The 72089-nt window shown below is 39.6% G+C and overlaps 1 protein-coding gene across 1 annotated transcript; it reads left to right on the top strand.

Annotated features, from left to right (window-relative positions):
* The first annotated feature begins 41049 nt into the window (after positions 1–41049).
* Positions 41050–42427, top strand: LOC128732590 (thiamine transporter 1-like). The gene is made up of 2 exons (XM_053825872.1): positions 41050–41560; positions 41621–42427. The coding sequence occupies exons 1-2, from the start codon at positions 41050–41052 to the stop codon at positions 42409–42411; spliced, it is 1302 nt and encodes a 433-aa protein (XP_053681847.1). The 3' UTR covers positions 42412–42427.
* The last annotated feature ends 29662 nt before the right edge of the window (positions 42428–72089 follow it).

The raw sequence follows: 72089 nt of genomic DNA, 5'->3' as shown, positions 1-72089 counted from the left end.
ACTGCACTGTGCTTTTACTATTTTTGTTCGCATCCGAGCATTGCGCGCTCGAAGTCTACGGTCGCCATTTCCTATTATGCTAAAAAGGTTTTCTTTTCTTGGTTGAAACAAATCCGTTGCTTTTCCTGAACATCATAAAAACTGACTTTATTGCTGCTCCAACAGGTTAGTTTTATCTAATTAACTTATTTCCTAGTGTTAGTAAGTTTACAGGGTATTGTTGGAGGTGTGGCTTAATCTATTCAACCATGATGCAAAGTCTAAGTTGCGTCAATATGATTGGTCGAGAATGTCGTGTTAAGTCGGATACGTGAGATAGAACGTAAGTTAGAATGAGCGAGTTTGAATGAGTGTTGAGCGGGAGAATTGAATGAGTGTCGAGAGAGAGAGTTTGTGATAGCGCGTCGGTGGTGAATATAGCGTGAGTTCTCTTGGGTGCATGACGTGTGTAAAGTAGTTCAAGATCGCACGATGCACTTGAGCTTGTTATTTGTATAGAGGAAAAATATCGTGTCTGTTTCGTGTATTTTGATGAGGTGTGATTGTATATGGGTGGTTTGAGGCTGAGCTTTGTCTTGTAGGTTGTTTATGAGATTTGTACTTGATGTTTTCTAAGGAATCTTGTTTTAACGGTGTTTTGGTTCTGGTTTCGTTGTAAGGTGTCGGGTTATTCTATGAATCTGATATGGGTTTCTTGTAAGGATTTAGAGTGGGTTTGGTATGAGTTATGTTCGTGGGAATTGTGGTTCGTAACATCTGTGGAATGTTGGTCGGTCATGTTTTTGGGAAAAGTCTGGTCTTTGTCATGTGTCATTGTAATTTCTAAAACATCGCTTAATGCGTATAGCATACCGGCACTAGGAATAGAGGATAGCCCAATGTGCTAGATGGCTCGACCAGGTTGAAGCCGACTTGCGTGTGTCGAGACACTCAACGAATTGCCAACGAGTAGCCCCAGACCGACCTCCCGGTTGGCCTCGAGGTAAGATGCTGGCCTAATAAGCCAACAAATATGCATATGCATGAATATGCATCGAATAACATTTATGTAAACAATTGTACAATACTTATTCAGCCGAAATTGGAGATCTTATACAACCTATTTTGCTTGAGGCAGAAAAAACACATGTTAAGCGATTATATCGCTCTTTATATAACATCCGTGCGCCTTGTTTCCAGTTTTGCGCAAATTGGTTATTTAAAAGCGCGCAAAAGCCTCTATTAAGCTCCATTGCAGCTTCGAAAGCAGCTATTAGCAAGCCCGAAGCTTGACAAAAACACCAAATTTACATGTTTAAAAGCTGAAAAAAGGCTTTTATTTCTAATACTAAACCATAGTTCAGCCACAGGTGGAATAAATTCAGCTATAAAAGCGTTTGATCAGCCTGAAATTGTTACTTGGGTAACTGCTTTCAAAGCTGCAATGGAGCTTAATAGGCTTTTACGTGTTTTTAAATAACCAATTTGCGCAATGCTGTCAATTCTATTTTTAGAACGAGAAATCGGTTTGCAATGCTTTTTCAGTCGCTTAATCAACATCTCATCAACCTTTATGCAGCCAAAAAATAATTTATTTTTAAATTTCAAAAATGGAACGCGTCATTTTTATTTTGCTTTGACGTCATAAGCTATATTTTAAATTTCGAATAACTTGAATTCGTATATGCAAGCTAATTAAAAATGAATGTCGTCATCTTTCGGGAATTGAACCGCCATCTTCTGAAATTAAAAACCTTTCCAGTTTAATTCTACTATTTATATTTATTCGTGACAGATACGTATTTCGCCTACGACATGCAGGCTTCATCAGTGTCTGTTTTTCTGCTTACGAGTTGGTTTAAGGCGATCCAAGCTGCATAAAGTAAGCACTCCAATGGTGTTTGACCAAGCGATGTTTAAGCTACTTTAAGTTTTTCCAAACCAGCTTTCCTCCAAAGCTGATAAACAAACTTAATAGCGGATTTTTCTGCTAAACAATCCGCTTCTAAACAGCCATAAACGTAAGACCGTTTTACGGTTGCTTAAAGGTTTTAAAGTGGCTATATAAACCAGTAGACGATTTCATTAGGCTCACAGCTTTCAAACTACTTTAAAGCTGCTTAAAGGTGTTAAAGTGGCTTTACAAACTAATACCAAGCTTTTATTCGGCTTACAGCACACATATTGTCAGATAATAGAATTCGACTGGCAGCAAAAATATGTCAGTTATCGACATTATCGACTGCTTCAAGTGTAAAGATATTTTCACTGTCTGTTTTGCAGATGGGGCGGATCATAGCGGAGTGCTTATGAGTGCGAAAGATGACAACGTGCAGTTTTAATTAGCTTGCGTATTCGAATTCAAATTATGCGAAATTTAAAATATAGCATACGACACCATAGCAAAATAAATCTTCTATTCTTTTTTAAATTTGAAAATAGATTATTTCTTGGCTGCATAAAGGTTGATAAGACGTTGATTAAGCGAATGAAAAAGCATTGCATAGTAGTAGTAGTAGTAGTAGTAGTAGTAGTAGTAGTAGTAGTAGTAGTAGTAGTAGTAGTAGTAGTAGTAGTAGTAGTAGTAGTAGTAGTAGTAGTAGTAGTAGTAGTAGTAGTAGTAGTAGTAGTAGTAGTAGTAGTAGTAGTAGTAGTAGTAGTAGTAGTAGTAGTAGTAGTAGTAGTAGTAGTAGTAGTAGTAGTAGTAGTAGTAGTAGTAGTAGTAGTAGTAGTAGTAGTAGTAGTAGTAGTAGTAGTAGTAGTAGTAGTAGTAGTAGTAGTAGTAGTAGTAGTAGTAGTAGTAGTAGTAGTAGTAGTAGTAGTAGTAGTAGTAGTAGTAGTAGTAGTAGTAGTAGTAGTAGTAGTAGTAGTAGTAGTAGTAGTAGTAGTAGTAGTAGTAGTAGTAGTAGTAGTAGTAGTAGTAGTAGTAGTAGTAGTAGTAGTAGTAGTAGTAGTAGTAGTAGTAGTAGTAGTAGTAGTAGTAGTAGTAGTAGTAGTAGTAGTAGTAGTAGTAGTAGTAGTAGTAGTAGTAGTAGTAGTAGTAGTAGTAGTAGTAGTAGTAGTAGTAGTAGTAGTAGTAGTAGTAGTAGTAGTAGTAGTAGTAGTAGTAGTAGTAGTAGTAGTAGTAGTAGTAGTAGTAGTAGTAGTAGTAGTAGTAGTAGTAGTAGTAGTAGTAGTAGTAGTAGTAGTAGTAGTAGTAGTAGTAGTAGTAGTAGTAGTAGTAGTAGTAGTAGTAGTAGTAGTAGTAGTAGTAGTAGTAGTAGTAGTAGTAGTAGTAGTAGTAGTAGTAGTAGTAGTAGTAGTAGTAGTAGTAGTAGTAGTAGTAGTAGTAGTAGTAGTAGTAGTAGTAGTAGTAGTAGTAGTAGTAGTAGTAGTAGTAGTAGTAGTAGTAGTAGTAGTAGTAGTAGTAGTAGTAGTAGTAGTAGTAGTAGTAGTAGTAGTAGTAGTAGTAGTAGTAGTAGTAGTAGTAGTAGTAGTAGTAGTAGTAGTAGTAGTAGTAGTAGTAGTAGTAGTAGTAGTAGTAGTAGTAGTAGTAGTAGTAGTAGTAGTAGTAGTAGTAGTAGTAGTAGTAGTAGTAGTAGTAGTAGTAGTAGTAGTAGTAGTAGTAGTAGTAGTAGTAGTAGTAGTAGTAGTAGTAGTAGTAGTAGTAGTAGTAGTAGTAGTAGTAGTAGTAGTAGTAGTAGTAGTAGTAGTAGTAGTAGTAGTAGTAGTAGTAGTAGTAGTAGTAGTAGTAGTAGTAGTAGTAGTAGTAGTAGTAGTAGTAGTAGTAGTAGTAGTAGTAGTAGTAGTAGTAGTAGTAGTAGTAGTAGTAGTAGTAGTAGTAGTAGTAGTAGTAGTAGTAGTAGTAGTAGTAGTAGTAGTAGTAGTAGTAGTAGTAGTAGTAGTAGTAGTAGTAGTAGTAGTAGTAGTAGTAGTAGTAGTAGTAGTAGTAGTAGTAGTAGTAGTAGTAGTAGTAGTAGTAGTAGTAGTAGTAGTAGTAGTAGTAGTAGTAGTAGTAGTCTTGCCACGACTTGCCAATGTATGTAGGTAGAATTACATCCAAATTTGAAGTTCCATAAGTGCTTCTAATACTTAATATAATTTTTTTTATTCTGGTATCCATTTGCAGTATTAAAACGCGTTTTGGTAAAAGTTTTTACTATATAGCAAGAAATGCTTCATAAGCTAAAACGAAAAAAAAATAATTAAAATAACTAAATTAGGCTTACCTATTAGCTAGTCCGTGTGGCTCCGCCGTCTGCCCAAAACCCCGGTTTTGAGATCAGGCAGCCAGGAACCACCCAGCATCGCACCTCCTAGCTTGGCTACTTAAAAGAGCATTACCAGGTATGGCCACGTGGAGGCGCTAGGTAGGGGCTTGGGATGGCTTGAGCTATGATGGACACTCCTCATTTGTCTTCCCCATTTCATACCCGTCGAAATAAAAACCTTTTTTCAGCTCTTAAACATCTAAGTCAAGCATCGGGCTTGCTAATAGCTGCTTTGAAGCTGTAATATAGCTTAATAAAGGCTTTTGCGCGTTTTTAAATAACCAATTTGCGCAAAGTTGGAAACATGGCGCACAGCCAATCGTATGTTCGAAACTCGACTGGGAGAGGCTGTTAGAGTCAATAAGATCGTAGCAACTGGTCCTGCAAGAGTCACAGCTGGCTGTGAAGTCTGTCGTATAAAAAAAACAGAAGGTCAAGTTTCGATAACGGAATGTAGCAGCCTAGGCTTTGCTCTTTGCTTTGCTTTGCTTAGTCCAGGACCGAATATAATAATGAGAAATTCTTGTTACGGCAAGAACCACCCCGGCTCCCGGCTGGTAAAGTAAGTAATACATGCTCCACCCCACCCTGAAATCTTTTAATTTAAAACAAAATAATATCTGTAACCCAGAAGTCAGCAGTTTTTAATTTAATCTGCCATTATTTTTGCGACACGTAAATTGACTGCGTAAAAATAGATCCAGTTTAAAGTCCAATTTCACATTATAAATTAAATTTTAGGTTTAGTTTTAAACCTAACTTAAGCTTAATTTAAAGTTCAATTAAATTAAATATTTAAATTCTAATTTCATGCTCAATTTCAACACCGCTTTCAAGTCTGATTTTAAGTCTAGAATTGGAATTGATTCCATATCTGGCCTGAATAGAATCTGGACAAAAAATAGAAAAGAGGCACCGAAAACGTCAATAAAGAGATAGAGAGAAAAATGGCATGAAAAAATAAAAATTATGAGATAATATGAAATGAAACAAAAGGAAAAAAGTAGTGGGAAAGAAGGAAAAGGAAGAAAAAAAAGGAGGCAAAAAAAGAGGAGACTTGACAGAAAAAGAGGGAGAACGGAAACGAAAAGAAGAAAAATGACAGAAAATAAGATAAAACGCCAAAGAAATCGAGGAAAACGTGAGAGAATATGAGCACAAATTGTACAGAAAAGGAGCAAAAATGGAACAGAAAGGGAGATAAAACGGCATAGAAAATAAGGAAAAGAAAAAGAAAACTGTGAAACGAGAACAAAAAAGAGGAAAATGGAGAAAAAAAATGAAAACAAACGGGATAAAACGGAAAAGTAAAACATAACGTGGAAGAAAGAGAGGAAACGTAGGACATGATAAGAGGAACAGCGAAATAGACGAAAATCAAAAAATAGAAAAGAAGTTAACGGAACAAAAACCTAAAAAGAAGACAGAAAAAGAGGAAAAATGGGGCCTGAAATTAGAGACCAACTGAAAACTGAAAGGCGGAAGAAAAAATACGAAAACGGAACAGAACGGAACCGAAGAGGAAAACAAGAGAACAATCATGTCTGAAAAGGCGAAAAACGGGACAGGTAAATCGTAAGAAAAATAGGGAGAACAGGGCAAGTAGAGGACAGAAGGGATAGAAAAGTGGGAAAACTAAAAAGAAAATTAGGGAAAACTAGACAAAACAGAGAAAACGGAATATGAAGCAAGAGAAACCAAAAGGAAAAGCAGAATAGCGAGAAAGAGAAATGAAACCCCCTAGAGGAAACGAGGAAAACAGGAAAAAGAGTTTAAATTAAGATTGAGAATGGAATGGAAAAAACGGAAAGCGGAAAGCAAAAGAAAAAATGGAGCCAATAAACAGAATGAATATGATTGAAGAGTAACGCGGGACATCTACAAAGAGAAAAAAACGGAACCGACGAGGACGAAAGCCGAGAAGGAAAAGATAGAGTTAGAAAAAGACGAAAACAGAAAAGGAGAAAAGAAAATAGGAAAGAGAAAATAGAATAGATGGAAAACAAAGAAAGAATTACAAAATATGAGTGTAAGACCAGGAGAAAAATAGGACTGAGAATTAGAAATAATGGGAAAGGAAACGAAGGAGCGCGTAACAATGAAACTGAAAACAGAAAAAAAGAAAAACGAAATGAAAAAGAAGGAAAATGAAGTCTAGTACTTGCCGGATTTTAGTCCATCTGTTCTTGCCATCTCGCTTGTTTTGCCTCTCTTCGTCCCATTCCTATACTGGATTCGATGCGGATAATAATTGTCCGGCAGTCTAGCAACATGTCCAGCGCAACGTTTCCTTCCAGCCTTGGCCGCTCTCTTAAGCAGTTTAAGTCGATGTTTGGGCCCTCAAAAAAGACCTTACATCGATGCCATTCGAAACGTTTCGACAGGAACGTAGGCTCCCGCATTGAATGTTTCCAGGTAAGCGTCTCAATTTTTAAACTTGGACTGGAAAGCAGTTGTTACAGAACGACTTTTCTCTGGCGGTATTATCATTGGTCAACGAATGAAGATTACATCTTCCACTGATAGGACGGAAGAAAGCTTCTATGCCAGTCTGTGCGTTTGCATAGCGAATTTGTCGTTTGTCAGTACAAAGTAACGGCAGACGGTGTTTGAGCCATTTTCCCCTCCATCTCAAATTTAGACAAAACAAAACCCAGACGAAGTTTACCAAAAACGTAAATCAAATGTATCTTAACCATTTTCAACAATTTTATCGTTTCCTTGCGATCAAAGATGGCCTGCTGGTTTCTTACATAGCTTTGCGTTTGTTTGTTTCCCCTTGTTCATCTCCAAGAGGAGATACAATTAATCGTCTTACTTTCAAATTCAATTGATAAAATTAAGGTTTTTGCACAAGCTTCAAGGAAGTACTTTGCGGGGGGTGCAAACCATTACTTTTTTACGCTTTCTACAGCCTCGACTGTCATTAATTGCAGATTGCAATAATTGATTTTCTCAGCGAACCCCAAAGCAAAATAGATTTCGATAATTTTATAGCTCCCGCTTTCGATTCGACCGACCCAGCGCAGCGCATAAATCAACTGGACGCAGACTCCATGTCGTCGGGCGGCCGGTGGCGGCGGTCCACTTATCGGTAAAAACGCACAATTTCGGCTTTCGTTCGATGGGGAAACGAACCCGGCGGCGACGGAGGTGGCACGTAACAGCAGTGATTGTATACATTATAATGGGGTAATCACATTACACGCGTCATACGTTGCTCCATTACCAGTGTAACGGTGAATGTCGGCAGCCTTCAGGATATCAGCGATTAACGATAAACCGCTCACCAGCACTTTGCTGTTGGCAATAAATATCCCCCCAAAAAAAAGGCAATCAGCGGTCAATCTAGCGAGGCAATCGCAAAGCAATTATTTACCCCGCTTGCATCAAACAATCGAAGTAGTCGATGAGTCAGAGTTGCCCAAAAAGGACCTAAATTAAAACAAAAATAATATTTTAATGATCCGATTTAAGAACACTTAGCAAGCAAAATTTAGTTTTTGAGGATTTTGACGAGCTCTGTTTCTATAATTTAAAGTGGTAATTTTCCTTGTTGCTCAAATGTGGTTAGAAACACACGATACAGTTGCCATTTAATATTTGGAAGGGCGATTTCCTGCAGCCTTCATCGAAATATTGTATTGTATCCCTTCCGAGAATGTGAATGACCGGTTACGTTCACCCCGGAGCTGTTCAAAACAGTTACAGAAACAAGCTTTTTTTTCTTCCCACGGGAACGATTGCTTTCGTTCAGGGCAAAGGAAAGCTCAAGTTTGTAGATTCAGTTGACGAAACTTATGTGTCCATGCATTGTCCACCCGTTTCGCCTCCAAAGTATTTCGGTGCTGTTCAAATCTAGAATATCCCTTTCAATATGCTGCAGGATATGGAAAATTCTCGTTATTTTTTAAGGTGGATGCACATTTCAGTTTTCAAAGAATCCTAAAGTGAACAATCCTATCAATTGAATGTGTTCAACATTTCCCTATTTGTCAATATCAGCGCAAAAAGTCCCATTTAATTTATTTCCCATTATTTTCCAACGCATTTAGAGGATATTCCGGCATTATCTAGATGACGCAGGTACGTGCAGCTGAGCTGCTATCGGTTGACCTCATCAAGTCAAAAGAACATCGGAAATAACAAAACAAAACAACGACAGCAACAACAAACAAGTAGGGGGTAATTTCCCTTTCCTGTACCTTTTTCGCGTTTTCGGTTTTGATTTGTGCTGCTCCTAATAGGGTGAGGGTGAAATTCATCACCCAAAACTGTGAAACAGATCTAGATCAAGCTAGGCTAGTAGAAATTTAAGGGGAAAGAAACAAACAAGCCACCCAACCTGACTGCCACCCAACGCGAATCGCAGCAAGCTTTGGGTGGGAAGGTGTCAGTCAAACTGAGGGGGCTGCCGAGTGCCGCCAGGCGCCCGGAGGCGAAGCCAATATTGGCGTTAAATATTGCCGCAATTAGTTACTGTTTTGTTTTGCACGCACGAAAAACGGTCTGTCATCCGGTGTGCCTGGGGGTAAGCTGAATGAAAGCAGCTGAAGCTTTAACCTGATGTGAAATATGATGTGCGATCGAGCGTAGAATTCAATTTTAACTTCTAATCATACGCTCGCAGGACGAGAAGCTCGAGCGAAATTGAACACAGTTTGATTTGTCGGTTTAACTTTGAGGGCGGCAATTATTACTATAATAAATCGAATATTTCCGATTGTTAACGGTGCGTTTCGCTCATTTGAAATTCAACGGAAATGGAATAAAACCGTAGATAATCGATAAACTGTACTAATGGATAGAATTTAACTCAAGCAAATTTCCGAACCATTTCAAGCATCTATGGTCGCACCGGACCGTACACCGCATTGAACAATGATTATTACCGATCATTTTACTTATCAATCAATCGTAGTCGTACCGAACCATACACTTCATTAAACAATGATCATACCGAATCATTTTACTTGTCAATGGTCGTACCGAGCCATACAAGATATCCCGGGGCAAGTGGAACCAAAAAATGCACAGTTAGGGTTTATTCTACTGTGTAATCCTGTGATTATTTTAAAATTCTTGCAGCACAGAAACCCTTCAGTGGCATCACTTTGAAGGTTTAATTACAAAAAAAGACCTATTGATTTATATGAAATGAATCTAAGAAGAATTTTCAGTCATTAAGCCATTAAAAAGCTTAAAATAACAGAAAATGTATGCTAATATACAGAAACGTTAAAGTGTTGTAGAAAGCAACCAAAGACAATGTTTCTAAAATGCCGTAACAAAATCAGATCACTATTAAAGCACGACGTGCGACTTTATAATAATTGTAAACCACAGAGCGTGAGCAATTATATTATAGACGCTATTTATGATTTACCATTCCTTAATAGCTCGCAAATACGACTATCAATCGTTCTACCATGCCCAAACTGTCATAGGAAATAGTTACCCTATAGCAGCTATAACGTATTATTGTTTCACTTCCAGTTGCAGATTAGCTTATATTATTTTAACATTGCCTTCCCAGAGTCAAATAACATAATTTATGTGTCTCCCGAATGTGACCAAACTATTTACTTCTGTATAAGCCATGTCAATACACTTCCTTTTTGGGTTCTTGTGGTTTAGACCTTTTCGGTTTTATTTTAAAGCTTTACCGGTATAAATATTATGCAATTGAACTGAAAATGTTCGGTAATACATCTTAAAAATCCCTATACCTATTAGAAGTAAGGTGTTATAGAACAAAAATTTCTATGTTAATAGGAATTTTTGTTCTATAACACCTTACTTCTAATAGGTCCCACTTGCGCAGAGTGTTCTGACGCCGCCTTCATTTCGAGCACACTTTTACGAAAGCCTACGGCCCTAATATCATTTATACTTTCATAGAAAGGCGCGTCAAGCTTACAAAATAAATTGAAAATGATCCTCAAGTTTAAAGTTCAATATTGGGGTTCGAAATGCTAATTATAAACAACCCATAATTTTAATGTACGCGTTGTAGTTTTGTACCTTTTATTTCCAGAAAGGTTAAGTTGAAGAAAATGAGGTTGAAGAGAGTTATGAGCTCCCTTCCCACCTAGCCCGTATTCTCACCTTACTTCATTCAACAATAGACGTACCGAGACATTCCATTTGTCTGTGGTCGAACCGGACCATTCTGACGAATTTGGCCATTCATTCTGTACCATACCGAACTATTGAATTCATCTATGGTCGTACCGAACTGTACAGGGCCACATGAGGCGATCTGGTGCGCTCTGCGTGATGTACGAGTTCGTGCAGTTTTCCGATACTAATTCAACACCCAACACGATACGTTCAAAATAAAATTGCAACGAAACTAAAAGAGACAGGCGTTTCGCGTATCGAAGATCGAATTGTAGAGCTTCAAATTGGTGAATGAGAGCAATCAGTTTTATCAAATCTTTTCAGGAGAAAATTGATAAAAACGTGTTGAGAAACAGTTATTTCAAAGCTTTTTGCTTCTAAAAAGTATCCAAATTTCATGAAGTAGGAGGTTTAGGACTAATTTTCAGTACAGAAATCTCTCACCTTTCAAATGAAAGACACAGAATTGAGCTAGCTAGCATAGTTTTTGTACCAGAGCTAATTTCAGGCAAACAGAACCGAAAACTAAAAATGTTCAATAACTCTGTTTTTCGACGATTGAGATTTGACCATATGCATAGGATTTTTTTCGTCAAATGTGGTTCTCTATCACCCCCTGAAATATCTGCACTAATCTACCCGGAAAAAATAACCAAAGCACGAAGATAAAAGTTATTGTAACAGTAGGAAACAAAATACAGTAAAAACAATAAAACTTGTCGTAAGAAAAGATAACCAAACCATCAAACTTACTGTAGTTCACCATAACTTTCATGGTTTTGATAGGTTGTTAAGTATTTTAACAATAAAAAGAAAGTTTTTCGCGAACAAAAATTCGTCCTTTTATGGTATTTTTTTAAAGCGAAAAATAAAATATAATTTAAAAAGCCCATAATTTTTTGATGAAGTGTGACCAATTCTATTGCATACAATATGAAACAAAAATATGAATAAAATTTCAATTTACACTTTTTTCAGGTTCTGAACAACCTTAATATTATTCAACAATGATCGTACCGAATCATTTAATTCATCTATGGCCATACCGAACCGTATACATCATTCAGCTATGATCCAAGGTCATACCGAACCACGTACTTGATCAACTACGATCGTACCGCTTTTTTCAATATACCTGCTCAAAACAACCTGCACGGTCGCCATTGTGCAAAGCCTAAATTACTACCATAAAGAATCGCCCAACTCTTGATCGTTTAACCAACTGAATGTGACAGTCCGTGCCCGGCAGTCAGGTCTTTGAACGCGGTCGAAATCTAGACGACACCGACGATTGCCGACACGATGACGCACCGAATTGTTCATACCGTTCGTTGCAAAGGCAGCACAGCAGTGTATCGCAGGCATGTTCTGATGCTGGGATAAGCAATATTCTGTACCTGGGGCATTCAATCCCCACAGCAATCGCGAATGGTTGTCGATTTAAGGTCTTTTTGGGAACCAAACATGAACCTAAACCGCCATCTAGGAGCTTGTTCTAACAAGCCGCTGTTGCGCACAGCGCAGCCTCGTACAGAGATGACAATCCAACGGTTTAAAGCTGATGATGTGCCAGCGGAAAGTGAATCGCACAATGCCAGAAAGAAGCGGAAGAAAAAGTAAATGGGCTGTGCAAGAACATCCATGGCAACATTGAGAATAATGAGAGATTAAATCCAAGGCTTGTTACAGTTACTATCTAGTAAACCTTAGCTTTCCAAGTACCGAACTTCTACCTCCTCGTGGTGGCAACGGGGATGCGAGTATCCAACGAGAAAGTCCAGTAAGTAATCCCGATGGGACTGCTAGTCAGTGATGCCAGATCTATGGCCTTAGAAATTTTGCGGACGGACAAATCAAGTGCTCGAACCTAGAGATTTTTATAAACTTCACGAAAAAGGTTGAAAATTTTTTTCAGTCACAAATCCCACGAGTACACTACATCCAAGTGAATAATATCCCGATATGCGATACAATTTCACTATTGTCAAGCGAATAGGGTTGATCTTTACAACCTAAATAGCTTGAATCCTTGTCTTACTTGCATTAATTAGCTTTGCTTCATCTAAGCGATGATTAAAAACTGTTGAGTATATAAACCTTCAGAAAACAACAAAAAGACGATGAAAAAATGACAAAAATACAAAGAAAAGACAACGAAGAAGCGGAAATACGATGAAAACATGACGAAACCAAGCCGAAAGTCATTGATAATACGTCGGAATAAACATGAAAATACTATGAAAAGACGACGAGAGGATGCTAAAACAGCGACAAAAAAACGCGGTAAAAACGACACAAAGATTTACGAGTAGTCTACAACAAGACGACAAAAAAGCAGTAAATAGACAACATTTTTGTTGTATTGGCAACTAATAGAACCAGGAAAAACGTGAAAAAGTGACGAAAAGACGATAAAAAGATAACAAAAAAAATCACGAAAATACGCCAAAAACAGTATCAAAAAAGGCGAAAAATCACCGAAAAAGCAACAAAAAATACCGCAAAAAGACTGCTAAAAACGACGAAAACAGGATGAAAAGATGATGATAGACCATGAAAAGATACTAAAAATACGACGAAAAGATGACAAAAAGACGACAAATAAAGAAAAGAAAATAGAAAATGACATAAAGGTGTCGATAAGATAACAATATGATGACCAAGCACCAACGTATAGACTGCAAATAGACGACAAAAAGATAACGAAGAGCGGCAAATATACGACGGAAGAGCACTAGCACTGGCACACTGGCAGTAAAAGAACAACTGATAACAAGCAAGACGACGAAAAAATGCCAAAAACGCGTTGAAAGGACAGTAAAAAAATGGCGAAACGACAACAGAAGACGATGAAAAGATGATAGCGAATAAAGGATAGACGCCAAAACAGTATCAAAAACGACGATAAAAAAGGCAAAAGCCATCGGAAACCGTCACACAAAAAAAAACAAAAACAAAAACAGACGCAAAAGAGATTGACAGAAACAGATGACGAAAACACGACAAAGAAATGACAATAAGACGATGAATACGAAAAAAGACAACAAAGAGGTCACAAAAATCAGACGAAAAGACGCCACAAAACTAGAGCTGCAATAAGGCAGCAAAAACACAACAGAAACAGGACGAAAAGAAGCGAAATCCCCATTAGAAAAAAATACGGAAGACGACAAAAATACAACGAAAAAATGCCAATGAAGCAATCAATTAAAACGATATGAAAGATGAATGAATATTACAACAAATCGCTGAAAAAACACAAAGAGACGATATAAAGATGGAGAAACGATGATAACATAAAAGAACAAAAAGTGACAAATATGACAGCGAGACGGCAAAAAGACAACGAATATGAAGGAAAAACAAGACGGCAAAAAAGTGTCGAAGAGGTAACAATAAGATGACGAAATGACGCTAAAATAGTAAAACAAATATGATAAGTCGTTTAAATGCGTCACACACGACGAACAGACAGCGGAAATAACATGAAAACACGATGAATACGATGAAAAACGCAAAAACGGCAAAAAGCCGTCAAAAACAACTAAACGACAAATACGATGAAAAATTATTTAAAAAACGATATTGAGACGATAAAGTATGTCAAATTTTGGTCATTTTGGTTGTTTTTCCATATGCCAGAAGGGCACTAATTGAGTTTAAGTGCCATTGCAACAGTCCTAAAGGTTGTGGCAAGTGGTTGTTTTGGCAGCAAACACGACGACGAGAAAAAATGCCAGAGAGGTAATGAAAAGACAATAAAAACAACCAAACAGAAACCAAACGACAACAGAAACAGTTGTTAAAACAACAACAAAAACGGTAAAAAGTCGTTAAAAAAAAGCAACGAAAAATGCAAAAACCGAGGCCAACAAATGACAAACGTCTCAAGTAACCAAGTGGGTTTTATCACACTTTTATGATGGTATTTAAGACCAAAATAGGTCATGAAAACCGCCATAAGAGTGCAATAAAACTCTCATTGCGGCTTGGGGTCGAAAATGCGACAGAAAGACGGTGAAAATGCGTCAAAAAAAGTGCAAGGGTCCATGCCTAGCGGCATGGGCGCACGCTTGACGTAGGACTATGAATGTAGATAATTTCAACTCTTCAGATAACTTAAATTGTGGACCTGAAAAGGTCCGTTTGTTAATCATGAATTCTCAAATTTCTGAATTTGGATGTCTTCGTTGCCTTATCCGGGGAAGCAGCAACAGCTGAAGCTCAACAGTTTTCGATCGGATTCTATAGGGTGTAATCTCCTACATATTTCTGTCATCCGTGTTAGGGAAGCATTGACGTGGGAAGGCAAAAAATAAAAATTAAAGTAAAACAGTAAAACTGCTACAAGACATGCCAAAACAGACTATGTATGAGAACAAAAAGACGCCAGCAGGAGTAACTAAAAAACGCAACAAAAGACAATGAAATGAGATAAAAAAATCTGTAAAGAGACAAAAACATGTAACAAAAACATGCAAAGATGCCAGAAGAGCAGATGTTAAAAAAAAAGAACCAGTGAACCGAAATATATGGTATCACAGAACAGTTCAACTTCTTTCTATTACGGAAGAACACATAAATTCCCCTCTGATATGAAAATATAAATCAATTTTCATTCACTAGCAATTTGCAGCATTTTGCTTTTAGCTTCAACATATGGTGCTCTATTTACACTACTACCAATATGTGAGGCAGTTGCGCCTGAAACTCTTCTATCGTGTTGACACAGCTAGTATTTGAATGACAACCACTTGCTTCTGGTGCTAGTGTATATGAACGATTCAATGATACACTAGCGCCAGCAGCAAGCTGTTGTCACTGCAAAACTAGTTATCTTCAATGAGCCCGGAATGTAGGCAATACTGACACGTTATCCATCGGTCGCTCTTTTGTTCTGTTTTTGAAAAACAGTCATTCCTGTGCAAGCTTTTTCGGCCTGCCGGATTTAAACAACACAGACACCACTATAGAAAATGGGCCCAATTTAGCCGTAACGACTTCGTCATTTCTCGCGACTATAACTCAAATTTAGTAGCGTTTCATTGAGACCAAAATACACGCCGATATACAGTAAATGTTATTCTATCAACTGGTATAAAAATCTTGTCTCGAATAAATATAGTTTCGATGTAATCCCTGAATATTGTGCAAGATACCGTTTAATGGGCTGAAAATACCCTCCCGTACCCTACATGGCTACATGGGTACACGGAAGAAATTGGGGCTATTCTAACTAACAACTAACAACTAGTGTGAAGACTGCACCCAGGCATTGCATTACCTTTAGCAGTAGAAAAATTTTCCTTTCTTATCATCCAACCCCCTCCAAACCCCATAACGGTAAATTGAACTTTCCCTTCTTGTTTTGTATTCCCCTCAAGGAACCGCTGATCGGTGACAATATTTTTCCCTTTTCCATTCGATTGTTAGCCCTTCTGTATGATTTATCTATATCGCCCTGCCCCACCTTTTCACGTTCCTTTGTACGTTATACACGTTCGATGACAGCAGCCGAAGATGAAGCAGGAAATAAATCAAGAAGGGAAAAATGCGGAACGGTAGATTAAACCGGATGTTGGCACATGGTCTGCGGAAATAAAACTGCGTGAGACTTTTACCTGTATACTTCCGAAGCGTATTGATCCAGCTGTCGGTTCCGGCCATAATTCAGACACTCAGCAGTATGTGACGACACAGAAAAACGTAATTCGCACGGGAAGCGCGTTTCATTACCGACTTTCCATTGTCAATCAATGCAATCAAAACAGAGACGGGATGTCGGTACGGATTTGGTTAGAGGAATTCTACATTTTACCCTTCAGTCACTGTGTTTATATAGTTTTGCACTTGACAGTTGGAAAACTAAGCGATCTGGTAACCGCAGGTTGCTCGACCAAAGTTGTTGGTGACACTGAAAAAAGTTTACGTTGTTATTAAGCTTTTCATTAATCCTTTTTCTGTTAATTCTGGTGGTGAAACAGTTAGTAATTTTGTAGATAAATCTTTACGGTTAACGGAACACGGTTAAATTTATTCGGCAGTCAAACAACGGGAAACGGGTCCCATACAAGTTGGTAATCATTTTGCGATTAGATGAATCCGATTGCGTTGTTGTCATGCGGGAATTCGTTCCACTGCCACCCTTACTTCAGGGATAGTTTAGTAGAAAACAACTCTTCTGCTCTGCTCGACTGTTCGATTGGGTCGGCCGAAGGCCGAGGGGAACAAATTCATCGATATCACAACGACCGACAGCAGCCGGATAGGGATAGTGGAACCTAATTGTCGAAACCCTTATCAACTGCCACAGATCGACCTTTTACCCTCCGGGCTGGACCAGCCGAACCAACTACTTCAAACCGCAATCGCAAAAAGGTTTCATCGACAGACGGTACGCTTCCGCAGGAATGACAATTGGCACACACACAAACTCCTCCCACATTAACCCAGGTAACAAACAACCTCTCTCAGATGGCAACTTTTCCGACCAATACCTGTGTGTGCCAAACCGGACATGGCATGGGCAAAAACTGAAACGACTTTGCTAGATTGTTATTGTAGAATCGTCTATTTTGTGGAGCAAAAAATCAACTTTGTGGTATCGTCCGCGTCAATGAATGACCATACGAGGAAAACGAATTATTGAATGATACTTTATTGGAGTATGTTCCGATTGGAAGTAATCAGACATGACGGCTACTGTTCTCCGACCGGATTCCATGAGCTTTAATTATATGAAAGAGAATCGAAAACAACTGCATAAAGAAGAGAGTTCTGAACAGTCATGATATCCAGACATCCAGTTATACAATTCATGAACATATCAGAACAATTTCAAGTGCAAGCAATGCGATGTTCCCTGCTTCGGCAATTTTGACTTCGATTATTTACGCGGGAGGCTGTCAGTGCCTTGTTTCACTTTCTTACTGTTCCAGTTCCAGTTACATGCTAAGGGCGAATTGCCCACATATTAAGTAAATTTTGTGTTTTACTGTAAAATTTGCCACAAATCTTCGTGTAAACAAAAATTAATACCACAGTCCTTTAGGACCGAATTCTTATGGCACATCGCATAGCACTCGTAATTCGAAGCAAATTTCTTTGCATTTTATTTGTTTACTAGCTGACCCGACAAACTTCGTATTGCCACAAATTAACCTGTGTTGTACATAAATCATGAATCTCGGATGATCTTTATCACTTCTCGAGTTTTGCAAGTCCCCCAGTGGGCGGCGCTTCCGACGGCGGGTCACCGGCAACACTCGCGACCGGCTCGTCCTGAATGATCTAGTGTTACTATAGATAGTTTTTGTGGTCTTGTTATTGATTAATGTTTTATGGAAGAGTCTCGAATTTCTCGAGTTGGATTAGTTTTTGAGTTTCGCCAAAATTTCTGTTTTATTTGTATGAGAGTCCATATCCCCCTACCACAGGGGTGAGAGGTCTCTAACTATCATAAAATAAATTCAAGACTCAAAAATCTCCTACATGCTAAATTTGGTTCCATTTGCTTGATTAGTACTCAAATTATAAGGAAATTTGTATTTCATTTGTATGGAAGCCCACCCTCTTAAAAGGGAAAGGGGTCGTAATACACCACAGAAAAAAAATTCTGCCATTTAAAACTCTCACATGCCAAATTTGGTTCCATTTACTTGATTAGTTCTAAAGTTATGAGCAAATTTGTATTTCGTTTGAATGGGAGCCCCCCCCCCTCCTAAAAAGGTAAGAAGTCCTAATTCATCATGGGAAAAATGGTTGCCTCCAAAAACACCCACATGCCAAATGTTGTTCTATTTGCTTGATTAGTTCTCGAGTTAGGAGGAAATTTGTATTTCATTTGTACAGGAGCCCTCCCTCTTAGAGTGGGGAGGGGCCCTAATTCACCGTAGAAAATTTTCTTGCCCTCGAAAACCTTCACATGCCAAAGTTGGTTCCATTTGCTTGATTAGTTCTCGAGTTATGGGGAAATTTGTATTTCATTTGTATTGGAGCCCCCCCTCCTAATGTGGGAAGAGGTCCTAATTCATCACAGAAAAAATTCTTGCCTCCAAAAACACCTACATGCCAAATTTGGTTCCATTTGCTGGATTAGTTCTCGAGTTATGAGGAAATTTGTATCTCGTTTGTACAGGACCCCCCCTCCTAAAGTGGGGAGGGGTCCCAATTCATCATTGAAAAAAAAATTGTCTCCAAAAACACACACATGCCAAATTTGGTTCAATTCGCTTGATTAGTTCTCGAGTTATGAGGAAATTGGTATTTCATTTGTACAGGAGCCCCTCCTCTTAAAGTGGGGAGGGGTCCTAATTCACCATAGAAAATTTTCTTGCTCTCGAAAACCTTCACATGCCAAATTTGGTTGCATTTGCTTGATTAGTTCTCGAGTTATGAGGAAATTTGTATGGAAGTCCCCCCTCTTAAAGGGGAGAGGAGTTATAATTCCTCTTATAAAGAGGGGAGGGGTCTCAATGCACCATAGAATAAATTCTTGTCACCAAAAAAACACCCACATGCCAAATGTTGTTCTATTTGCTTGATTAGTTCTCGAGTTAGGAGGAAATTTGTATTTCATTTGTACAGGAGCCCCCCCTCTTAGAGTGGGGAGGGGTCCTAATTCACCGTAGAAAATTTTCTTGCCCTCGAAAACCTTCACATGCCAAAGTTGGTTCCATTTGCTTGATTAGTTCTCGAGTTATGAGGAAATTTGTATGGCAGCCCCCCCCTCTTAAAGGAGAGAGGAGTTACAATTCCTCTTATAAAGAGGGAGGGGTCTCAATTTACCATAGAATAAATTCTTGTCACCGAAAACACCCACATGCCAAATTTGGTTCTATTTGCTTGATTAGTTCTCGAGTTATGAGGAAATTTGTATTTCATTTGTATAGGAGCCCCCCCTCCTAAAGTGGGGAGAGGTTCTTATTCATCATAGAAAACATTCTTGCCTCCAAAAACACCTACATGCCAAATTTGGTTCCATTTGCTGGATTAGCTCTTGAGTTATAAGGAAATTTGTATTTCGTTTGTATAGGAGCCCCCCCCCCCTCTTAAAGTGGGGAGGGGTCCCAATTCATCATAGAAAAAAATTTTGTCTTCAAAAACACACACATGCCAAATTTGGTTCCATTTGCTTGATTAGTTCTCGAGTTATGAGGAAATTGGTATTTCATTTGTACAGGAGCCCCCCCTCTTAAAGTGAGGAGGGGTCCTAATTCAACATAGAAAATTTTCTTGCCCTCGAAAACCTTCACATGCCAAATTTGGTTCCATTTGCTTGATTAGTTCTCGAGTTATGAGGAAATTAGTATGGAAACCCCCCCTCTTAAAGGAGAGAGGAGTTATAATTCCCCTTATAAAGAGGGGAGGGGTCTCAAATTACCCTAGAATAAATTCTTGTCACCGAAAACACCCACATGCCAAATTTGGTTCTATTTGCTTAATTAGTTCTCGAATTATGCAGAAATTTGTGTTTCATTTGTATGGGAGCCCCCCCTCTTAGTGGGGGGAGGGGTCTCTAACCATCACTAAAACCTTTCCTGGCCCTAAAAATCTCTACATGCAAATTTTCACGCCGATTGGTTCAGTAGTTTTTGATTCTATAAGGAACACAAAACAGACAGACAGACAGACAGACAGACAGACAGACAGACAGAAATCCTTCTTTATAGGTATAGATTTTTATGTGATACTGCCTACTTTGACGAAGAAGTTGATGGACTTTCCCGTAATTGGAGCTCTCCAAATCGCAAAATCTGTAGGCGCATAAACTTTAAAAACACGCACACGACCATCATGATCACGGAAAAACTGTCTGACAGCAATCATACCGTTTAATCTATATTGGGCTTCTCTTGCTTGTCCGGTTGGACCCCGGCGCGGCGATGATGGCACGCCATGCATCTTCCGTGTAGCTCGGGCTTTTGGTCCTCCACAGTACCCAGCAGACCCCCAACCCAATCGCGTCTGATTAATTCCGGCACGTCAGGGCGATAAAGTTTTATTTGCCCACCTTCGTAAACCGCCACCTGAAGCCAAACAACAAACAAACATCGTGCACCGTTTAACGGGCAGCGGCCGTCTTTTTTTTTACGTCACGGAATCATGAATCGCAGTAGCCCGCCGATGCTGATGATACGGAACAAGAATGTAAAATTTTGCGTGTCGTCCCCGTGCTGTGGGAAGGGGCGCTTAATAAATTATACTTGGCTTATGTGTGTGCGTGTGTTTTTTACGAGTTGAGACGGTCGCGAGACGACAGTCCTGCCTGCCGGTAATTGGAAGGTTTTTAAGAAGAACGTTTCAACCTAGCCCTAAAACTAGGGAGGAGGTTGTAATATATTTCCGTTTCAGATGAATGTAATTAAAATGGCATTAAGGTAAGAAATGAGCCAATATTTTCTAGTTGATTCGGAGCATTACGGGTTCGCGGTGTGAAGAAAGCTCCGGACGAAATTGAGACACAATTAAAGTAAGTTGCGTGGAATTGAACCAAATTCAATGTCAATAAATGGAAAATCCAAGCATTCGACAGGATATGATCTACACTGGTGGAAGGGCTAAAAGAAACGAGATACTCACTGGATGACATATTGATTCGCGCTGCAGACCAAGTCCAACTGAGGAGCAAAACGAATGCACTCTTAATCACAATTTAACAATCAGGTATGAAATAAAACAGTAAAATGTCTATTCGATCAACTTTCGGTTACATTTTTAGGTTATATGAAAACTGCGGGTGGGCTGAGAACCGACGAAGAGGAACTGAGTTCATTAAGAAATCCTAAGCCACCGCAAAACCGACAGCAACTACAAAGAGCGTTGGGAATGATCAACGAAGGTATTGGATGGTATGTTCGGAATGCTGCTAATTGTTGGGTCTACTCTATTTTCGTGTTACCTGAACCTGAAGAACCAATTTCTCACTGCGAAAGTAATGCATAATCATGATAGTGTATATTGGTCTGAGTTAGTGATAGTATTTCTCCTAGGATGTAGAAAACTGAGGCCCCAAATAGAAGTAGGCTGAAGAACTAGCGGCTGATTCGTTCCTAACTTGTCAACTCGATCTTGAGCCACTCGTCCCCGGTTTCCCCAGTAGTAGACTCAGAAGTCGCAAGCCGCTTTCGACTTGATGAAGCCATGTCGCACGTTGGGGCTTTCTATTTCTGGTGTCTGTAGATTTGTTGAAGAATTCCCAGATTATCATCCGGCATCCTTACGACGTGTCCAGCCTACCGTAGCTTACCGACATTCGCCAGATGTACGATGGGCATCTCTCCAAGCAGTACCTGTAGCTCGTGATTCACATGCCTCCACTGCTCTCCGGTTTCAATTATTACACTGCCAAATAGTATTTGGCAGCACCTTCCGATCGAGCATAGCTAGGGCGCATATGTCCTTTGTGAGAATCGCCACAGCTTCGAGTCCATAAAGGATTACCGGTTTAAAGCTGACATTGTACGACGGCGTATGCTTCTTGATCGACGCGTTTTGCGAAGGAGAAAGGTCCAATTTCCTGCTTGAATGCCCCCATAAATCTCATTGCTTGTATGATTGTTCGCCGCCACCAGCGTTTCCAAGTACACGGATTCATCTACTACTTCTAGTACTACCCTTCTTTCAGCCACCACTTTTCATGCATTTGGCTATTGAATTATTCTACTTTTGATTCAATTCTCTTTGCACCCGCTTTCAGTCCCCCCCCCCGGAGCACAGTTGTTATAAACTAGTTGTGGTAACCGATTAATGACTAATTTCAATAATAAATAGGTTGCAGTAACCAAAAGTGATAAAAATGTGCTACTTGAGCCGCTGGGTTACCCTTGACGATCACCGAAATTTTCAAAGCGGAAACTGTTGAGTGTGATAAATAACGTCGATGGTTGCTAACCAATCGCTCCGCGCACTTTTGTTCTACAAACTGTGAAAGCTATCACCTATGTTGGGGAAGAATAAATGCCTAATGCGAAAAATGTACATTCAGGCAAACTGAAAAGTTCTTGATATTAGGTCAAATATATAAACTTAGCGAAGGTGAGAGTCGAACTCACAGCTCCCAATCTCTAGTTGAGCGTGTTATTTAACCAATTACACCACTAAGCCGTCTTTACTCTGTGATCTAAAAAATTAAAAGTTTCGTTTAGTGACAAATGACGAAAAGCATAACTTTATTCTTTCTGGGAGAAAGAAGCGAATAGAATAGCTTACTTTAATACTGTATTTAGTAAGTAAAGGATAATTATTATTAAAAAACGGATTTGCGTAGCACTCGTAAAATTGCTGAAAGGTACAATAAGAAGTATATTAAAAATGAAAGATTTGGTTTATTACTGTTATGCTGTCCATAAGAACTAACATTTTTCACTTAAACGGCAGATAGAAATTTTTATCATTATATGCGTTGATGGCATGAAATTCTTCACTTCTCTGCTTTCACTTTCTGATCGTAGTGATATTTACATTTACTGCCGCTACTCGCATATCAGTCCCATTTTCTATGGAGTATCTTATATAGAAAAATGGATTTCTGTCTGTCTGTCTGTGTGTCGGGATGTTCCTTATAGAATCAAAAACTACTGAACCAATCGGCGTGAAAATATGCATGTACAGGTTTTTGGGGCCAGGAAAGGTTTTAGTGCTGGTTAGAAACCCCTTCCCCCACTAAGAGGGGGGGCTCCCATACAAATGAAACACAAATTTCTGCATAACTCGACAACTAATCAAGCAAATAGAACAAAATTTGGCATGTGGGTGTTTTCGGTGACAAGAATTTATTCTATGGTAAATTGAGACCCCTCCCCTCTTTATAAGGGGAATTATAACTCCTCTCCTCTTTAAAAGGGGGGGCTTCCATACAAATTTCCTCATAACTCGAGAACTAATCAAGCAAGTGGAACCAAATTTGGCATGTGAAAGTTTTCGAGGGCAAGAATATTTTCTATAGTAAATTAGGACCCCTCCCCACTTTAAGAGGGGGGGCTCCTGTACCAAAGAAACACAATTTTCCTCATAACTCGAGAAGTAATTAAGCAAATGGAACCAAATTTGGCATGTGGGTGTTTTTGGAGACAAACATTTTTTCTATGATGAACTGGAACCCCTCCCCGTTTTAGGAGGGGGGGATTCTATACACATGAAATACAAATTTCCTCATAACTGAAGAACTAATCAAGCAAATGGAACAAAATTTGGCATGTGAAAGTTTTCGAGGGCAAGAATATTTTCTATGGTGAATTAGGACCCCTCCCAACTTTAAGAGGGGGTGCTTCTACTCAAATGAAATACAAATTTCCTCATAATTCGAGAACTAATCAAGCAAATGGAACCATATTTGGCATATGGGTGTTTTTGGAGGCAACCATTTTTTCTATGATGAATTAGGACCCCTTACCTTTTTAAGAGGGGGGGCTCTCATACAAACGAAATACAAATTTCCTCATAACTCTAGAACTAATCAAGCAAATGGAACCAAATTTATCATGAGGGTGTTTTTGTAGGCAAGAATATTTCCTATGGTATATTTTCTATGGATTTCCCCACTTTAAGAGGGGGGGGGGCTCCTATACAAATGAAAAACAAATTTCCTCATAACTCGAGAACTAATCAAGCAAATGGAACCAAATTTGACATGTAAGTGGTTTTGGACGCAAGATTTTTTTCTATGGTGAATTGAGACCCCTCTCTTCTTCAGAAAGCGAGTTATGGCCCATCTCCCCTTTAAGAGGGTGGGCTTCCATACAAATGAAATGCAAATTTCCTCTTATCTCGAGAACTAATCAATCAAATGGAACCAAATTTGACATGTGGGAGTTTTAGATGGCAGAAATTTTTTCTATGGTGAATTACGACCCCTTCCCCTTTTAAGAGGGGAGCTTCCATACAAATGAAATTCAAATTTCCTTATAACTTGAGAACTAATCAAGCAAATGGAACCAAATTTGGCATGTGGGAGATTTTGGAGTCTTGAATTTATTTTACGATAGTTAGAGACCTCTCACCCCTGTGGTAGGGGGATATGGACACTCATACAAATAAAACAGAAATTTTTGTGAAACTCAAAAACTAATCGAACTCGAGAAATTCGAGACTCTTCCATAAAACATTAGTCAATAACAAGACCACAAAAACTATCTATAGTAACACTAGATCATTCAGGACGAGACGGCCGCGAGTGTTGCCGGCGACCCGCCGTCAGAAGCGCCGCCCTCTGGGGGGAGGCAACTCCTCGCAGAAATCACTACTGTATAGGTTTATTTGTTTTCAAAGGTCTATCTGGGTTTTCCGAAACGAGCGACAGCGAATAAGGAGAGGATCGCGAAATGGTACTTTCCACAAAAACGTTTTCCGTGAAATGGTACATTCCGCTTAAGGTTTTTCGCAAAATGATATTCGGCGAAATGTTGTACAATCGTGACGAATATTACTATCCGCTTTCTGGCTATGCAATGAGGGGACAGGGGAGTTGTTTTCTGCTTTACTGTGAGGAAAAATTGCAAATTTGTATATTAAACTGCCTATTCCTGGTAACTAATAAGCATTAACATAAGCAACAAATCAGCGTATCTGGCATTTTATACTGTACGTTGTTGTATATTAGCTTTTTGACTGCGTAGGTGTTGTAAATTGGCATCCAAAATTGTACTCAAATTCTTCGTGTCGGTAATTAGCTGTAAATTAGCATTGTGAGCACTATAAGAAGGTTATCAGTAAAGTAGCTGTATATTTTGCCAAAATAGCATTTAAGTAGCATTTAAGGCGACTTAAATGCTTATTAGCCTACATTTGAATAGCATTGGTGATGCTTATTGGTTACCTGGGATGCTTTCATAGTTACGTAACTGCCAAAATGAATCATCTAAGGTTGAACTCCTCAGAAACTTCCAAACTCGAGATTGTGACAAAGATCATCCGAGATTCATGATTTATGTACAACACATGTGGTTATGTGGTTAATTTGTGGCAATACGAAGTTTGTCGGGTGAGCTAGTCCTATATAAATGTGACTGTTTTCCTGGATGGAGCACGACAAAATGGCTAAGACTTTTCATTTTTATTTTGGCAATTCCGTAATACTTCAAAATCAAGCGAATAATATTGTTCTTTATAATCAAGTAGAAGGAATTCTTCAATATGCTCTTTTTACGCGACAAATAAAAACTCTTGGTCATTTGATCCTCCAGAAAGCGATGAAAAATGACTAAAATAAATAAAAAAGTAACGAAAAGACAACGGAATGTTGACGAAAATGTGAATAAAAATCAATGGAACAGTGATAAAAAAGAGAAAAAAATTCGGCAAAAAGATGCCAAAAAACTGCATCACGAAACACGATAAAAATGGGAAAGAGACATTTAAAAAGTTTCAAACAGAAGATAAAACATGCAACAAAAGACTACGAAAAGATGGCGAATAATACGTCGTCAAAAGCACGCCAAAAGAATAACGAAACGACAAGAGAAAAACAACATTTTTATTGTCTAGGCAACAAATAGGACGAAAGATAATAAAATGAGAACAATGTCATAAAACGAAAATACGATGGAAAGTTGGCAAAAGGACCATGAAAAGACAATCCAGCTTTTTACAAGCCATAATGGCGGACGTGTTCGTAATATTTGAACAGCATTTTTGACATTTCCCTAATACATCGCACGTTTTCTTTCCGTTCATTCCTTTAGTTTTACCGTGAACGCGTGGAAACAAGACGTACGATGTATTAGTGAAATGTCAAATATGCCGTTCAAATATTACGAACACGTCCGCCACTATGGCTCGTAAAAAGCTGGATAAAAATATAACAGAGAATCCAGCTTTTTACGCGCTATAATGGCGGACCCTATAAATTGTGTTCGTAATATTCGAACCATCTTTTTGACAACTCTGCATCCATCAAAACTGGGCACTCTTCTCCTGTACGGTAGTGTTGCTCTTTCTTTCGTTTACGCAAAAGAAGGAGAGCAATAGTTTTGTTTACATTTCGCACATTTTTGCTCTCCTTCTTTGGCGTAAACGAAAGAAAGAGCACGGTAGGGTTGCAAGAGAAAAGTGCCAGATTTGATGTATGCAGAGTTGTCAAAAAGATTGTTCGCATATTACGAACACAATTTATAGCGGCCACCATTATAGCGCGTAAAAAGCTGGATAGACATTGAGTCTATTAATCTAAAGCCAAGATCCAACAGTCCGGCATTCTCACAAAATGTCCTGCCCATGGTACCCTTCCAACTTTCTGGATACTTTGTTCGCCGAATCCAGCTTTTTACGAGCCATAATGGAGGACGTGTTCGTAATATTTGAACAGCATTTTTGACATTTCCTTAATACATCGCACGTTTTCTCTCCGTGCGTTCACGGTAGAGGAATGTACTAAAGGAATGTACGGAAAGAAAACGTGCAATGTATTAGGGAAATGTCAAAAATGCTGTGCAAATATTACGAACACATGGGCCATTATGGCTGATAAAAAGCTGGATACACTGTCCTCATATACACCGCCAAAGATGGTCTTATACTGCTTGGAGAAAAGTGTTTATTCATAATTTCATATGGTTACGGTAACTTAGCTTTAATCACCGCCTACTAGAGCGTTTTCATACATCAGAATCAGAGAAGTTCTGCTATAGAGGTTAAGACGATTGTATTCTGTTAGCTATCCAGCTTTTTACGAGCCATAATGGCGGACGTGTTCGTAATATTTGAACAGCATTTCTGACATTTCCCTAATACATCGCACGTTTTCTTTACGTACATTCCTTTAGTTTTACCGTGAACGCTCGGAAAGAAAACGTGCGATGTTTTAGGGAAATGTCAAAAATGCTATTCAAATATTACGAACACGTCCGCCATTATGGCTCGTAAAAAACTGAATAGTTAACACGATTGGACACCGTGTTTGTTGCCACTAAAATTGCCATCAAAATGTCTGGTCACGACACATAATAATGAAGGAAATGACCTCATTGCTGGAGCAAGCAACGAAGATGTGCCACCCGCATCGATAAGCGAAGTTAAAGAAGCTATCCAGCAGTTGAAGAACAACAGCATCAGCGGGAAAGGATGGTATTGGATGGATACGGAACGACTACCGGAGGAGTGGAAAGACACTACCGCCTAGAAAGTGTTTTCCCAAGTCATCTTCCATCGACTATCGCCAATAGATTCGTGGGATATTATTAGGCCTTCTTTATCGAGGATCGACCTACAACAGGCCAAATCTTCACCCTGGTGGCAGATCCTCCAGAAGTGCCGCAAATTCTGAGTCCCCACGGATCACCTGTTCATTGATTTCAAAGCTGCATATGATAGTGTAATCCAACAAGAGCTATGAAAAATACTGGAGAAATACGGCTTTCCGAGTATGCTTACTAGACGTCATGGCTACGATGCATGGGATCCAGTGCTGTGTGAGAATCTCGAGTGGGTTGTCGGACCCATTCGAATCTCACAGGGGGCTTCAACATTATACAACGCTTAAAGGTCTTATAACACGAGCGGTGATCGAAAAGCGGGGCCCGTTTTTCAATAAAGGCAGTCAATTTATTTGCATTTCTGACGACGTGAATGCTGTCGGCAGAACATCTGAGGCGGTGGAAGGTCAGTACACCACACTAAAACGCGAAGCAGAGAAGATTGGGTTGAAGAAGAATGCGTCTAAAACGTAGTATATGCTGGCGGGCGGGATCGAGTGCGACAGGGCCCGCTTAGGCGGTACCATGGTAATCGACGGGGATAAATTTGAGGTACTCGACGAGATCGTATACCTTGGCTCACTGGCAACAGAGGCAACAATGCCAGCCCTGAGATTAAAAGGGGTATTATCAGCGAGAGTCGGGCCTACTACGAACTCCACAAACACATGCGTTCGAGCACTCTGAGCCTCCGTACAAAGTGCACTCTGTACAACACGCTAGACCGGTTGTCCTCTACGAGCGTGGACGTTGCTAGAAGAGGACCTGCGAGTACTCGGAGTTTTCGAACGGTGGGTGCTAGGACATGTTGCTAGAACGCCGGACAACTATTCTGAAAAACTAGAAGATATACAGCCCTAAGGATTGTACGAAAGGATGACGTAGGACTATATCAGAGCATTAGATCAAGGACTAATGTAAACTGCATTTCTGGCATATGTATGTTTATACGAATCTGTTAGTGCCATTGTTTAAGTGAATGTTTAAAAGAGAAGAGCGAAATATTCAGATTCAATTCTTCATTGAATGCGATGGTGGCTATGAAAATACGAGGACGGGGGTTAATAAGTACAAGGCCTGCAACCAATGAGACAGAGATTTCTTTAAAAAATCACTTGTGTGCATCATAAAGGTTGAAATGATAATGAATGACCAGCCCACAGATTATTGTACTATTGAATATGATTATACGTAGTTTGACATGTTTCAATAATTTTACTCTAACTAGCTTGTCGCCTTTAAAAGGGCCATTGGTTGCAAATAATATTAAAGTCAAAGCACGTTCTTCGCAAATATGACGTGCCATTCGAATGTCCTTCTCTTTTGACATGAATGGCAACAGGCACGCAAGTTAGCTGCGTCAATTCACTGTCTTTTGCTCCGAGACGATTTTACTAGTTTACTTTCACAGCTTAGCGCTTGTTACATAGCTACAAATTTACAATTTATTTACAAATTTGGCTCATTCGCAAAAATTACTGTTTTATTTGTATGAGAGTCCTTATCCTCAAACCATCCTAAAATAAATTCATGCCTCCAATAACCCCCACATGTCAAATTTGGTTCCATTTGCTTGATTAGTGAGGAAATGAGTTATGAGGAAATTTATATTTCATTTGTATGGGAACTCCGCCTCTTACGTCCTCTTAAAATTGTTCTCTACCCCCCCTAAAATTGCTGGTCATTTTATCTATCCAACGACATGTAAATTGTTCAGTTTCGTTCAGTAGTTTGGTAGTTATTAACATTTGAAATCTTTCATTCAAACGTTACACTTCTATTTTCGTTTTCACAAAGTGCTACCCAGTCCCAGTATAGTAAACAAAGACGTAGTCCTACGTCAAAAATGGTTTCCAGACTAAGTAAGTAAGTAGGTAAGATTGCCTCTACCTTCGCAAAGTTTCTGGAACGATGCTGAAAGTGGAACGAACCCACCATCAAAGGAAGGTTTTATCGTATCGAGAAATACTTCAACTCTGACAGTGATTTGCCGAAATTTTGCTAGAAAACGAATGAAAGTAAATTAAAATGTTCCATGTTTTATTTGTTAAACTGTCACGGTTAAATCTAGCGGTGGTGCTAGTGAGTGACCAACATCGGGTAATTAAGCAACATTTAATAGCCTATTTAAACGGCCGAAAGCAGGAAAAGGCAGGCGGAAATGTACGTGTGTCTTTGGCTTCCGGAGGTAACCATTCTTCACGCAAGCATCCTTAGCGTTTTCTTTTTAATTTCATACTATAGAACATTCTGTCCAAAAAAAAAAGAGAATAATTTTAAGGCAGTCCAGTCACGCTGCCAATTTACCACTCTAGAAAGTATGGGGCTGGGCTGGAGCAAGCAATGGAAACGGAATCGGTTATCGGCAACAGAACAGAGAATCCGGTCTACGATTGCGGGTGGCGAAACCATCGACGCAATAATTTTCGCATTCACTCTCATCTACAACGCCGGGCACGTTGCATTGACAGTCAATTCATGTTTATTGCATTATTTATCCCGCGAGCCACTCTGGGCTTCGTTCGATGTTCTGCCCTCTCACAGCGCGTAGGAAATGCCTCACGTTCCTGGCGGCCGTTTCCGGGTTGTTTTGACTCCAAGGTTCGATGAGCGCCTGAACGCGCGCCTGAAATGTCTAATCAATTGTTACGATCAGCAGTGAATGGTTGATGATAGTGAGGAAGGCGTATTTCAAATTACACATCGTTGAGAAGCGACCATTTTCCTATCCATCATGTACATGCTGTCACTTATTGCGTTTGTCACTCTTTCGCCGTGACCGAGCGAAAATCCGTTCGGTAACTGATTAGCTTTTGATTGTGGTGTTTTGTCAGTATAAGCGAATATATTGACGACAGTCGCTAAAAGGATTACCAATATCTCATCGTCATTGTTAGCATCCTGTTATTGTGACGCCATCTTGCCATCGCCGTCAACTGACTCCTTGTTTACATTTTGGACTGCTTTTATCTTTGTTATAATATAACAATGGTTTAGAAATTAGTCGAAAAACATGAAGTTAATCCGAGGCCGAGTCATCATATATCAATGGATAGAGTGTTCCGACATTTCGTTTAAAAGCTATCAACAAGAATGTGAAACTACGTGATGCGATTTTCTCCGGAACCACACAACCGATTTGGAACGATCTTAGTACCAAATGAAAGCTCTATCATCAATTTTCAGTCAGTCGCGCAGGATACCAAACTATGAAATATCACATTGGCGATCTACTGCCAAATTGAACCTTCGGTGTGGTTGAAGTAAGAGAAAATAAATATATTTCTGAGTGCGATTTACACGGGAATGGCAAATGTTTTGGATTTGTGTTGTTTTGCTGAAGGATTTGGGTTGCACAAAGGGGTACAAGTGGATAATATATTGCTGTTTTGTTTTTTTCCACAAATTCAACCCTTCAATTGCCCATCCGATGCAGGTTTTTAGTAGTTCGATTCTCGATTGATCGTTGGAAGTTTCTTTCGCTAGTGCAATGGTTCATTTATTCGTGCTAGTGGCGTACGACTCCACTGTGAAGATGTGGTGGCACGGTGTAAAAAGGTGTAAGTTGTAAAAATTGAACTGGTAAAAAAATAACCAAGCTTGAAGCTTGATTAAGGTTGAGCCGGTGAAAGACCATGACCGAAGTTGAGCCAGAAAAAAACTATGGCCAATGTTAATGAACGCCGAGCGCGAGAGAGAGAGAGAAAGAGAAGAGAGAGAGTCCATGGTCAAACCATATTAAGATTGAGCAGGGAAAGGCCCATCCCGAGTAACAATTTGGGTTTTATTATAGTCTTATGATGGCATTTACAACCAAAATTGGTCATAAAAACCACCATAAGAGTACAATAAAACTCACATTGTTGCATGGGATGGTAACGTGTTAGAGTTGAGTTGGGAGAAGCCTAAAGCTAACACCATTGAAGATGAAGATTAAGGATGAATCTAAGGCCAATGTTTTGAAAACGTTAATTTATTATGACCTTGACTTCAGGAAGGTAAAGTTCAGAAATATATCATATCATTGATAAGATATGGTAGAGACGGATATGCGTATCTTACAAACCCGGTGAAGTAAACGAGGAGTTTTATGATCTTCTTGGGAGGACATATGGAGTTGGAGAGTGCCCAAGACATGACATAAAGATAGGCATCGGGGATACAATACAAATACACAGGTCGTACGCGAAGATTTCCTTTATTCCGTTATTGGTCGAGAAAGCTTCCATCCTATCACAAATGACAATAGCCTGCGGCTAAACAACAACAGTTGGAAAGGACGGCATCCCAGCCGAACTTTTTAAACTCGGGAACAAACGGCTGTATTGTGCAATCCATCAGGTGGTATAACCTGATGGATTGCACAATACAGCCGTTTGTTCCCAACTTTAAAACTGTGGCGTGGACTGAGGAGGAATTATCGAGGCATTAGTCTCCTCAATTCTGCATAAAAAATTCTCTCCCGCATCCTGTTGCTCAGACTGAGGCCGTTGCAGGAAACCTTTGTTGGCGAATATCAGTGCGATTTTCGAGAGGGACGTTGTACGACGGACTAAGCGTTCACCTTCGTTGCATCCTCGATAAATTCCGGAAATTCAACTTGCAGACTCACCATTTGCCTATAGATTTCAAAGCGATGTACGCTTCAGTAAAACGAAATGAGCTGTGGTAGATTATGCTTGAACATGGTTTTCCACCAAAACTGATTAGGCTGATACGTGCTACTTTTGATGGTTCAAAATCATGCATCAGGATAGCGGGTGAGACATTGGACTCGTTTGTGACGTTGAAGCAAGCTGACGGACTATCGAATTTGCTGTTCAACATCGCATTGGAAGGTGCTATCCGAAGGGCAGGCGTGCAAAGAAGCAGTACCATAATCTCACATACTCCTAGGGTTTGCGGACGACATCGAAATTATCGGTGGTAACCGTAGAGCTGTGGAAGAAGCGTACATGCATCTTAAAGAGGAAGCTACGAGGATAGGGCTTATCACAAATTCTACCGAAACAAAAGGTATGGTGGCTGGTAGAGAGCATGTCATGCTTAGCATGGTACCCCTTCGGGTGTCGGAACTGCGGGAGTGATACATGGAGATAGTTTTGAGGTGGTCGACAAATCTGTTTACCTTGGTACGGTAGTGTTATGTGACAACGATGTGAGTCGTGTAGTAAAAAGGCGAATAGCGGCTGCCAACAGTGCCTTCTACGGATTATGTAGCCAACTCCGTACAAAACTCCCGCTCTATAAGACGCTGATTCTCTCGGTGATACTCTATGGACACAAAACGTGGACGTTGAAAGTGAGCGACCGACGAGCTCTTGCCCGCTTAGGCGCGTCCGGCAGAAATCGAACAAAATTCTGGCAGCGAAAAACTTTCTCTGCCAGACATTCTGCCGGATTTGTGGCCCCCGTCACCCGTGAAAACTAGCAGAAATGCAACATCCGATTCGGGCAGAAAATTCGCCTTACGGTTTTTCTGCCGGATTTCCGTTCGATTTCTGCCAGAGGTTTCGAATAAAAACCGGTTTTGTACCGATTCAGCTTTCCCTCCGTTTTTAAGGGGTAGAAGCAGCGGACTGTAGCAGCAAGAAGCGTGCAATAAACAGGTTAACAATTAAATTATACCTGCTTTGTCATGTTCCATATTATTCTCTTACCTTTTGCCCAAAACTGATGAACCTCTTTTCTCCTGCCTCAAAGTGTCACATTTGACTTAAACAGAATCGAGCGAAAAATGAAGACAGTTTCTGTTCGATTTCTGCCAGGCATCCGACTTTTTCGTAAGGGGGTGGCATTTATGAGCGTAAGATTTGCGCAAGCGCATCAATCGTGAAATATTCCAAGTATACAAAAATGCAGATATTGTGAAACGAATGAAGCACGGCAGGCTACAATATGGGCTGGCCACGTAGCAAAGATGCCAGATGAGAGACCAGCGAAAACAATATTTAGCAGAGAATCCGACAGAAGCAGTCATCCCGTACCCGTTGGATGAGCGCTGTTGACGTGGATGCTAGAGCAGAAGGGTATTAGAAGCGACTGGAGAGAAACGTAGAGACGGCTCCTGAATTCGGCGGAGATTCGATCAGCGGATTGTCACCGAAAAAGTAAAAGGTTATGTGTGAGAGTTGATGAATTTCATTATAAATAACAAGAATAATTTATCGACTGTACTAACAATGAAAATAATCTGACCTGATCTGATCTGACGGACCTGAAATAATATCATATTGAATTGTTTTCATTTTACGCAGGGGGAGGATGTGGCATCCTGGTATTTACACCATATTAGACGATGTGCAAGGAATGTATAAAGCGTGTGGTTTGCGCATTATTTGGGTAATTTTCGGAAGCGTGTGACTATAATAGAGAAAGTGACAGGAGGTTGGAGGTTGGACAGGATAACAAATCACAGAGGATTATAACTGTTTTAACACTGCGAATGTATCTGCAAAATTTCATGGGAATTGGTTTTGCCAGTCAAAATGTCAATTGATAAATTTGAAATTAAAATAATTGATGAAATCTTACTTGCTCAAATCAATAGCAACCTACTCATACTTACTCAGAAATTTAATGAAAAAAGTATCCAAAATTTAGAAGTGGTCAGATTTTTTTTTCAAATTTTGAAAACGTTCCTATTTATTTTTATCGAATTTTAATACCACATTTTTCATTTGGCGTTTGGGTAGTCTCTTTCTGGGACAGAAAGGGCCCTCAAACCGTCGTTTAGCCAAAACTTTTTTTTCCAATCACAACTTTTGAACGATTGAACCAATTTTCATTAATTTGATACCAAACGAAAGGTATTATTATTATTTTTATTATTATTTATTTATTTACTTCAACTGACACTCAGTCTAAATGAAGATGCAATACTAAGTGAAAGAGGCCCCGGGTTTGTTGGCATCTCGAGGCTACCGAGGACAGAAGAATAACTAACATTGCTAGCCAGCCAGCACACGACAGGCTCTCAATTGACGGTGTACAATTCTGCCAGCAAGATCTCACCGGAGGAACGGAACCGAGGAGGGGCGAGAAAACGTGTTCGATTGGCTTACTGGAGCCTGTTTTTATTACTGAGCCGACAATCGAAAGTGACTTATGGCTAGGAACTGGTTAGGTTTCTCTAGCTCTGGAGGTAATCTATCGTCCGAGTTGGATAAAGGAATTAAAAGTTATTTGTTCCGTTGTTAAAACTTATTTTTTCACGATTTGTATCATTGCGGCTGCGCTACCATTAGGAACAGTTTTGCTTGTAGTTTTTGAATTAGACATGTAGGGTACCGCACTGTTTCTTCAGCCTACTTCTCTTTTTGTCTTTTTCCATATACTAGGGGGAAAAACTATCACTAATTGCGGTGGGGTTGCTGAAGAGAACGGATTTCACTGTACAGTCGACCAGCATCCTTGCGACGTGACCGGCCCACCGTAGTCTTCCAACTTTCGCCTGATGTACGATGGGAATCTATCCTAGTAGTGCCTGCAACTCGTGTCTCATAGTATCCCTGCGCTACTCTCCGCTTTGCGTTTGTACTCCGCCAAAAATAGTCCGCATCACCTTTCGTCCAAATGCACGTATGTCTTCCATAAGCAAAGTTACTGTCTCAAGTCCGTGGAGGACTACCGGTTTGATTAGCTTTTTGTACATCGTCAGTTTTGTGCGGCGGTGTATGCTCCTTCATCGAAGGCATTGTAGGCCCGAATTTCAGCTTGAAGGCTTCTTCTAATCTCCTTACTCGTATTATTGTCGGCGGTGACCAGAGATCCCAAGTATATGAACTCATGAACTACTTCGAGTTCAACGCTGTCAATAGTCATTGTCCGTGAGAGGTGAACGTGGTTTTCTTTGGAGCTTCTTCCTATCATATAGGGTAATTTGCCAATGATCGCACAGCTAAGCCTCTGGGTTTTGAGTTTTAACGATATTTGCTAAACAAATAATTACAAATAGACAGAAACATAAAAATCTGTATCAGATACAAAATATGTTCACATTACATGGCCATTTTCACGAAATAAATAACCTTTTCGTGCAAAAATATGTGATTTTTTGACATCGCTTGAATGCCCAATCGTTGAACAGTTCTGAAACCGTATTGCCCTATAGTTGGACACTTATTGTCCAATGGTTGGACATGCAATACATTGCACCGATCTCAAAGTTAATTTGATGGCTTACTATTAAGAATGAATACATTTTAAGATATATTCAAAAAATAATCAGCAATTAGTCAACATGTTATTAATTTTCAATATATTTCTTAAGGGATATTATTTTCCCCTTTTAAACTTCGACACTCTTATCCTTCATTTCTGTTGCTTTCCCGCAAATTTTTCTCTCTTTACGGTTCCCTCGAAGCATACTTTTTCCTAGTCTTCTATTTCCTGCGGCCTCATGGCAAGAATTGTTTTTTACAAAGGAAACTATGTTTGTTTCTCACCTGGTTACTCAAAACAAATTTGTTAGCAAGATAATAATCTGAAAAACTGCGAATATCCGTTTCCTTACAAAATGCACCATTTATCTTCGTTTCATCATTGAACCTTTATTTATAAAAGAAATAAAATTATAAAATTTATACTTTTTCAAAAGTAATGATAAAAAATTATTTAGCTCTCAAAAAATATGAAAAACTAGCTTGCCATTGTTGGCGAAAATTTAGAAAACAAAATATTTTCAACGTTATATAAAAAAAATTGTTTCAACCCAATATTAATCTACAATATTCATAGAAGTATCTTGCGTTTGCTGTCCTTATGGTAATGACCGGAACGATTCGGTGATTCAAACTTTTTAAACTACTTTTGCCTATGATCGTTCATCTCGTTTCGATGCCCACTCGCCGGATCTCACCTTCAATAGCGTAGCTAAATAACATACAGAACTGTGCATCCCCTTGCCCCAAGCCTAAGCGCGATTCAGGGGGACTCGACAGTTCCCCCAAAACACGCATATAGCACATCACTCACTCCAGGGTGGCTTGATCAGCTGCGTCATTTTCTCCGCGAAACCTTTCTTGTGCATTATCTGCCATAGCTGGTTGCGCTCGACTGTATCGTATGCTGCCCTGAAATTAACGAAAATATGATGCGGTGGCACATTGTACTCCCGACATGTCTGGAGGATTTGTCGGAGAATGAAAACTTGATCCGTAGTAGTACGGGCCCCCATAAAGCCCGCCTGATAATGTCCTGCGGATTCTCTTGCTATTGATGATAGACGACGTAACAAAATCTGGGAGAGCACCGTGAGGCGGCGTTGACCAGCGTAACGCCACGGTAGTTAGAGCAATCGAGCCGATCGCCGTTTTTGACGTAGGACTACGTCTTTAATTGGGGTGATTGGGGTACACTTGATTCCAGATCTACGGATTTATCCGTAGTTCTACGGATTTAGGAATTTTCTACGGACCTACGGATCAAGTGCTCAAAACTACGGTTTTTTATAAACTTTGCGGAAAAAAATGAAAGTTTCATTTAGTGACCAAAAGCAAAAGTACGCTACATGCAGCATACAAAAGCATAACTTTATTCTTTCTGAGAGCATAAAACGAGCAGAATAGTTAACTTTAATGAGATGTACGCTGTCAATATGAACTAGCATTTTTCACTTTGACGGCAGATAGAAAGTTTCATCATTATATGCGTTAATGTAGTAGTAGTAGTAGTAGTAGTAGTAGTAGTAGTAGTAGTAGTAGTAGTAGTAGTAGTAGTAGTAGTAGTAGTAGTAGTAGTAGTAGTAGTAGTAGTAGTAGTAGTAGTAGTAGTAGTAGTAGTAGTAGTAGTAGTAGTAGTAGTAGTAGTAGTAGTAGTAGTAGTAGTAGTAGTAGTAGTAGTAGTAGTAGTAGTAGTAGTAGTAGTAGTAGTAGTAGTAGTAGTAGTAGTAGTAGTAGTAGTAGTAGTAGTAGTAGTAGTAGTAGTAGTAGTAGTAGTAGTAGTAGTAGTAGTAGTAGTAGTAGTAGTAGTAGTAGTAGTAGTAGTAGTAGTAGTAGTAGTAGTAGTAGTAGTAGTAGTAGTAGTAGTAGTAGTAGTAGTAGTAGTAGTAGTAGTAGTAGTAGTAGTAGTAGTAGTAGTAGTAGTAGTAGTAGTAGTAGTAGTAGTAGTAGTAGTAGTAGTAGTAGTAGTAGTAGTAGTAGTAGTAGTAGTAGTAGTAGTAGTAGTAGTAGTAGTAGTAGTAGTAGTAGTAGTAGTAGTAGTAGTAGTAGTAGTAGTAGTAGTAGTAGTAGTAGTAGTAGTAGTAGTAGTAGTAGTAGTAGTAGTAGTAGTAGTAGTAGTAGTAGTAGTAGTAGTAGTAGTAGTAGTAGTAGTAGTAGTAGTAGTAGTAGTAGTAGTAGTAGTAGTAGTAGTAGTAGTAGTAGTAGTAGTAGTAGTAGTAGTAGTAGTAGTAGTAGTAGTAGTAGTAGTAGTAGTAGTAGTAGTAGTAGTAGTAGTAGTAGTAGTAGTAGTAGTAGTAGTAGTAGTAGTAGTAGTAGTAGTAGTAGTAGTAGTAGTAGTAGTAGTAGTAGTAGTAGTAGTAGTAGTAGTAGTAGTAGTAGTAGTAGTAGTAGTAGTAGTAGTAGTAGTAGTAGTAGTAGTAGTAGTAGTAGTAGTAGTAGTAGTAGTAGTAGTAGTAGTAGTAGTAGTAGTAGTAGTAGTAGTAGTAGTAGTAGTAGTAGTAGTAGTAGTAGTAGTAGTAGTAGTAGTAGTAGTAGTAGTAGTAGTAGTAGTAGTAGTAGTAGTAGTAGTAGTAGTAGTAGTAGTAGTAGTAGTAGTAGTAGTAGTAGTAGTAGTAGTAGTAGTAGTAGTAGTAGTAGTAGTAGTAGTAGTAGTAGTAGTAGTAGTAGTAGTAGTAGTAGTAGTAGTAGTAGTAGTAGTAGTAGTAGTAGTAGTAGTAGTAGTAGTAGTAGTAGTAGTAGTAGTAGTAGTAGTAGTAGTAGTAGTAGTAGTAGTAGTAGTAGTAGTAGTAGTAGTAGTAGTAGTAGTAGTAGTAGTAGTAGTAGTAGTAGTAGTAGTAGTAGTAGTAGTAGGGGAAAGCCATCATCACTTCAAGGACTTGCCTATGTGTGTAGGTAGAATTACAGTAGATCCAAATTTGATTATCAAATGAATTTCACACTTATGCTGTTACAGAAGGGCCAAAAGGGATTGGGCGGACCCACAAGCAGAGGCACTTGTGCGCATTCCGGGGTTATAAGAGTCGCCTTCCAGCATAAGGATCCTTCCATGTAATAATCAATTTCGCTGTACCAACTTTAACCCACATGATGATTTGTTTGTTTTGAGTTGAAAAGTGCCATATTTGCTTCAAACCTTAAGGATTCAGGTTGACAATCCATTCCATCATCCAGCCTTCCACATTTATGATATCAATAATAATTATCACAGAACAGAAGTGGAAGTCCGAACGATTCGGCGATCAAAACTGGTGGCAGTCTGTTTTGTTATTTTTCTTTGGGAAGGTTTTCGTATAAAAGCGAATAATAGCAATATAAGCAGAACGCTCGCTGCCAATCGCATAGCAGCTTTCATATGCTTTCGTGTGCATTCGTAAGCGTTTGGGTGTTTTCGTGGAAAAAAGTGACTCACCACCGCCAGGTTCGCTAGTATCTGCAGAAAGTAGCATGTAGATGTTTGGATTTTAACTTCCACTTCTGTTCTGTGGTATTATTGTTTATATTTATTACCTGTCAGAAAAAGGGATATAAATCTTTGAGCTGACATCTGTTCTCCGTTTGTCGCACCGTCGAACGCATCAAACTGATACGATGATCCAGAATGAATGAATTGCTAGCATTAAAATGCGATTCCTCTTTTCAAGAGTAACTTCGTTAATAACATTCTGTTACCTACGTGCTCGTACGAGACTTCAGTTTTGATTAGGATCCGGGACTGCCCGGATAGAAATGCGTAATGAATATTAATGTAAAAACATTACGATTACAGTGAATTTTACTGTTTACAACACTTTATGCTGTAACTTCACTGTACCGTTCTTGGGAAAATTTTACATATAATTTGGCAACAATGCAAATTGTTTCGAATCAAATGGCCGCCGGAAATCATCTCTATCGAAGGTCCCATCCTTGGTTGAGGTTAGTTATTTTTAGTCACAAATTGTGCCTCTTCCTCCGTCTAATGTAGAAACCACCAATCGAGAAGTTTAATCTGACTCGTTTTACTGACGGGACGACAACACTATGCAGGCGCTTGCGACTTACGCTGTTCGTCTGTCAGCGTGTCAGCCGCGATTCTCAACGCGAGTGTTCGGGGAAAGGCTCCGTTTCTATGGAATAGACCAACCTCGTTGTTCTATGCAGGCTTCATTCTCGGTTTTTTGCTCAGTAGATGCTCATTTGACTGCAGCGCCTCAACGAAACAGAACTCGAAAAAGTAGTGTAAAGGGCAACTGTAGAGTTAATTATTATCTACATTATTGTTGAAGAAAGTATAGGTCTATCTTTTGTATTTGCGGTATTATGTCTCGACTTTGAATGAGGTCAGGCATACAATAACGGTAGATTTTACAATTGACGGAGGGCACGAATAAGGTTTAAGTAGGTGTACGGACCTCTTGTACTCTCCTTAATATGAGCGATGAATGCGGCTCGAAAATCATAATAGTTCGAAGTCTGTCAACTTCATTGTCATCATATCTTTTCAAAAACACGAAATACCGTAATTAATCAGCCGGTTTTATTTTGTCCTAGCAATCCGAAAGCCTACAATTTTATTTGTACAGCGATTGTATAACAAATTTCACTGTTTTTGGTTATTATTTGTATGGAAAAAAGCCGAAAAATTTAGTGCAACAGCACTTAATCACCCCCTTATTCGCTGTAAAATTGGCAGTTTACATTAAAATTTACTGTGAAAACAGCAATATTCATGGTAACTTCAGAGTAACTTTTACAAATATTTTCACTGTTTTAACGTGGTTTTTCGATGTTTTGTAACAGTGGAATTCAATGTTTCTTCGCTATACATTTTTATTCGGGTATGCGACCAGAACGTTGCCATGGTAATCACTATAATGTACAACTTTTCTTCTTGCTAACCATAAAATGAAACTCAAGTCCAGTGCCAATCAAATCTATCCGTACAAAGTCGAACAAAAACAACACCGTATACCACGAAAAACACTGAAACATTACAGTGGGTGGGTGAGAAAACGGCTTCTATTTTTATGTTTTTTTTTCTTCTGATTTTCCCACCTACCTCGTTCATTCGATTTAACCAATCTCTTGCTACAGTAAGCAACATACACAACATATACACCAACAAAAACCTACCGATCGAAAGCGATCGCCGTTGATCGCCGACGGTAAAACAACTTCCCTCCGTGCGCACGTCGGTTTTCTGAGATTAACGTCGTGCGCAGCACGTGTTCATCTTCACCGCCCGATGTTGGTCCATTTTCGGTCGACTTATCTCTGCCGCGGCCGGCATCGTCTCGGCGATAATCATCTTGCTGTGCGTGGCGGCATATTTAGTGTGGTGCGCTAGTGCAAACGAACCTAGTCGTGATGGAAAGGTGGAAACTAATTTCACTTATCCTGTGCATTTTCGGCTTTCTGAAGGAATTTCGCCCAAGCGAACCGTTTGTCTTTCAATTTCTAACCGGACCGTGGCACAACGTTACCGTCGAACAGGTCGTGCAGGATGTGTTTCCCATCGGCACGTACTCGTACGTGGCCCAGCTGGTGGTGGTTTTCCTGATAACGGACTACTTCCGCTACAAGCCGTTGATTATCGCTGGCGGCCTAGCTGGAACGACGGTTTGGTCTTTGTTTGTGTGGACCAGCTCGCTGAGGGCGCTGCAGCTGTTGGAGGTGTTCTACGGGACGTACATGGCGGCTGACATTGCCTACTGGACGTACATCTACGCAAAGGTGGACCGGAAGCACTACCAGAAGGTCACCTCGCATATTCGCTCGGCGACGCAGGCTGGACGGTTTCTGGCGGCCACAGCATCGCAGACTGTTATCTACTATGGCTTGATGGATTATCTTGGGTTGCATTATCTCTCGTTGGCGGGTGAGTAGTTTTGACAGTTAATTGAATAAGCGTCGGTTGCTTTGATGAGTGTTGTTTTAGCTCAAATCGCCACCACAGTTTGGGCCTTCCTGCTGCCTCCGGTACCGAAAAGTCTGTACTTCCACCGTCAAGAGCCGACCGCTGACGATGAGTTAAGAGCGTTACCAAACAATGAAAAACCTCCAAACATCGGATCTACATGTAACCGTGCGATTACTCTACTATGGTCTCACTTCAAAGCGGCGTACAGTAGCTTTACGGTCATTCGATACAGTCTATGGTACTCGTTGGCTGTCTGCTTTTATTATCAAATAACCTCCTACGTGCAGGCTCTGTGGTCCACCATCGGTGGTCCGGACACTGTTCTGTGGAACGGAGCCGTGGAAGCGATTCTTACGTTGATGGGTTCGCTAGTGGCGTTGCTCGCTGGATTTGTACCACCGGCTTTGCTAACGGTAAAACCAACTCTTTTCGGATTGGCAGCGATAGCCGCTCTGGAAGGTGCTGGTCTGCTAGTTGCGACCGCAACCTCAAGTCTGATGGTGTCCTACGCCGGTTACACCGTGTTCGGGATACTGCATTCGTTCGCAATCACGTTGGTGAGTTCGGAAATTGCAAAGCACATCTGCGACGACAGTTTTGCGCTGATCTTCGGCGTGAACACCTTGGTTGGACTGGTTTCGCAGACCCTGCTGACGATTGCCGTCGTCGACAGCGACGGTTGGCTTGCGTTGGATGTCCGTGGTCAATTTACCGTGTATGGGATCGCGTTTCTGACGATTGGTGTGCTGTTTGTGGGATTTCTGCTTGGGGAGTTTTATCGCGCCAGGCGGACCGAGCTCTCATCGTGAGAGAGTAGTGTGAAAATAAAACCATTTTAAACCGGAAGAACCAAGACTTTTATTTAACTCAAAAGCATACAATTTGCATTTCGGCTGAAATGCAGTCTATCCCTGGTGCTCTATTGGATTTCATACTTTTGTTCACTACTTTAATTCCATCCTCATTGCTCCTCAGAGTTTATTTATTTATTTATTAAGTCGACATCAATAGACTATAGTCCCAATGATGGATAAGTAGCTTAATCTAATAATAATCACAGTCAAGAAATTACAATTATAAACACTAACAATTTGCTGCAATTTGTTGAAAAAAAAAAAACATAGAAAAATTACGACGGACCGTTTCACGTGACAAATTAAAATCAAAAGCGAATGCAACCCGATTGAAAAATCGCTGCATACCAGTCAATGAGCTGTTTCGTCCGTAGTTGGTGCGTTGAAAAGGTACCCTCAGCATTCAGTTGTTCCGCAGTACCCTGGGACGCACATTTAGATCAATCGTCCCAAGAATAGCAGGACAATCAATTCTTCCCTGCAACGTGTCGACAGCAAACAGAGCTCTTGCGATGTTCCTTCGTGTCTGTAGTGTCTCCAAATGTATTAATCGGCAACGACTTTCATAACTCGGCAACTGGAACGGATTTCGCCATGGTAGACGACGGAGAGCAAAGCGTAAGAAGCGGCATTGAACTGATTCAATCCTTTGCATCCCGTTTTGGTACTATGGATGCCAGACAACGGAACCGTACTCATGAGTCGAACGGACGAGTGCACAGTATAATGCCTTGAGGCAATAGACGTCAGTGAAGCTCTTAGCGATGCGGAAGACGAATCCTAATGTTCTGGATGCCTTGTCCGCAATGTAAGAAATATGCCGTTTAAACGATAACTGGCTATCTAAAATAACGCCGAGATCCTTTACCTGGTCGACACGTTGGATTTCTGTACCGCGTAGCTTGTAGTTAAAAATGACGGGTTCTCTGATCCGGGCAAAAGAAATAATGGAACATTTCTCAGGATTGATGAGCATGCAGTTCAGATTGCACCAATTCGTAAAAGTCTCAAGCTCTTGTTGAAGCCAAATTGCATCGTCCTTGGAACGTATCTTCAAGTACATCTTCAAATCGTCGGCGAAGGATAAACGAGGGCCTCTGAGTACATAGTTGACATCATTGAAGTACAATAGGAAGATTAACGGTCCCAAATGACCACCTTGTGAGATTCCAGATGAGGCCGGAAACGCATTTGATTCAAAACCTGCAACAGTCGCAATCAGTTGGCGACCTACGAGGTACGAACTGAACCAATGCAACATACTGCCGCTGATACCGAGTCTCTCCAATTTAGCAATCGCAATAGCATGATTGATTTTGTCAAACGCCGCAGACAAATCAGTATAAATGACATCCGTTTGAGCACGATCCGCTAGACTTTCGGCAACATATGTTGTGAGACAAAGGAGGTTTGTAGTGGTTGATCTGCCTGCAATGAATCCATGTTGGTCGTCACTCAAGTAATGTTTACAGTGCGACAGCAGCGGAGTCATGACTACAAGCTCAAATAACTTGGAAATGGCACACAATGACGAAATTCCTCGGTAGTTGTTGACATCTTTCCGATCCCCTTTTTTATGCACAGGGAACATTTGGGCGGTTTTTCATGCAAGCGGAAATACTCCGCTTGTGATTGATAGACCAAACACGAGTCGGAGAGGGATTAACAATGTCTTCAATGTGCTTCTTTAAAAACACAGACGGAATACCATCTGGGCCGGATTTAGTCGATGATTTTAACGTTGATGCGGCTCGAGAGATCACTTCTTCGTCGATGTTGAGCGTACACAGAGTATTCATAGTCACTAGTGGAACATTGCAAGCAGCTTGGGAGATTTGGTCGTCCGGGATGATTTCGTCGCAAAAGGTTCTGGCGAATTTATCGGCAAAGAGCTGGCAGACATACTGGGGCTCCGAAGCAACCTGTCCATTGAGGATCATAGTTGATGGAAGGCCTGATTCCTTGCGCTGATCGCTAACATACTTCCAGAACGTTTTTGGTTTCACCTTCAGATTGCGCTGGATTCTCTGCAGGTGTCGTCTAAAGCATATCCGACTGGTTCTTTTGTATACGATGTGCAGCTCTTTTTTCAGTCTTCAACATGCGAAGCTCGCGGGTCAACCAGGGCTTGCTGTTTGACGAAAGTACCACCTTGGGTACGTGACGATCGATTGCGTGCACAATTATGTGGGAAAGAGTCAATGCGGCGTTGTCGGCATCGTTTCCGTCGAGAACATCAAACCAGTTGATAGTGGCGAAGAATTCGGCAATGCTTCGGTGATCAGCATTTCGAAAGTCACACGAAACAGAGGGGATAGTTTTTGTTAGATTCGAGTGGTGATTGCTGAGGGTAAGCACTAGTGGATGGTTATGCCTCACTTGCTTAACTAGTGGCGACGGAGCGAGCGGAACGACTGGAGCAACATCCTGTGCGCTGGTGAAGCAGAGATCCAGACTGCGAATGTTCTCCTTGGTCACGTGGTTGATCTGTCGCAAAATGGCAGAACTGTACCAGTCTAGAAGCCGTAATGCTGCACTGTGCACAATGGAGTGATCGGGTTCCGGATGGAGAAAACCATTACTGGATGGTTGCCATAAAAGTCCTGGTAGGTTAAAATCACCGATAATAATGAGCTCGTCGGTTGCTGTTGCCATGTCGATCACTGACATAACCGAGCGGGAGTGAACGTCGATCAGACCTTCGTCTCGTACTCGACCGGGGGGGATGTAAATTCCACACAGGAACAACCTGCAGTTAGTGAACTCGATACACACCCATACTTGCTCAATACTGCTCCATTGATCATTCTCGATCAGTTTTGCTTTCAGTCTTTGATCCAACCTCGAGTATTGCGCTCCCGTATGGAGCCCGTATTACCAAAACGGCGTCATTCGAATAGAGTCGGTACAACGGAGGTTCATCCGCTTTGCCCTCCGTAGGTTACCATGGAATGATCCGTTCCGGCTACCTAGCTACGCTCTATTGGATTTCATACTTTTGTTCACTACTTTAATTCCATCCTCATTGCTCCTCAGAGTTCACGCAATGAATGTGATGAACTATTGGTGTCATGCGCTGCTGGTTTTATTGGTCGCTGACATTTGCAACTCGAAATAGTAAGGTAAGGTTTGTAACATGTGTTCTAAAATCATGGGTATGAATTGGAGAGAGTTACCTGGAAGGAGCGTCAAACATAGCTCTGGCTCTCTCAAGCTCCCACCTGGCGACTCCACGCAGATCTAAGTCAAATGATGACGGTCGATGGCCTTACCAGGAGATGCTTCATGTACTTACTGAGGCAGCTAAGCTTGGAGGTGCGAACTAGAGCGCCGGTTCTCCAGGTGAGGGGCGGCTCACACAGCGTCTGTCTCGTAATGGGCGGCTGAATAGGAAATGCTGTATCCCGCAAGCTATACCTAAGATGGCAGACCCACCAGCGGGATGTAGGTATCGCGACCTCGGTGAGGTAGTATACCGAAAACTCAATTACCACGAACAACGAAGAAAGAAATTCAGGACGGAACAATCGGTATAGGACACGGCAAGGGACAAGGAAACGATTAAGGGATAACGACTGGAAACTTGGTACCTGGAATGTCCGAACTCTCCATGAACCGGCACGGGCTGGCTTGCTTGCTCGAGAGCTGCATCAACTCGGAGTGGAGATCGCTGCTATTCAGGAAGTTCGGTGGCCAAATTCCGAAGAAAGAGAGTTCCGTGCAGTAGACCCTATTGCAGTCACTGCTTTCAAGTACCACATCTACTGCAGAGGCGGCAAAAAAGCAGAACATGGAGTCGGTTTCGTAGTGTCGGGAAAACAAAAGCAGCGAGTTATCCGGTGGAGGCCCGTAGCTGACCGTATATGCGTGTTGAGGATTGGGGGCAAATTCTTCAACTACAGCCTAATCAACTTATAAGAACAAGTTTTACGACAGGCTTGAGAGGACCTGTGGAGAGTGCCCAAAACACGACGTGCGCAGAGCGGGAGGGAGGAATTCATCCGTCCAGTTATTGGAAGACATAGTCTTCATCTGTAGAGCAATGATAACGGTCTGAGACTCATAAATTTTGCCGCGGCCAGAGGAATGGCCATCTGTAGCACCTACTTTCCACGTTTGAATATTCGGAAACATACCTGGAGGCATCCAAATAGAGACTCTAACTCTCAGATCGTTCATGTCTTGAGTGACGGTCGACACTCTTCGGATGTTATCGATGAACGGTCTTTTCGGGGACCAAATATCGACTCTGACCACTATCTCGTAGTAAGTAAGATTCGCGCAAGACTGTCGAACACGGCGAAAGCTCGCACTGAGAGGACGCTGCGTTTCAACATCCAGCGGTTAACGGCAGACGGCGAAGCAGTGGAGTACGCCAGGAAGCTTGACCAACGAATCGCAGAACAGCAGGTAGAAGGAGAAGATATAAATGGGCTGTGGAGGAACATCCATGGTGCCATCGAAACAGCTGCGATAGAGGTGGTAGGCACAACGTGTGTAAGACAACGTAACAGCTAGCACTGCGGCAACGCGTCAAAACAGAGAGAGATACAGAGAGACTAGAGCTGCGGAAAAAAGAATCCATCGTCTAAAGAAACGCGAGTACGAGGAGCACGTGCTCGCCGGTGCAGTGGAGCGATACGCCAGCAACGACACACGGAGTTTCTATAAAACGGTGAAATGCAGGAATTTTGCCATGCCTGTGATGTGCAATGATAGTACTGGCAACCTGCTTACCGACAAAACGGCAGTAGCAGCCAGGTGGAAGGAGCACTTCCAGACGCTGTTGAATGGAGAGGTATATGCGGAGATCAGCAGGGATAAGATAGAAATTGTAAGCAATGGTCAAGCTGTGGAACCACCAACACAGGAGGAGGTGAAAAAAGCAATCAGTAGGCTGAAAAACGGTAAGGCTGCTGGAAAGGACGGTATCCGGGCTGAACTTCTAAAAGCAGGGAGCGAGCGGCTGTACGAAGCAATCCACTGGATCATTGTCCGGATCTGGGAGGAAGAACAAATGCCGGAGGAGCGGTTGGATGGCCTTATTTGCCCAATTTTCAAGGGACACCGACTGGAGTGTAAAAACTATCGAGGAATTACATTGCTCAATTCTGCCTACAAGGTGCTTTCCCGTATCCTGTTCTGCAGACTGAGACCGTTAGCGGAGTCCTTCGTCGGCGAGTACCAAGCTGGCTTTCGTGAGGGTCGCGCTCCACGACGGATCAGATGTTTACCCTGCCTCAGTTGCTAGACAAGTTCCGAGAGTACAACTTGCAGGCACATCATCTGTTTGTGGACTTTAAAGCGGCATACGACGCAGTCAAACGAAATGAGCTCTGGCAGATATTGCTAGAACATGGTTTTCCGACGAAACTAGTTACGCTGATTCGAGCGACGCTGGACGCGGGTGAGACCTCAACTGCTTTCGTGACGTTGGATGGACTGAAGCAAGGGGATGCACTCTCTAACCTGCTATTCAACATTGCCTTGGAAGGTGCATTACGAAGGGCAAACGTGGAAAGGAATGGAACTATCATCACGAAATCTCACATGCTTCTTGGTTTTGCGGATGGCGTCGATATCATCGGAATCAACCGTAAAGTAGTGGAAGAGGCCTTCAGGCCCATTAAAAGGGAAGCTGCGAGATTGGGACTTACCATTGACACCGCCAAAACGAAGTACATGGTTGCTGGTAGGGAACGTGGGAGCCCAAGTGGTGCTGGTGCCGAGGTGGAATTAGATGGGGAACGATATGAAGTAATGGAGGAATTTATATACCTTGGTACACTCGTGAGATGTGACAACGATGTAAGCCGCAGAGTGAAACGACGAGTTGCAGCCGCGAATCGGGCTTTCTACGGATTACGTAGCCAGCTGAAGTCCCGCAGTTTGCAAATTCGAACAAAACTGGCGCTCTACAGAACACTAATCCTCCCGGTGGCCCTTTACGGACACGAATTATGGACGCTAAAGGAAGCTGATCGGCGGTTGCTTGGGGTTTTTGAGCGTAAAATTCTGCGATCTATACTTGGTGGCAAAATGGAAAATGAAGTGCGGCGCAGATGCATGAATCACGAGCTGTACCAAGTATACAAATATGCTGATATAGTGAAGGTAGTGCAATGTGGCAGGCTGCGGTGGGCTGGACACGTGGCCAGAATGCCCGACGAAAGAGTAGCCAAAACTATTTTCAGCAGAGAACCAGGAAGAGGCCATAGACTCTCACCTGGTGGGTGTGTACTGTCGAAGACGATCCGCGTTCAGCTGGTGTTCGTGGGGATTGGAGAACGGCAGCCCAGGACCGACGGTACTGGAGGATCATAACTCGTTCGGCGCAGGATCGGTAACGGACCGTTGCCACTAAAGTAAAGTAAGGTAAAGTAAGTAAATTCTAAAATCCAATAAATATTGGCTCCCACTTCATAGCATTTTCATCTCGTATGTCAGTTGTAAGTTGAGTCAGCTTGTTCTGCTGGACTTGAACTTGGACTTACACTTGGAATTTAACTTAAACATACATTTTTGTTTTGAACTTAGACGTGGGCATTTTAAAAACATTGGTCGGGCATTTTAAAAACATTGGTAATGATATCTTCGGATCATCTGCTATGTAGTTGTGGTGTGTTATATACAAGCAGATTAAAATTTCTCGACAAGGGTTGTTTATCTACCGGTGAGCTTTGGTCTGCTAACCCCGGGAAGGTTATTGGTGTCATCAACCATATCATACCTGACTGGAAACGTGTAGCGATAAATGGCCAATCACTTGTATAATGGTGTTTGGTTTGACTGACACGTACAGCAAACAGGGATATACTACGAAAGTTCAATTAATGGACAAAGTAGTCTAAGCCCCCCTAAGAAAAAAAAACCTTAGCTATGCAATTAATGGGAGATCTCCATCTTTCCAGCCGGACGCATGAAGTGCAGAATCAAATCAGAACGATATCTAAACCAGATTACCACCGGCGGGATCCGATTTTGATTCAAAAGAAACAGCTAACGAAAAGATGGGACGATATCGTAGACCTTTTTTGGTACATGCCATATCTAGAATGTTCCATTCTTGCCGTAAACTAAAAGAAAAAATAAATAAAAAATTTGACTTTAACAGTGCCGATTAAAAGTTTACCTTGGGAGGGCTTTGAACCATCAACTTTGTATGCTACGTTCATGCTTCAAACTGATGGCGATTTACGACTAATCCTTTGTTATATACTAGCTAGAGCAACAATCGGTAAGAACGTACGACTACGTAAGTTATGAAATGGCATAACTTGAAAAGTGAGGCGGACTTCGAAGATGTTCTATTATTGGAGTTAGTCACTGGGCAATTTTATATTGTACTAGCTGACTGCTGACTTCGTATTGCCACAAATTAAACTGTGTTGTACATAAATCGTGAATCTAGGATGATCTTTGCCACAATCTCGAGTTTTGCAAGTTTCTGAGGAGTTCATGAGTGTTTTAATATACAAATTTTCCTCACAGTAAAGTAGAAAACAACTCCCCCAACTTCTAGAGTTATGAGAAAATTTGTATTTCATTTGTATAGGAGCCCCTCCCCCGCCTCCTAAAGTTGGGAGAGGTTTCAATTTACCAAAGAAAAAATTGGTTCCATTTGCTTGATTAGTTCTGGAGTTATGAGGAAATTTGTATTTCATTTGTATGGGAGCCCCCCCCTTCTCCTAAAGTGGGGAGGGGTCCTAATTCACCATAGAAAAAAATTATGCCTCCAAAAACACCCACATGCCAAATATGGTTCCATTTGTTTGATTAGTTCTCGCGTTATGCAGAAATTTGTGTTTCATTTGTATGGGAGCCGCCCTCTTAGTGGGGGGAGGGGTCTCTAACCATCATAAGAACCTTTCCTGACCCCAAAAACCCCTATATGCAAATTTGCACGCCGATCGGTTCAGTAGTTTTCGATTCTATAAGGAACATAGGACCAGACAGACAGACAGACAGAAATCCTTTTTTATAGGTATAGATGTTTGATGATTTTTTCGGTGAAATAGAAAAAATAAATTGCGACCTACTACTCTTCGGCCATTGACTACGTCTAAAACATCACATTTATTGAACAATTCAGTATACGTTAGACAATTTTCTCCGGTTAGCACAAACTTCCACTAACGCGTATATTCTCTACCTCATCATCTATTTTCTATTTTCTCGAAAACCCGTGTTTGGCTTAAGTAATAGTAAAGTAAAAGATTGTATAAGGTTAAACCTGTTCTTGCTTCAGATTTTTTGGAGTCAGTTTTATGTTCCGCTATTCGGATGTCTAACCTCCTTCCAGTTTGCTCTACATACATAATCTTTGTTATGTCCTGTTATCACATGGTATAGTCAATCAATCCTTATCGGACCTATTCAAATTTTTCGTTAAAGACGAACTTTACAAATCGGGAAATGAATTAGGCTTGCTCATTTGTTTGTTTTGTATTGAAGAAACCTCAGACACCATCTCCAAGCATTTCCAAATCGAATAGTCTTTATTAGGGCCATCCAAATTTGTCACGAAAGAGTTGAATCGAAATTAAGTTGATGCAAAGTTCACAGTCACAGTCTCTAAAAATAAACCGCTAATCGCTAAATCGCTAGAGTTGCATAAAAATTGGAAACTTATTCGAACTTTACCTCGCCGTTTTTAAATTACATTGGTCAGAAATAATGTCACATACCTATGTCTAAACGCGATCACAAGTTTGTATGCGGTTGAATCACCAAAAATATAGTACAGGTATACCTCGATAGTACGTACACATTAGCATCGTTTAGCGTTCGTATTACCGAAATGCACGCACTATCGAATCACAATAATGCTAACCTCGATGCTCATATACCGTTAGTATTTCAATACACTTTGGTTAACCACAAGGAAAAAAGGAAAGACAGGATAAAAAGAAGAAGAAAAAGTATTATGATGCCTGTGTGGCTCGCCACTGCGCTGTCTTGTGAATCCATTGCGTTAAGGTTGGCAGTTTTTGGTAGTAGATATTGCACAGCATCCAGATGGCCTTTTTCGGATGAAATCATCAATGCATTTCGCCCAATTTTATTTGTAGTGTCGACGTTCGCTCCTGCCGCTACCAATAGTTTAATGGTGTCTAAGTGGCCTCTGATCGCTGCCAAATATAGCGCTGTATTCCCTTTTGAATTCTTAGCATTAACGTTCGCAGTTTTTGATAGTAGAAATTTCACAGCATCCAGATGGCCATTTTCAGATGAAATCATCAATGCATTTCGCCCAAATTCATCTGTAGCGTCGACGTCTACTCCTGCTGCAATCAACAGTTTAATGATATCAATGTGACCTTTCATTGATGCTAAATGCAGTGCAGTGTATTGATGTGAATCCACTGCGTTAATGTTAGAAGTTTTTGGTAGTAGATATTCCACAGCATCTGCATGGCCTTCATAAGATGAAGTCAACAATGCATTTCGTCCGAATTCATTCGTAGCATCGACGTCCGCTCCTGCTGCAACCAACTGTTTAATGATGCCAATGTGGCCTTTCAATGATGCTAAATACAGTGCAGTGTTTTTTGTGAATCCACTGCGTTAATGTTAGTAGTTTTTGGTAGTAGATATTCCACAGCATCCGGATGGCCTTCGTAAGATGAAATCAACAATGCATTTCGTCCGAATTCATTCGTAACATCGACGCACAGTGGGGCAGATTGATCCGGCGCTCGGACAAAACCTCATAACTTCTTTCATATGCTTCGTAAAGCTTTATTGTCTTCAGCAACATTGTTTGTAATAAAATTGCGCATCTTTCTGTAAATTTTAAGTAGTTGTATTTTTATTCCTATAGATGGCGTTGAGATCTAACTTTTTAAATAATGACTTTAGAAATATTGTCTTCAGAAAAGTTGTTTGTCCTATAAAGTTACGTAAAGTTACTGAACATACCAAAATTGTAGGACTTACGGGAATCAAGTTATAAATATTTTAAATACTCAAACACATTTTTTAAGTAGTCGAAATTGGTAGTCTGACAACCTCCTATACAAATTATCACAATCTGTATATCAAGAGTAATTTAGTATTATTATTCTGGTATAGGGTAAATCAACCATTTGTGGACCTTTCTATACATTATTTTGAACTCGTTGCGCTAAACACCCAACCAATGGCACTTACAATATTAGTAACTTTCGAATAAGCCTAAATATATCAATTTCTGATGCAAATCTATATTTTACAGATTTTTTAAAACAGATTGGAATGTCCATTTTCATTTTATGGACCCTTGCGGTTTACAATAGAATAACGACCGGGTCCATTATAGGAATTTTAGTGTATTTTGCATGGAGAGAGTCCGGTGATGGCGACATTTTTTGCATTGTATATAATGGACCCACTTGTTGAAAACGTCAATTTTAAAGCATTAATAATGAAATGCAGCTAAAATTTTATCAACTCAAATGTGTGTTATGTTTAGTTCGGTCTGTTTCATGTTATATATCCTCAGAAATAAGAAGTATAAGCTAATAAATACCGAAATTTTATCCGAGTGTCCATTACAGGTAGAGGGTTTACTATATAGGTTAACTTACCCTACTATCTGCTTTAGTGCATTCATGTAATTTTTTTAATTCATTAGTTTGACCATACGCAGCAAAAGGATATGAGTGGCGAGATAGGCTGTCATCGGCCTCAGCCAAATCCTGGCAGAAGGCACAAAAAATAACGAGTAACAGAAAGAGTATAGCAATCTGTTTATCCTGCAAACACGTATCAACATGTTCGACTCTGAATAAACAAAATGGAGGCTAGTTGAATCGAGCTGAAAGTCCAATCGAACATATTCTACTGCCAACTTGACTTGAAACAGAGCTAATTGGGAAAAAGCTGTTAAGTAGCCGCCTTTACAATGTCCTGAATTCCCCTTATCGACTCCGATGTATCTCATAACGATAATAATGCTATGTCTTACATATACAAGCATGACTATTTAACGTACAGCAGGAATGAACTTCGCACTGGCGCGCGCATTTACTAATTTGTAGCCTAAAATGCCGGAAAACATGCATTCGAAAAACTTGAATATCTCCGAACATCGCAACTAGTAGCAGTTAATTTTTTGCTTGTTACTAGTTAACACCCTGAATGTTGATTTCATGGTAATGTCAGAGCGGAAATCTGTGGAAAACATTTTCTACACGCTATTGAAAATTGACAAAAATAACAAATATTTTGTTCTAAAACACTTCGTCAGAACAAAGCCTAGTAGTAAAAAATCTGTCTTAATATCACCTAAACTATTAGTTTATAATCCCTTTAATGAGAATTGTCCTTTAAAAGTTTAGAATTTTAAGCAGCATGGTAGCCAGATACTACAAGATTAAATGATATTTATTTTTTCATTTTCCAAAAAAAATTTAAAATTTTGTGTTTCACCTTCTTTAATGCCTATTGAAAAACTACTTATTAAAACAATTTATGTATATTTCTTATAGATTATGTGTCTACTATACGTAGAATATTAAGTTTGATAGAATAACTCAAATAAAAATTTTGAGGTGTCGTTCGAGCTTTTTCGGGTTCTGCCCCATAGTGCGACGTCCGCTCCTGCTCTAACCAACTGTTTAATGATGCCAATGTTGCCTTTCACTGATGCTAAATGCAGTGCAGTGGATTGTTGTGAATCTAGTGCGTTAATGTTAGTAGTTTTTGGTAGTAGATATTTCACAGCATCCAGATGGCCTTCGTAAGATGAAATCAACAATGCATTTCGTCCGAATTCATTCGTAACATCGACGTCCGCTCCTGCTCTAACCAACTGTTTAATGATGCCAATGTTGCCTTTCACTGATGCTAAATGCAGTGCAGTGGATTGTTGTGAATCTAGTGCGTTAATGTTAGTAGTTTTTGGTAGTAGATATTCCACAGCATCCAGATGGCCTTTTTCGGATGAAATCATCAATGCATTTCGTCCAATTTCATTCGTAACATCGACGTCCGCTCCTGCTGCAACCAACTGTTTAATGATGTCTATGTGGCCTTCCATTGATGCCAAAAGCAGTGCAGTGTATTGTTGTGAATCTAGTGCGTTAATGTTAGTAGTTTTTGGTAGTAGATATTCCACAGCATCCGGATGGCCTTCGTAAGATGAAATCAACAATGCATTTCGTCCGAATTCATTCGTAACATCGACGTCCGCTCCTGCTGCAACCAACTGTTTAATGATGCCAATGTGACCTTTCACTGATGCTAAATGCAGTGCAATGTATTGTTGTGAATCTAGTGCGTTAATGTTAGTAGTTTTTGGTAGTAGATATTCCACAGCATCCAGATGGCCTTTTTCGGATGAAATCATCAATGCATTTCGTCCAATTTCATTCGTAACATCGACGTCCGCTCCTGCTGCAACCAACTGTTTAATGATGTCTATGTGGCCTTCCATTGATGCCAAAAGCAGTGCAGTGTTTTGATATGAATCCACTGCGTTAATGTTAGTAGTTTTTGGTAGTAGATATTCCACAGCATCCAGATGGCCTTTTTCGGATGAAATCATCAATGCATTTCGTCCAATTTCATTCGTAACATCGACGTCCGCTCCTGCTGCAACCAACTGTTTAATGATGCCAATGTGGCCTTTCACTGATGCTAAATGCAGTGCAGTGTATTGTTGTGAATCTAGTGCGTTAATGTTAGTAGTTTTTGGTAGTAGATATTCCACAGCATCTGCATCGCCTTCACAAGATGAAGTCAACAATGCATTTCGTCCAATTTCATTCGTAACATCGACGTCCGCTCCTGCTGCAACCAACTGTTTAATGATGCCAATGTGACCTTTCACTGATGCTAAATGCAGTGCAGTGTATTGTTGTGAATCTAGTGCGTTAATGTTAGTAGTTTTTGGTAGTAGATATTCCACAGCATCCAGATGGCCTTTTTCGGATGAAATCATCAATGCATTTCGTCCAATTTCATTCGTAACATCGACGTCCGCTCCTGCTGCAACCAACTGTTTAATGATGTCTATGTGGCCTTCCATTGATGCCAAAAGCAGTGCAGTGTTTTGATATGAATCCACTGCGTTAATGTTAGTAGTTTTTGGTAGTAGATATTCCACAGCATCCGGATGGCCTTCGTAAGATGAAATCAACAATGCATTTCGTCCAATTTGATTCGTAACATCGACGTCCGCTCCTGCTGCAACCAACTGTTTAATGATGCCAATGTGGCCTTTCACTGATGCTAAATGCAGTGCAGTGTATTGTTGTGAATCCACTGCGTTAATATTAGTAGTTTTTGGTAGAAGATATTCCACAACATCCGAATGGCCTTCGTAAGATGAAATCAACAATGCATTTCGTCCATTTCCACTCGTAATATCGACGTCCGCTCCAGCTGCAATCAACTGTTTAATGATGCCAATGTGGCCTTTCATTGATGCTAAATGCAGTACAGTGTATTGAAATAAATCCACTGCGTTAATGTTAGTAGTTTTTGGTAGTAGATATTCCACAGCATCTGAATGGCCGTTGAGAGATGAAATCGACAATGCATTTTGTCCAAATCTATTCGTAGCATCAACGTTTGCTCCTGATGTGATCAACTGTTTAATGATGTCAATATAGCCGAACTCTGCAGCATGATGTAATGCTGTCCACCCACTCTGTGTAGCAGTATCGATACGTACAGTTTTTGTCAGTAAATAGTTTACGATAGATGAATGACCATATTGTGATGCAAAATTTAGCGCAGTCGTTCCCTGCTTATCTTCGGCATTAATATTTGTTCCTGCGTCAACGAAATGCTCCACCATTCCGATATGACCTGCTATCGCTGCAATATGTAAAGCTGTTAGATCTTTGAAATGTTTCGAGTGGATACTGTAGCGGTAAACATCATTGGCCTTCCATGATTTGATTGCCTGCTTTAAATATTTTACCAAAGGTAAATAGTTCATTTTTACGGAAGTACAAAACAAAAATTTACGGTCATCGGATGTCAGATCTTCAAAACCTAGACATAAGACGGAGTTTTTTGTGTTCGGCGAACTAATATATAAATTAACTATTCCAAGCAGTATTTCCACAGCATTGTTCCATCGGTGATTTACACTCTGGCGAACTATAATCCTACAAATGCGAAGTAAAGATTCCGTATTGGTTATTTCTTTGGCAGCTTTCTGCTGTAGAAAGCGACAAACTTGTATTCTCTCGTTACGCATAAATTCTTCTAATATTATGTCAAACAGAAATGAATCATATATCTCCACTTTTGTCCAAAAATAGTCAACGAGAAAGAATTCAGCAAATGTTTGATGAACGAATATTGGCTTACTGTTTTCAATTCGATACACAATACCGGTCTTTTCTTTAGAATCAGATACCTTCGCCAGCAATTTCATGGCTTGCGATAATTCTTTCGTTGTGAGAATTTTTTCACATATTTCTTCATCGAGCAATGCAATAACTGCCAATATTTGGTGATCTTGAATCCGCACCAATTCTAACGCTTCAAGCATGTCCCCTATGTTTATCGATGCAAGTTCTATGCATTCTTTCTCTTGATTTAAGATCACTCTAAATTTGATTTTGAAAAATTCCTCATATAAATCAATCAAGTTCATTTCTTTTATTTTAAATATCTCTGATAAAACCTCAGCGCTTGGTTTGCAAAATCTCCCACACAGCTCTGCAAAAACCTCTGCAAGCATCCTCAGCTGCAACGGAACCCCTACAAACTTTGCCTCCTCATCGTTGATTGTACGGGAAAACTGTGATAAAACTTCTTCACTAAACACAATCAAACGATCAGCGTTTAGTGCCATGTTTATACGTCTTTTCCAGTAATTTCGTAGAAATTCTTTTTGGTGGCATTCTTCAAATGGTTTTAACTTCAAGGATAGCGTACCTAATTTATCCTCCAACTTGCATTGAAGATTCGGTCGAGTCGAAATCCACAAACTTGCTATATTCACCTGTTTAAGTGCATTTAACAATAGCCATGCTTGTTCTTCATAGTCGGGACTGATCTCGTCATATCCATCAAGGAATATTATCATCTTTTTTTCATTAAACAAGTGGTAGAATAACATTTTTTCCAGCAGAGCCGGTCCAACCAGTTTGTTCTCATATTGATGGAATCGCAAGTTGTCGTACAAAAATTGTTGTATTATCTCGCTTGTTTGTTCGACATTTAAGTTTTTTTTCCACCGAGAGAAAATTTCTGAATGCTGATGAAAGCAAATATTCGCTACCCAATGCGTGGGGTTTTTCTCTTTCATTCTTCTTGCTAAAGAGGTGAACAATGTGGACTTCCCCATGCCGGGTTCAGCGGCTATCAATACTATTGGATCTAATTCGTTGTTCTCTGGATGATAATTTAGTGTTGCTGAAGAAATGTCACGAATTTTGTCTAAATTGCCGTGCGTTTTTTGCCAAAGCACTTTTCCACTTAAAGCCCTCAGCCAGTGTATGTTTCGATTATTGAATCTATCAATTAAGATCTGAAACACGTCATCGCTGTTGGAAATCGTTACTATGTCGCAGTTTTCCGAGAGTTCACTGTACTCAATATTACTAGATTCAGCAACGAAAAAGTTTGTGTTGCCCTCCAAACTTTGAACTATTGTTTGCCGCAATAAAGTACGTTCCACATAATATTCTTCGATTTCTTGATAAATAAAAGTTGCTGGTGTTTTGCCTAGTTTTATTTCTCCCTTGGTTAATAAAAGAAAAAGTGTTGTTGAATCGATCGCACGTTTAAGCGATTGTGTTGATATCAAATGCTCTAGGGAAATTATTTTACCCTGAAAATTTACAGTCTTACTTTTCAAAACATGTTCCTGCGTCTCAGGCGTTAGGTCAGTTAAACCGTGTAATTCGTCAGTGATAGAGTTAGTAATGTTTCGAATTACACTTTTGCTAACTAAAATGCACTTTTCTACTTTTGAACAATTCACTTCTAATTTATCTGAAACATTAACGACAACCACAATCATTGGTTTAACATCTTGAAGTTCCTCTTCTAATTTATTCTTGCAATTTTGGTTGATGACATCATTCCAATCAATGAAAAAGCAGCTGCTTTCTTTTTCATAATATTGCAGCAGTTTCAAACTGGTGAGTAAAATATGATCGGTCACAATATTTAGCACACCTTTAGAAGGCTCATCCAACTTTAAAACCTTCAAAGCATCAGCTGAAAATACTAAGGAATTAAACATTTTCATTTGCTTTTTGAAAACCCAGTTTAGAAAGGTCCGTGTTGGAACTTTGTTAAGATTTTCTTTTGCTTCATTAAAATAACTACATTTTTCGGTCAACCATTCGCTTTCAGGGCCATCCTGGGTCGTTGGGTATATATACCAGTCTAGAATTTTTTTATGCACGTATTCAAAAACATAATCCCCAATCTGCTGCTGAGAGAAACTGTTACTGAACTCGCTAGGTTGCTTAGCTAATTCGTGTTTCAGTTCCGTTTCTAAGTCATTTTCTTTAGGTTGACCAACGTAGAGCCAAAATTTGTTGAGAAACTCTCCAGCGAATTCCTTATCCCTTTCGCTAATTAACGGAAAACCGGGCACATTGTTTACAAACCGAATTTCGTTCAACTCTTCCGCTGTCCACTTTGAAAGCAGACGCTCGATAAGCGGTTTCCACTTTTCCGAATGAATATTCAACTTATACGTTTGACTATGCCTATCCAGAAGAAGTAAACTACCTACAAACTTAGTGACTTCATCTAAGCCAACACCACACAACAGTTCTTCTATTTGTACCTTGCCATTTTTGGCACTATCGATTGCTTTCACGAACATTTCTACTAAAAGTTCTAGTCTTTCATACGCTTCGTCCCTTACACCAACGAAAGTAACACCGAAATGTTCGAACTTAAGAGATTGCAACCGCTTCTCTCCTGCCAAATTTATAGCTGAATCAATTGTATCCTTTGGAACATGCAAAGTTTCTAAACGGCGTTCTATAGTCTTCACATCGTTTCTGAATTCTTCAGGCCATTTAGAAGCTTTATTCACTAGCTCCAGCCGTTCCTTATTCGAATTATACTTCAAATCTATTACTATAACCTCACTTATATTCTGAATTGTTGGCCCTTCAACTATGGCTTCAATCAACTCAATCTTTTTCTGTGGCTCCAAATCCAAGCACGGCTTTTGCAAAGCCTTTTTCTTCATAGATTCTCTAAGCACACACCACAAGGTTCCCGTTTTCTCAAAAAAATCTGGTTTGATCAGCTTTGTATTAACATCAATTACCTCTTCCGCTAATATGAATCGATTACTGCTGATGTCTTCGTCTGCCATAATACTATCTTTTTCACTTAGCTCGACCAGTCTGTGTGCCAGATATCGAACCCGCGGTTCAGCGGCCGTTTCAACTAAACCGTCGAGATACACTGCTTGATTCAGTTGAAACTTTTTTCCACCAAAGCTAGTAGAAATGAAGTCATCCACGTTGCAGGATCCACGTGCTGAATTTTCTGATCGAATCGTCGGCAATTTCGTCTCATTTATTTTTTTAATGCCATCTTTTTGCTCAACACGGTTAGTGTACAGCACGCAGGTAATTTCCATACTCTTATACTGTTCTTTTATTTTTTGGTAACTATCCATATATTTGGATAGGCTGAAATCACTTTTCGGACTCAGTAGGGCATCGGCGGCAAATTCTTTTTCACCGTGTTTGGCTTGCAAGAAAAAGCCTCGTCGAGGCACGGTGTTTTCAATAAACACCAAATCGTCAAGAGCCCCTATGTTGTCCACGTTTGTCGCCATGAAGAAAGACTCTAGCTTGAGCGTCATGGCGCGATGCAAAACAAGCACGAGTAGTTTTGTCTCGTATAAGAGTCCCTTCAAACCGACGGTAGTTCCTGGTCGTCTTGTCGGTCTTGGCAATTTGCTATTACTCATCTTTCAGCGATTCTGCAATAATTTTGAAATACTGCATAACCAGAATAGTTTTGAAATAGTGATTGATTGCTTACTTGTTGCTGTTTGAAATGAAAATTAGTTTTCGGACAGTCTTGAATCTTCACAAAAATAAACGTGCGAACCAGAACGAATTTCTTCAATTTAATGAACCAATAAAATTGGCCCTGGATGCTAAGATATATTATTTTTGTTTATCTTATCTTTTCGAAGTGATAATATTTATTGAGTGAAGTTGTTCCCCCTTCAGTGTACATTGTCAAATTAATTATTCCTCAAAACCGAGTGATATTTCCGTTTATGTCCAATCGCGATAGGTTTGACGAACATTTCGCCGTATTTATTTTCATGGGTATTATGGGACCTATTATGTAAGTCACTTTGCTCGACTGGTCGACATTGGGTATTAGTCACATACGGCACGATTTTGTCGAGTAACTCAACTGAGCTGATCTTGCCAAACAATGAACTGCATGCCCAGATGGCTGAAATTCCTTTCTTGACAGCATAATCTAGGTGAGTTCAGTTTTAAACTGAACTGTTTATGATCCAAGATAATATCCAGATGTTTAACTTAGTCTGACGACATACAGTGTATGAAGATTCAGAGTATGCCTCCTCGACCTAGTAAATGGCATCACGAACGACTGTTTTAGTGGTACTTATATTAAGCTCCTTGCATACGACTAAACAGCACTGCGTCCAATTTACCTCTGGCAACAAGTACTACGTCGTCGGCGTACGCAATGACCTCATATCCATGCTCTGATAGCTTGTGCAAGAGTGCGTCGACCACCAGTGAATAAAGCAAGGGGGAGAGAACTCCTCCTCCTCCTGTGATTTCCCTGCTTGACGGCATTGCTTGAATTCAGCCTATCGTCAGCTAGTCAGTTCCTTTGTTAAGGAGAGCCGTATTAATTGAAGCGAAGGACGTGATGTCGAAAGCGCCTTCAATGTCAAGAAAAGAACAAAGTGCCGCCTCTTGGTATTGGAGCGGCTTTTCAATCAGCGTCACTAGGCAATGAAGTGCAGTTTCCGTAGATTAACCGCGTTGGTAAGTCGTCAGTCGTCGTATGTTCGAATCTCGACTGGGAGAGGCTGTTAGAGTCAATAGGATCGTAGCAACTGGCCCTGCAATTGTCCTGCACTCTAACAGCTGACTGCGAAATCCGTCATATAAAAACAAAAGGTCAAGTTTCGATAATGGAATGTAGGCCCTAGGCTTTGCTTTTTCATCTAGGTATGATATAACGTAACATGGATTAATTTGCATGTGATGACCTAGATGAACGATCACCGTTACATGCTTCGGCATCAATCTATACCTATAAAGAAGGATTTCTGTCTGTCTATCTGTCTTGTGTTCCTTATAGAATCAAAAACTACTGAACCAATCGGCGTGAAAATTTGCATGTAGAGGTTTTTGGGGCCAGGAAAGGTTTTAGTGATGGTTAGAGACCCCTTCCCCCACTAAGAGGGGGGGCTCCCATACAAATGAAACACAAATTTCTGCATAACTCGAGAACTAATCAAGCAAAAAGAACCAAATTTGGCATGTGGGTGTTTTCGGTGACAAGAATTTATTCTAGGGTAATTTGAGACCCCTCCCCTCTTTATAAGGGGAATTATAACTCCTCTCCCCTTTAAGAGGGGGGGTTTCCATACAAATTTCCTCATAATTCAAGAACTAATCAAGCAAATGGAACCAAATTTGGCATGTGAAGGTTTTCGAGGGCAAGAAAATTTTCTATGTTGAATTAGGACCCCTCCTCACTTTAAGAGGGGGGGCTCCTGTACAAATGAAATACCAATTTCCTCATAACTCGAGAACTAATCAAGCAAATGGAACCAAATTTGGCATGTAGGTGTTTTTGGAGGCAAGAATGTTTTCTATGATGAATAAGAACCTCTCCCCACTTTAGGAGGGGGGGCTCCTATACAAATGAAATACAAATTTCCTCATAACTCGAGAACTAATCAAGCAAATAGAACCAAATTTGGCATGTGGGTGTTTTCGGTGACAAGAATTTATTCTATGGTAAATTGAGACCCCTCCCTCTTTATAAGGGGAATTGTAACTCCTCTCCCCTTTAAGAGGGGGGGCTTCCATACAAATTTCCTCATAACTCGAGAACTAATCAAGCAAATGGAACCAACTTTGGCATGTGAAGGTTTTCGAGGGCAAGAAAATTTTCTACGGTGAATTAGGACCCCTCCCCACTTTAAGAGGGGGGGCTCCTGTACAAATGAAATACAAATTTCCTCCTAACTCGAGAACTAATCAAGCAAATAGAACAACATTTGGCATGTGGGTGTTTTTTTGGTGACAAGAATTTATTCTATGGTGAATTGAGACCCCTCCCCTCTTTATAAGAGGAATTATAACTCCTCTCCCCTTTAAGAGGGGGGACTTCCATACAAATTTCCTCATAACTCGAGAACTAATCAAGCAAATGCAACCAAATTTGGCATGTGAAGGTTTTCGAGAGCAAGAAAATTTTCTATGGTGAATTAGGACCCCTCCCCACTTTAAGAGGAGGGGCTCCTGTACAAATGATATACAAATTTTCTCATAACTCGAGAACTAATCAAGCGAATTGAACCAAATTTGGCATGTGTGTGTTTTTGGAGACAATTTTTTTTTCAATGATGAATTGGGACCCCTCCCCACTTTAGGAGGGGGGGTCCTATACAAACGAAATACAAATTTCCTCATAACTCGAGAACTAATCCAGCAAATGGAACCAAATTTGGCGTGTAGGTGTTTTTGGAGGCAAGAATTTTTTCTGTGATGAATTAGGACCTCTTCCCACATTAGGAGGGGGGGCTCCAATACAAATGAAATACAAATTTCCCCATAACTCGAGAACTAATTAAGTAAATAGAACCAAATTCGACATGTGGAGGTTTTTGGAGGCAAAAATATTTTCTACGGTGAATTAGGATCCTTCCACACTTCAAGAGGGGGGGCTTCTACACAAATGAAATACAAATTTCCTCATAATTCGAGAACTAATCAAGCAAATGGAACTATATTTGGCATGTGGGTGTTTTTGGAGGCAACCATTTTTCCCATGATGAATTAGGACTTCTTACCTTTTTAGGAGGGGGGGGGGCTCCTATTCAAACGAAATACACATTTGCTCATAACTTTAGAACTAATCAAGCAAATGGAACCAAATTTGGCATGTGAGAGTTTTAGATGGCAGAATTTTTTTTCTGTGGTGTATTACGACCCCTTTCCCTTTTAAGAGGGTGGGCTCCCATACAAATGAAATACAAATTTCCTTATAATTTGAGTACTAATCAAGCAAATGGAACCAAATTTAGCATGTAGGAGATTTTTGAGTCTTGAATTTATTTTATGATAGTTAGAGACCTCTCACCCCTGTGGTAGGGGGATATGGACTCTCATACAAATAAAACAGAAATTTTTGCGAAACTCAAAAACTAATCCAACTCGAGAAATTCGAGACTCTTCCATAAAACATTAATCAATAACAAGACCACAAAAACTATCTATAGTAACACTAGATCATTCAGGACGAGACGGCCGCGAGTGTTGCCGGCGACACGCCGTCGGAAGCGCCGCCTACTGGGGGGAGGCAACTCCCCGCAGAAATCACTACTGTCTAGGTTTATTTGTTTTCCTAGGTCTACCTGGGTTTCCTGGAACGAGCGACAGCGAGTAAGGAGATGATCGCGAAATAGTACTTTCCACAAAAAAGTTTTCCGTGAAATGGTACATTCCGCTTAAGGTTTTTCGCAAAATGATATTCGGCGAAATGCTGTACAATCATGGCGAATATTACTATCCGCTTTCTGGCTATGCAATGAGGGGACAGGGGAGTTGTCTTCTACTTTGCTGTGAGGAAAAATTGCACATTTGTATATTAAACTACCCATTCCTGGTAACTAATAAGCATTAACATAAGCATCAAATCAGCGTATCTGGCATTTTATACTGCACGTTGTTGTATATTAGCTTTTTGACAGCTGTAAATTGGCTTCCAAAATTGTATTCAAATTCTTCGTGTCGGTAATTAGCTGTAAATTAGCATTGTCAGCACTATAAGAAGGTTATCAGTAAAGTAGCTATATATTTTGCCAAAATAGCATTTAAATAGCGTTTAAGGCGACTTAAATGCTTATTGGCCTACATTTGAATTGCATTTGGGATGCATTCATAGTTACGTAACTGCCAAAATGAATCATCTAAGGTTGAACACCTCAGAAACTTGCAAAACTCGAGATTGTGACAAAGATCATCCGAGATTCATGATTTATCTACAACACAGGTTAATTTGTGGCAATACGGAGTTTGTCGGGTCAGCTAGTAATGGATAAAATGCTTTACAGTTTATCAATTTTAAAATAAACAGCGGCACTTGATTTGGAATCATGGACCAGCAACAATTCGACTAGTCTGAGTATAAATTATAAAGTATAACTAGCGTTTCTCGATTGGTCGGTTAGCGAATTAGCGGTGCCCAACACTGTATAAGACAATTCGATATAAAACAATTTTTGCCTCGATATAAGACAAATTCCTTTGACATAATTGATAACGATACCAGGGCCAATTTTCCATTCCAAAAGCGGCCATGAAGATGTTCATTATTTAAAAATAATCTTAAAAATTGCAAAAAGTTAATAGTTCAAACAATAACAAATAGTTCAAAAACGTAAACACACAACACAGAGCTAGATTGGCAACTGCCAATGCAATTTTTTTTTGAAAAAATCATGTTTCGATATAAGACAACTTTTTGAAATTATACATTGTTGTATGTATAAGGAATAGGATTTTTCTATCTTCGCTGATAGAAGGCTACTGTCTTCAGTCAAATTTCGTGTAGTAACATGCTCTAAAATTTTGCAAAACACATCAATGCATTATATTGCACTTTTAATGTCAAAAAACTCTTCTAAAGGTTTCAGAAACCGGAAACCAAGTTTTCCCATTCAAAACTTCAATGCGCACATTTTTTTTGGGCTTGGGCGACTCTAATTCACCCAATTGATATGATTTTATTTTTTTTGGCCTAATTATGGTGCTTTTTGTACAATCTGATGTGAGTTCTGCGTGGCAGGTGTGGTTAAAAGGTAAAAACGCGCAGCGCCTCTAACGGTGACTAGCTGCAGCTGATAGTACGAACCAGGATCATTTGTAGTACGAACTAAGATCAAAACACTAAGTTCGTATTTTAATAACCAGACGCAATAAGGCATGTTTTTCTAGAATATTATGGTTCAATAATGAAAGAATATAGATAAATCGATGCTTTAAAACTGTTTTTCACCGGTACTTCATGCACTAAAGTACTTTCACATCGTTTTAAAAGACAGCTTTGATGGTGGCGTTAGAAGCCGAATTAGCATCTGTTAAAAATTTAACTATTTGAGCTAGTTGCAGGGGCAGACTGGCCCACCGGGCAACCGGGCAAATGCCCGGTGGGCCCCAGTAAAAATTTCGTTACACAAAATGAGATTTACCAAAATTTTTATTTCAGTTAACTTCTTTCTACGATGTTCGATTTCTGGGGCCCCATGATTTGTGAATTCAACCGATTTGATGATTGAAAATTCAGCTTCAAATGGGACTGTTGGGGCCCCGAACCTTAAACTGAGAAAATCCTCTCATTTGAATGTACTTCAGCACCGCAGATCGGCTTTTGATGAATGAAGATGAGGCGCTCATCTCATCGCCTCTCTTCCAACTGACGAAACTGAACCTGTAGCAGACAGCAAATCACAAGGTACGTATGCAGTCGACCACCGCTCCGTAGATGGGTTGGATCAAACCCGAAACCGGTTAGCGAAAAAGGTACTTTTAATGTTTTGTAAGAACCATAAGTGATGTGTCTTGTTTGTTCGGGATAGCTATAACTCGGCACGGGAATCGCCTGCACTATGAACTGTTCTGTTCTAACGTGTAGACGCAGTAAGCTACTCATATATATTGAACTATTGACATCCTATGATTTATCACGCAAATCAAATCAAATATTCACGCTGCGGCAGATCCTCCAAAAAGTCCATGAATACAGAATTCAACGCACAATTATTTCATTCATTTCAAAGTTGCGTATGATACCATCAACCGTTAAATCATGGCCATTCTAACCTCGCAGGGGACTTTATCAACGTGATGGTTCCTCATGTGGGCTGTTCAACATGCCGCTAAAGGATGTTATGAAAGGAGCAACACACAGGCACAATCTTCAGCAAATCTAGTTAGTTCGTCTGCTTTCCCAAAGAAATGGATATTGTCGATAGAACAACATCTGTGGTGGTGGCTGAACAAACTAAAATTCAAAGTAGCGAAGATTGGGATGAAGAAAAATGCGTCCAAACTAAAGTACCGTGAACCTCTAATATGATGCACACGCTAAAAGCTGGTAACTCGGTCCTAATAACGACTGAGTTTGTTTTGTTTCGAGCATCGAGCTGCTATGCTGCCCGTTCTCCCGGTACTCGACACTCGACAGTGCCTGAGTCGAGTCGAGTTGCACGACACGACTTACAAAATAGAGCCCATATTCATTCGATTTACTGTCCTTGTAACGCTGATGTTTTTTGAGTAGATGTCGTTTTTTGTGTTAATTTACTACCATGAGAATATTGCAAACTGGGGCCCCTAATCTCAAAGGCCCGGTGGGCCCTTTGGCTCCTAGTCCGCCCCTGGCTAGTTGTAGTAATTTTTAAGGCAAATAACGAAAGTCACGGATCGAAAAATAACAGAAGATAGTTTTAAGTTTGATATGAATTGAAATTTTATAATATTGAACGAAATAACAGTGAATACGTTTATAGTACGAATCAAGATCATTTTTTGCATAGTAGGGTATGTTGCTACATCGTCGTAATTGCCTATTCCCGTCCTATCCAACACAAACTATTAAAAATTTCAGCATTTTTATGACACACAACGCAAAACTAGTTATTCCCTAATAATTTACTTTGTTGTCTATCATACGCGATCAATCAAAGTGAGCTGAGATCTATTTAAATGCTTTTTATCATTAAAGAAGCCGTAACAGCCAAATTGCCTACGTTTTTTCGTGCAACGAAGAAGACAATGTCGACTAATCGTTTTAATTTCCGTCATTCATAAATGAAAATAACTCACGCAAGGCATTGTCGTTATTCTACAGCCAGGAAAACTTGCCTGACCTGCAGAAAATTTGCAGAATAACATTTGTCATACCGTCCTACACAAATACATACGCGTTAGCTTCGTAAACATTGTTGTGAATTTTTAGTTCGGACGATGAAAAATTTTGATGGACGAATTTTAAAACGGTACGACGAATTTTAGCAATAAAGTCAGTTGCGTAATTTCAATAATATGCTTTAATAGTCGCTTTTCAGTGATTTCAAAGTTCACGAATCGGAAGGTAAGTATGTTTTAGTCAAATCAGCACAAGAACTTTTGGAGTATTCATTAAAGCCACCCTACAAATGATGAAAATTAGAATGGCTTTCCTTATTACGACGGGAATTAGAAAAAAAACCCTACTAGGCTTCATTCTTGGTTTTTTGCTCAGTAGATGCTCATTTGACTGCAACGCCTGAACGAAACAGAACTTAAAAACCTGATTTAATCCACCTAGTGGTGAAAGGAACCTTTGTTATACGGTCTTACTTGCTATTTGAGATAGAAATCGACACGTTTGGTTTACATGAATTTTTTGGAAATTGAATAAGTTTACAAAATTTGAACCAAATAGAAACACTTATAAATTTTGATAGTTGCTTTTCTCATGAAATTGCTGAGTCAGTTGTTACTAATGAGGGTAAGTGCAAGTAAAAGTAAGTTGTAAGATAAAATATTATTCTTGCGTAGTAAAGGTCTAGTTTATAGATGTATGAACTATGCATAATTTCCTGTAATGCCATTCTATTTGATTCACAACAATAAAGTTTTCTTGAATAAATTTCATCAATTTTTATTAACCTTCGGTTACCCACGCTGTTGTATTTTATGCAACATGTGTAGGTTTTTGAATGCCATATTGTTATAAAGTTACAAATCGTATATTACGTATACACTAACGTATATTCTTATTCTTATTCTTATTTCTTTCTTATTCTTATTCTTATTAATACCATCACAGCCACAATAAAGGAATCCTGGAAATAATTTTAATTATTTCTAATCATAGAAATATTTCAAATTATTTTCTTGTCTGTATTGACATTTGCGAAACATCCGAAATATTTCGCAAATGTTAAATCGCCCAGGCCAACTGTGAAGTATTGACGCAGAGATGATTCAGTGAAACGAATCTTGTGGGAATAAGTTATTCATACATAGATACATTTCGGAATCTACAGGGGAAGAAGAAACGGGGACGTCTCGTACCAACCGCTTCTGACTAGTAATTAAATTGATTAAGTTTTGATATTCGTTGGGAGTATTTAGCTAGTAAAGATTAAATAATACTCCGGACCCTCGGGGAAGGGACAAGTACATTTACTTACTTGCCCTTAATAAAAACCTAGGTTATAGCGCCTTTGGTCGCTCTTTATTGATACACCGGACCCTCGGGGATGAACTTATGGCATTAACCAAAGTCAGGCTACGATAGACCAAGGTTATAGCGCCTTTTTTCGCTCTATGAAAATAGATAAAACACCATCTACCACAAATAGACAATTAAAAACTATAAAAATATATAAAAATTAATCTAACATAAATTGTGTTCAGAACTTGAAGTTAGTGTATGCGGAAAAACAAAGATAAAATGAAAAATTAAATTACAGAACGATCTCACCGATGTTTATTTTTGTTTTCTTCCGTTTTCGTAAGTGATAAACAAGGCAACAAATTTTTGATCTCATTAATGGAATAAAATATGTAGTTGCTGCTTCAAATTATTCCCTGCAGTTGCAACTTTACTGTTTGCGATGAAGCTTTCTTGCCTATTCAATTCCATTGTTGATTGAAGGAAACGGTAGCTGCGCTGCATCCTTCACCATTAATAGATTTACCAGCGACGATGTCTTCATATTTCTCAAGTTGTCATCCAGTTAATTCTTCATTCTGCATTTGGTTCGGCACTGGTCTTGGATGCCGGACACACTTAACTAGCACATTAATAAGTAAACAAGTTTCTTCTTAACGTTACAAAATTAGTACTACTCCTTTCAGGAACAAGAAGAAAAATACACCTTCTTTCCGAGGGGTTAATTTTACATGATTTATACATAATAAACACTACTCCGTTAAAAGTTAAAAATTTCAAATAAAAGTTAAAAATTTGGGACGTCAAATTTTTACGCGTCCGTTCTCGCTCACGGTTTACTTCGATCTTACGTATACACTAACGTATATTCTTCGATAAACTTGTTATGAGCAAAATGTCAGAATTATTCAATGCATTAATACTTTAAATTGTTAGGAAGATAAATAAGCATAAACTGACATCACAGAAACGAAGCAAGCAGCATGTAAGGTGTACCGCAATTGGCCCCAACTAGAATTTTCTCTCGTTTCTTCATGTGGAAAAATGGTGTCTGTATGCAGCAAAACTACCAGCAAATGTAAAATGTTTAAAATGTATCCGTCTGTTGGTAATCGAGTAATTCGGGGTCAAAATCAGGGTATTTTTACCTTTGTTATACTATATAATGTGTGTATGTGTGTGTGTGCAGCTCATTTTCTATCGCCTGTTTCTCGAAGATGGCTAAACCGATTTGACCGCTTTAACTTTTGTTTGAAAGGTATTATTGCCTAGTATATCATTATTGAATTGCTTTGCGGTCCGACTTTTCGTTTAAAAGTTATAAGCAAAAATGTGAAAACTACGTGACACGCGTTTCTCCGGAACTACGCAACCAATTTTAACAAACTTAGTACCAAACGAAAGCTCTTACTATTACTAAACTTTTTACCAAGTTTTATTGAAAACGGGCAAGCAGTTTAAAAGTTAGCCTTAAAAAACCTGTTTTGATTAGGTACAAATGATCGCCTGTTTCTCAGAGATGGCCAAACCGATTTATGCGCTATTAGTTTTATTTGGCAGGTAATATAGCCGGATAGATCACTATTGAATGGTTTTTTGATAGGACGTTTAATTTGAAAATTATGAGCAATCGTATACACCACACCAAAATTAACAAAAATTTATAATGATTTTAACCAAGATAATTTACCTAATTTCAATTATTTTAATATCAAACGAGAGGTTTTGACACTACTAATATATACGCAAAATTTCATAAGAATTGGTTTTACCGGTAAAATGATATTAATCCTCGAACGCTCGCGCCAACTTTTGCAACACAGTTACTCGCGCGCACAATAGCCCAAAACCAAAGAAAACGTGCGCACTAGAGTTTTCACTAGGAAAACTTGGTTTTAAGTTTAAGTTTCTTTAAATTGAATGCTCTATCATTTGGTAGAATTCAAATTTTGTTTAATCCCCCTAAAAGTGAAATAAAAAAATTATTTTTCTTCAGTTTCAATATAATACATTGATGTGTTCTGCAAAGTTTTAGAGCATATTATTACAAGAAATTTTGCTGAAGACTGTAACCTTCTATCTCTTCAGTGAAGACAAAGAAATCTTATTTATTGTTTCTGAATTTGTAAAATCAGTTTTTCTAGTTTAGCTCTTTTTGTAATTGTTATATGACTTTTTCGTGTATTACAAAGTTATACAAATAATAAAAATACACAACTTTGCTGAAAATAGTATACCTCTATGTTTGCTTGTTTAGGAACTGTAAAACTTTGATTATAAAAATAAACTGATTTTAACCCCGAATTACTCGACTACCAACTGACGGATACATTTTAAACATTTTACATTTGCTGATAGTTTTGCTACATACAGGCACAATTTTTCCATATGAAGTAACGTGAAAAAATTCCAGTTGAGGCCAATAGCGGTACACCTCACATGCTGCTTGCTTCTTTCCTGTGCTGTCGGTTTATGCTGATCTATTGTCCTAACAATTTAAAGTATTATTGCATTGAATAATTCAGACATTTTGGTCATAACAAGTTTATTGAAGAATATACGTTAGTTAAACAACGATTGGTAAATATGGCATTCAAAAACCTACACATGTTGTTCAGAATACAACAGCTTGATTTACTCTGGTTAATAAAAATTGATGAAATTTTTTCAAGAAAACTTTTTTGATGTGAATCGAATAGAGTGGCATTACAGGAAATTATGCATAGTTCAAAAACCTATAAACTAGACCTTTACTACGCAATGTATATATACATATTACATACATATACATTTAACATATATGTTAAAGAATAATATTTCTTCTGACAACTTACTTTTACTTGCACTTACTCACATTAGTAACAACTTACTCAGCAATTTCATGAGAAAAAGAACTATCAAAATTTGTAGGTGCTTCTATAAGCTTATTCAATTTTCAAAATTTTTATGTAAACCAACGCACAATGCAACGTTAACTAATAGATGAATTATGTTCCGACGACGTGTCGATTTCTATCTCAAATAGCAAGTAAGACCGTATAACAAAGGTTCCTTTCACCACTAGGTGGATTAAATCAGGTTTTATATTCAAAGTTCTACAGTTCCTAAACAAGCAAACATAAAGGTATACTATGTTCAGCAAAGTTGTGTATTTTTATTATTTATACAACCTTGTAATACCTGAAAAACTCATACAACAATTACAAAAAGAGCTAAAATACAAAAACTGATTTTACAAATCAATA

This window comes from Sabethes cyaneus, chromosome 1, assembly GCF_943734655.1.
Source record: "Sabethes cyaneus chromosome 1, idSabCyanKW18_F2, whole genome shotgun sequence".
Lineage (NCBI taxonomy): Eukaryota > Metazoa > Arthropoda > Insecta > Diptera > Culicidae > Sabethes > Sabethes cyaneus.
Note: the sequence above shows the minus strand (reverse complement) of the source record. Positions and strands in the feature narration are given on the sequence as shown.

Excerpts from the sequence above, each read along its gene's own strand:
- LOC128732590 (XM_053825872.1), top strand. The coding sequence starts at position 41,050 with ATGGAAAGGTGGAAACTAATTTCACTTATCCTGTGCATTTTCGGCTTT. Across the intron at positions 41,561-41,620 it reads GCATTATCTCTCGTTGGCGG|CTCAAATCGCCACCACAGTT; the intron begins GTGAGTAGTTTT and ends GTGTTGTTTTAG.